This window comes from Tyto alba, unplaced genomic scaffold (assembly GCF_018691265.1).
Source record: "Tyto alba isolate M040663 unplaced genomic scaffold, T.alba_DEE_v4.0 Super-Scaffold_18, whole genome shotgun sequence".
NCBI lineage: Eukaryota > Metazoa > Chordata > Aves > Strigiformes > Tytonidae > Tyto > Tyto alba.
Genome location: NW_024881280.1, coordinates 33,476,265 through 33,548,353, shown reverse-complemented (window position 1 = coordinate 33,548,353; position 72,089 = coordinate 33,476,265). Strand labels below are relative to the sequence as shown.

Genomic DNA, 72,089 nt, shown 5'->3' with positions numbered 1-72,089 from the left:
ACAAATGCACTTCAAGCAGAAAGCTGCCTTTATCATTATAATAATAGCATGGAAGAGCTTTATAAAAAAAAAAAAAAATCAAGTGTACAAATTATCCGACATTCATTGCATGACATCCTGACAGCTATGTTAGTCCTGTTAAAAATATCCAGGAGGACGGCACATTGCAGATGGTACTTCATAATGCGTTCACTTAAAAGCAGTCATTCTCTACCTCAGAGAGAGCGCAGCTTGATGAAGGCCATAGGACACTTGGTTCAGCCAGTAAAAGCTGCTTGATGAGGGTGTCTTTAGTTAGTTAGTTAGTAACTTATTCATTCATTCATTTTATGCAGGAAAATTCGATGAAACTTGAAGGAAAAATCATAGCCTTGAACCTTCTTTGTGCAATCTGGAATCCGGAGTCTAGTTCAAATAATGGCTGCTTCTCTGAGAATTATAAGTGTGAAAAACGGGTTAAAATGCCCTAGACTTTCACCTCTGGAAACATGAGCTCAAACCTGGCTTCCTATAGGTTACCAGTGAAATGACTGACTATTTGTCCGTGCTACAAAGCCAATAAATTACTGGGCAACCTGACAGGGTTGATTGTCAAAAGATGTCCAGGAGTGGAATATCCTGCCCGGGATGAGGTGTCTGAGCAGAACCCTACAAGTGACCTTCGGGAACAGTCTGTCTCACGGCCCACCCTGCTCCCATCCCCGTTCTGCTTTGTAACAAAAAAAAAACATATTTACCTAGAATATCATACAGAAGAATATTTTAATAAATACCAAGTAAAGAAATATAATTTTCTTAGCAAACAAGATGTCAGCTCAACAGTACAAATGTCATATTTACATTCATCTTATTAAGATTTATACCATTTAATATTGGGCTTTAAGAATTACACTATAAATGGAATATAATTTTCATATAAAAGGGATGGTATATTTTTAAATCAAGCCTGTAGAAACTCACTCATCAGTGGTTTATGAAACTTGAGTACACTGATGCTTCAGTACTCAATTAATGTCAGGCAATATGGATTTCAATCTGGCTTGAAATATATTTAAACAAATGAAGTAGATACAAATGTTGGCTCTTTGGCCAGCCAGAGCTAAAAATCCATTTTCTACCCCATTTATAATAAGAAGTAATCTGAATGTAATTTATCTAAAGCACAATATGTTTCCCTAATTTTTACATGTAACCATTACTTATAGTTTAAGTAATAGTTATATCCATGGATCTTAGTGCACTTAATTGAAAATGCATGGTATTAAAATGTAAGACTCCATCCTTCAAAAATAAAAGCATTATCCGAAGGAATAAATGAAGTGGGTAAGCGGGGGCTGGGAAAAGGCAAAGGAAGGGAACCTTAACAAAAATCCTTAAATGCAAACATTTCTCCGCATTTATATTATATTAGGATTGTGTTTGAATGAAATTAGTCTCTCTCAGCCCCATATTTCAGTTCCGATTACAAAATTCTCTCATCTGATTGTCACATTTTGCGCTGAAGTCAAATCCTTCTGCAGCAGAGTGACATGTCAAGGGTGACAGTGACAAATTGTCACTAAGTAAGGAATAACACATGACAGGGCGTTCGGCCATAATGAGATATATGCATGCCTCGAGAGCGTTTGCAGCCATGAGGCTGAAGGGCGATTGCTCCCAGCACTCATAATGTTGCTAGGTCTCATTAAGACTTTACATGCACTGGAATAGATTTCTAGTGATTAAAACGAAACAAAAAAAAAAAAAAAAAAAAAAAATTTATGAATGAGTAAATCATGGCAGCAAGTTTTCTTTTTATTCACGCTTACCTAGAAGTCTGTATGGCTTTTAAGGCTGGGGTGAAAAGCAGAAAGGGTCTTTTAGCCCTCTTTTAAATTTTTTATGCCACTGTCCATCACAGCAATGTACAAGTTCCTTCCCCCACTAAATGAGTAGCATCAATGAAATCTTTGGCCTAATGGACTTGATGGTGTTCCCTGACACGTATTCATTTGTAGCCATAAACTTTACATGGCCAAGGTGTTACTCTTCAAATATATAATGATTTTATTAATGTCTCTTTTTGTTGATGTGGGTTTAGAGGGAATACAGGGGCATGTCAAAGTTCACAGGAAGGTTTTTAACTTATCCTTTGTGATTTGATTTCTAATGACTTTTTAAACTTAGTACCTCTTAATTAATTATAAGCACAACCGCTAAATCCTGATGAGACTATCATAACATAGGGACATTTATGAAGAAGGTCAGGCCTGTGGTTAAAGGGACATAGGAAGTCATATATTCAGCTCAGCCAGGTGCTCTCACCACTAGGAAAGGAAGATGAGATGTTGTTACAGAGTTTATTGCAGTCCTCACACCATAGATCTGGTTGACTTTGAATTCAGGGCAAGATACAGGATAGTTTGTGCAGAAAAGAAGTCAGGTAAAGAGAAGTGTGTAGAGCTTATGGTCTCCTAACTAGCAAGAGCAGGTTGACTGGTCTTTCCATGCCTCAATTTCCTTGATTAGGAAAGACTGCCATGAAATTTAATTTCTCCACCATCAGTAGAGCACACAGAGCTTTTGGGGCTAAGAATCGTCCGAATTCAGAGTGCAAAGCTTCTTGGTATTAATTTCAATGTACAAGAAGTTTGCTACCATAAACAATAGCAGTCAGTGACCTTCTCCCATTCAAGAGAAAAAAACAATTTTTGTCTAAAAGTGAAAAACAAAGTATCATCCCATTCTCCCCTACAAAACAGGTACTGTCTCATTTCACTTTAAAAAATTAATAGGTACCAGCAGTGTTGTGGTTGCCCATCGGGTGTCCCCCTGTTTAGGAAACTGCAGCGATATTCTCAGAAGATTTTACCATTGAAGAAAGCTAGTTGGTGATAGTACGTTATATCTTTTGCCCAATCCATGGAGCATTAGGGGCATCCTCTCTTAAACAGAACTCCGTCTCTCTGAAAGAGGGAAAAAACTATCATGACACGCAGTAAAATGGAAGAAAGGATGGGTGTTTTGGGAGAGAGAAGAAAACAAACAAAGACAGCCCCAAAGTCCAAAATCTGAGACTGGGGCCCTGCTTGCCTGCCTGACACAAGAGCACCTGCTTCTTAAAACAAACCTGAGTGGCAAATCATTTTATTAGTCACAGTAATACTTGGTATTTCTATAGCATCTGTCATTTAAGAGCTTCACAGACCCTTCACAGAAAAAACCCTTTCCATTTTGCTACCGGCTATGTGTCTTCATAAGCTATAGCAAGGTTATGGACTCAGCTCAACCCGTGACAGAGCAGAAACAGGGAAAACAGATCTCCCAGATGTAAGGAATTCTTCCAGCATGATATTCTTCCAGATATCACGAATTTATTTCCCAGATCTCAATCACAATGATGCATAAAACCAAAACTGCTCTTGAAAGCCTTTCCATTTGGATTTGAAATAAAAAAAGCATCCGTGGGCCCTACCCCATCACTGGGAATGGGGCAAATCAGACACACTTTCCATTATAGAAAACAGAGCCTATCAGATTGGCCCGAGGCTTCAGAATCAAACCCTTATTCATGTAAATGACTCCCGCTGAGGTATTTTTCTTCCTGCCAAGGAGAGCAGTTTGTTCCCTCACCCTCTCATCCAGCATGTCTCCAGCCATACATCCCAGCAGCCGTGCCAATCACCAGCCTCAGCTCTCCCATTCAAACAATAAAGTCACAGGCCTCTTGGATTAGGGAACAACCCCTATGGCTGGAGCTGACAACCTTGGATTCGTCGCTCTCCCAGCAATAAATGAGTTATGCAAGTACATAAATTTCAATTACTAACTGCTTTGGAAAGGGATTTCTGGATTGTATTATCTGCGGTTATATCCTTGGCAGTGGGGCCACCCAGGCATTTTTCAAACAAGAGCGACACCTGGGTTGTGGCATTCACTTGAATGGGCTGGTTTATGCTTGCAACCCTTAACTGTCCCACAGAAATATGTTTCACAGATGGGATGGTCATTGAAACAAACTGGGAAGTGAACACAATGATGGCAGTTTTATGCATTGGCAACTCGTCTGTTTTAATTTTAGACTTTCTTGATGGCTGTGTTGGCCCTTGACAGCCAAGGCCCCCGGATATTGCAGAACAGGATTTGTGTAATTTTTAGATAGTACCGTTTATATTTATTATATCATAGCCTTCTGCAAAGCAATGCATTTGCTGCTGCTATTTATGGAGAAAAATTACGACCACGAGCCTAATTGTTGATTCACACCCATGAACTCTAATCTGCTTTGGTATGTTGTTGTTGTTTGCATTACGCCTGTCCCGGTGCAAACACACAAGGGGCGGTCCGTGGGGAGCGGCACAGAGCACGGAGACGTGCCCCAAAGACACACAGAAACTTCCAAGCCCTAGGGTGTCCTACCCTCCTGAGCGAAGTACCTTATACCCTGAGGAGACACTGCCTTCCCATGGGTCACAAGGATCACATCGGACTCTAGGAATTGTCCAGATCTCTTGAGAAGTCACTTGAACAGTCGAGAGAAACCCACTAAGCAGATGTGGAGCATGCCCAAATTTGTTCACATGCAGACCCATGGTCAGGTCAGCTTGGGCCCAACACTGAAGCCAAGGCAAGTTCAGGATCTCCCCAGAACTTTCCAGCTTCAAGTGTATAGGACCTGGTGAATCCCAAAAGAGAAACATTAACATTGGATGTGGGAGGCCAAGCGTTTGCAGGGATTCAGTCTGCTCATCATCTATCCCCCCAAAAAAACCCAAAATAATAACTAAAGCCTCAGGGAGCTAACTGGACTCAAATAAGTGAAGCAGCAGTAGCCAGAGAATTTTGAAACTGAGTAGGCTGTGGATATCTTCTCAAAGGAACAAGCAGAGAGGAAAGTGTGAGGAAAAAAGCAGACTGAATGGAACAAAGGAATGTGCCTGGAGGACCTTGAAGTGTGTGTAGATTAATGTATTTTGAATACCTTTGGATATCAAAATACACGAATGCAATTTGGTTTTGATTACTGAACATTATTTTATGTTGCCAAGTATAATGGGAGTTTTCTTCCTGTTCAAGTAGGGAATACAGAGGTGGGCCTTAGTTAAGGTAAGCATTATAAACAGTTAGCCAAAATTAAGGTGGAAAAGGCCAACATTATGAAATGAAGATGTTTTACTTTTGCTGAGCGACTTTAAAACATCGCTGGAAAGTCGATCCCGGTCTCTTTCCACCCATTTTTACAGTCTACGGTAATTTTATAAAGCTTATACTGAGGCGACTAAAAGGCTCACGTAAATGCCCAACAAGCTGCTAAAGCTTCTTCTCCAAGGAATATTTCTCCCGGTGACACTGCTGCATTCACTCCATCCCCATTCCCAGGCATGGCTACCCGGGAGGGGCGGGTAAGGAAAGGCCAGTCCACGCAGCTGTCGCTTCAGGACATTTACCAGTCTCGAAACGGAAGGTCGGAGATTTGCGTCGTATTTCGGAAGATTTCTGCTCTGTAGTGCAGGAGATTGGCCAGACAGAGCGCAGTGCCTTGTGGCTCTCTAAAGCAGCAGCAGGGCGTGTGGGACCACGTTACGCCTGGTCCACCTAGCACCTGCCTGCGTGTCAGATCTCCCCCCCCACTGCCCCGTGTCCGCTAGCTCAGCGCTGCAAAGCAGGCTGCAGGAGGAGGAAGAAGCACGGCAAGGGACACAGCAGACGAGGCAGTGCTGCGTTTGAGCCTCGAAGTTCAACACTACTCGGGGGGCTACGGCACTCCTTGTGACAGCAGGAAGCCCACAGGCTTTTTACAACAGTGGTTTCAGCCAGACCGAGTCCAGGGGGGCAGGGAAAATGGTCTGAAGTGACTTTCCCACCCACTAACCCGGCCAAGATTAAAAAGCTGTTCAAATGGGAATTGAGTCCTGAGCCTTTAGCCAGAAACCTCTTTGAGCTGAGAGTAAACCAGAAGCAGTTCTAGAGTTGTCTCTTTTTTTTAGTTTGGATGTGTTACTAACACAGTATAACGCTACAGTCAGCTACACATCATCCCAACTGTAAAAATTAAAAAGAGCTGTTGAACGTCAAGTGATGAAGCACTGAGTGTCACAACTTCAAAAGTCCTGCTTTTCTGGCAATATTTACTTATTCACATGACACATTAACATATGTAATAAGTACATAAAAGAACAAATGTCATGTGGAGAAGAGAAGTCAATGTGTACCCATTATATAGTGAACAGTATCAGAAAAACCTTAGATGGTTTTAATTTCTTGACTCGTATACCTGAAACACAATCCCTACGCTGCAATAGCACGTTTTTCTTCTGTGGCTGTACAGCACCTCACACCGTCAGCGTTCATGACCGTTGTTCCACTTTTCTGCCTCAACACACCCAACAGAAAAGAGTTTCCTTTACACTGAATTTCTTCTAGACGAGTTTATGAAAAAAAAAAAAAATAAATAAAAATTACACGGACTAATAAAGAAGAGCTGTTCTCTAGGAAGTTATTTTGAGCATCTTTAGCTGCTCTAACTTTGTGAGCAAAGGCTCATCCCATCAGTCCTCAACTCATATAAGTAGTGCACATTATTAAACCATGAGGCTGCCACAGGGTTATTGTGTAAGATTATGACCAGATCTTGAAAGTTCATTTTGTCTCGGCTTTTCGACTGGCATACGCTTAACTGCTTTGCTTGCTTCCAAATTGTGTCTAATGTCCATTGCATGTGTCATATGGCAAACATCAGCCAGTTCTGTGAAAGCTGTTTCTAAACACGCTTGGTTAGATTTTTTTTTTAAGGCAAGTTCATTTCCTCTGCCAAATTTAAAAAATAGACAGCCCGACATGTATGCAGCATTTCAGCTTCACGGTCAATGGCCTTCATTCGTTATTTGGGTGTGAAAATAAAGTATAAGAAATGAAATGTTGCCCCAGCCTTCTCTACATCTGATACTAGTAATCAGTTCCTCCAATTAGAGTATTATGGGTTTGGTACATATGCAAAGAAAATAGAAACACAAAGGCAAATGATGAAAATGTATGAGCCAGATGATACCAAAATAAAAAAAAATTGTATTATATTTTAGGCCAGTACATCCTAGACCTAAACTCTTTTCTTCTCCAAAAGAATAAAGATTGTATTGATATTCAGCTACTAAGTTAGAACAGATACGTGTTGCCATTTGAGACTTCTAAAGAGTGTGGAAATCTGTGGCTAAATAAATTCTCCATTTTTAAACTAGCAGAACAGTAGCAAAGATGCTGACTATGTGCTATTCATTATATAAACTAATACATTTGACAGCTGAACTGAGACTCTCACTGTTACCTTCAAACTTGAACTTCGACTTGACCTAATCCCATATCAAATGATAACAGTTTACCATCTGTCCTTGGTCAGCCCAATAGAAGACTTCAAAGGATAGATTTAATAGCATATAGTTTGGCCTTGACATACAGTCTGTATCTGTTCTTACTTAAAGAACAATAAAACCTTGTATTTCATTTCTTTCTTTTTTTTTTTTTTTTTTTTTTTTTTTTTTTTTTTTTTTAACAGATGGAGGGCTGGTGTCTTATTCCATTCTGTCACCCCATCTGGACGCCTTAAATGTGATACTAAGGGAAGCATGGGGTGAGCCCACCAAAAGCTCAGTTCAAGTTGAGATACAGTGAGAAAGGAAAGAAAATAGACTGATACCTATCTTGCATTATGGCAAATTACAGGCATTTAAGACTGCGTAGGGGAAGACGGAGAAGAAATCAGCACTGACTCCTGAAATAACAATGGCAGAAAATAACAATGCAGCACTGGAGTGCACTGCAAGCTCTCAAGTAAGTATAGATGCTTCATCAGTGACACCTAATTGAAAATAAATATTTTTTGTCAGTCAGCTTGTGTGTCGCTTTGCAAAGCAGCAAGCCACAAGTCTAAACATCACAGGAATCACTTTCTGCTTACTGTTCCTCCCAAGATTTCACCTGGCTGAGTTTACCACAAGAAAATCTTTTTTTGGGAAGTTCAGAGAATGTGTTTCACTCTCACTGCAAAATTAACTATTTTGCTCTTTTCTGAATGAGCTCTTTATTATAATGAAGAGTTTAAAAGTTTTTTGTGAAAGACCCCAATGCTTTAATATACTGATGACTTTTTTTTTTAACTCGGAGTAGCAGATTCAGTTAACAATTTTTAAGGGATGAAGGACACTAAAATAATTTAGTCTGAGTTACTGTCTGTTTAACATAAGGCAAAGGACTGAACCCAGTAATTCCTAAAGGAGAATATATTTTCCTTACTGTGAAAACATAGTAGAGCATTAGTATGACTATAAGAAATATCGTACCAGTGCATGCTGACTCCTTTGTCTGCAAATGCTCTGCAGAGACAACTGAGGATAAGGTCTTCTCTTTTCACATCTCTGAAGTAACTAGCATATTCAGCAGTGCTATAAAATAATAAATAGCAAATGAGTTTAATTTTAGTGGGCATTCAGAGTTTACTCTGGTCATTTAGATACGTGGACTTCAAAGTTCCCTTGAATTGCAGAACAGTGAATCAAAACCTTATCAGTGGTGGGGTGCTTTCATGTTAAGGTGATGTCCTTGGTCCTATAAGCAAGAGCTTCAGTCCTCAGTTACCTTTAACCTAATATTTTCAACCTAGTGAGTCCTGACATTAAGAAACTTGGAGGAAGAAATTAAGGATGGCAGAGTAACACAAAGGTAGATGATAAACGAATATTAGGAATTTATTCCTATCCCTTCCTGGTGTCTGTATCCCTCTGTAGATAGGAAAAATCAGTGTAATTCCCTTCCTTCCCAGCAAAGGATGGTGGATCAGTCACCATGGACAAAACTGCATTGTAACGCTGTCGTGTCAATCAAAGCTTTGACAGACAATGCCAAGTCCAGTAACCAAAGTTTTGTAAATGTATGTACAGGTTTCTGCTCAGTCAATCTGTGCATAGACCTCTCTAACCATATTTGAGAATATTATTTACCAGGTGAACCAAAATAAAAGAAGGCAAAAAACCCAAATTGATCCAGATCAAATATATTTTTGTGTTTTCTGTGACAAAGACAAAACCCCTGCATTTTGTTTGGATTGAAACAAATCATTTTGGTAACTTTTTTCTTTTTTTTTTTTTTTTTTTTTAAATAAAAAGAAGAGAAAATGCAAGTCTAAACCGTCACAAAACTGCTGTTGCCAACTTTCCCAGATTTCACCTCTGACTTTTATTCACAAATTGCAGTGCTTAGGTAGATCACTCGGAATGGAGCAGCCATGTTTGCAGCCTCCCAGGACAGCACCCCAGCCCTGAAGCAATACAGCTATTTGAGGTAGGAATCTCTCCTATTGACACTGTTCCACTTTGGGAAATAAGCATTTCCTAGATCAAAGGCTGAAACTTGAGTGGATATCTTAAACACAAGACTGCATAATTACTTTATATAAAACATATCTAGCTTGAAAGCTCCAATGTAATCTCGACTTCAAAATGCACTCTGGCTGGGGAGTTATGTACTCTTCTGACACACAGGAAGGGCTTGATTTAAATCCCTGTCGTCGGTTTCTCTGTGAGAGACCACAGGACAGCGCTTACATGGAAAGCAGCTCCGAGAAGCCAGTTTTTCAGGAAATAATAAACGAACATGAATCTGCGTATGTGCTGCAACTTCTGTGCAGTCGAGAACTGGGAAAGGAGGATTTTAATGTGAAAATGTCTGTCTACCAGTACCTTGGGCACAGCTTGAGGCAGACCGGCCGGCACATAAACACCCAAATCCCCAATTCCCTCCTGAACCATGAGGGAATGGCACCTGCCAGCGCTACAATGTGGAAATCTTCAGAAATGCGTTCATTCATCGGCGAGGGGTTTTCCTACCTCGTTTCCTCTAACGGACGTTTCTCCCATTCACTAGGACGCTTTTACTGGTGTTCTCATGGAGGTAACCAGAACAGCCTGTCTCTTTTGAAATAAAACCTGTAACGATGCTGGGATCCTCCCAAACTGAGGAGGAAGGAAGTATTTTAAAGACGAAGTCTGCAGGTCTTCCAAAGGAGTCAGGCTTGGGGATCCATTTGAAGGCTCCAATAAGGTAGCGAACCTGTTTGCTAAACATTCTGTCCTTTCTCATCTGCAGAGGAAAAGCAAGTCAAGTGTGTCCTTATACACTACTGTAGTAAAACGGACGTGCAGTATACACGCCCACCACTCTCCCCGGCGCTGACGCCCCTCAGCCCCAGACGCTCCCCACAGCGCCCCAGCCCCACTGAAAAGGCGAAAGGAGCAGATACGTGACGATCGATCAGTTACTCGTTCTGGCTCGGGGCCTCGGGAACATATTCCCGGAGGTTTGCTCCAGCTGGCAGAGCCCCGTGCTCTGTCCAGGCCCCTTGTACTGCGCCACAGCCCTTCCCAGCCTTCGGGATCCGTTTCCCTCTCAAGCCTCTTGGCTGTGTAGCTCATGCCCCCCGTCAAACCTTTCAGAGGTAATGCAACAGAGAAGCAAGAAGCTGAGAAGTTTAACTGAGAGTACAAATATTCTTTTAAAAACAAACCTTCAAACCGTGACGAGCACGGGCCTGTGAGAAGCTCCTGACTGGAGACATCTGCTCCCTTACTGCACCAACCCAGCCCGAGACCTTAGGCCAACCCAGCGCTGAGTATTCTGACGGAAGAGTAAGACCTCTCTTGCTCAAAGACCCTTTTTCTTTTGAAAACACTTTCTAGCTCCTTTCTTACCTACTTACCAGCAAAGTTCCTCTCCTTTGTTACCACAAAACGGCTGTGGAGCTGTCTCTGCAGACACTGCTCACAACACATCCCTACAGCTTTATGTGGGCTCCCTTCAATATGACCACTCGGCCCTCACGGTCCCCTTTGGGTTTTTCTCAGCTTACTAAAATCTCTTTCCACTGTGCCACCAGTCTCCACTCAAGTCACTCGAGGCCTGTTGTTTATCCGTGGGACCTGGCTCTAAGTCCTGAATACATGCGAAGATTTATTAAATAAACACACCACTTGTCTGAAGCGTGGCACAGGCAACGAGTAGTTCAGCAACAACTGAGGCACCCATGTCCAAAATTACTTCATGTGGTCAAAGGCCCACAGCTACATTTTTGTGAATGCTCTTTGTGGAGAAGGAGGCTCAAACTGGTTGCACCTCATGGGTTTACAAGCAGCTGCAGAATATAAATGTATCACGGAAAAGAAATTATAAATTGAAAAGATTTAGCATGGCAGGAGAAAATGGCAATCCATGGACTCCGCTCAGATCCAGTTGGTACCCTGGATGATAACTGCAAATTTGTGCACTTAGTGAAGTTGATTGCATAAGGCACTCAGATACATGGAGCCACTTTTAGCTAACAGGGAATACTCTTCTACCTCTCTCTCAAATCCACCAAATACCATTGAAACCACTTCTCCAGCACAGAAATAGGTCTGCCTCAAGCCACACCAGCGCGCTTTCCAAATTCTCTGTGGTCAGAACGCTGCAGTTCTGAGGCAAACCTGTAGCTTTTATGGAAGAAAAAAAGGAACTGACTCTGTGTTTACCACGTGCCTTCTCAGATGCTTCTCGCATCTGGATTGTTTCCAGTGTACATATATAGTTTATATATGTTTATAACTTTATAAAGTTTTAAAAGCTTTGGCAGTCTCTCAGCCAGAGCTGTGATGGAGGTCTTGTGTGTGTTTATGGGGCCTGAGCTGAGTAGCAAAACGCTGGGAAGTTTCAAGTGCCTTTATGGACTTGCACGTGGAGCTAAGTAGAAGCTGTAACCCAAGTGAAGAGGATTTCTTCTGTGTGCAAAAACCAGAGTTTTCCTACAACAACAAATGCCTGACTGAGCCCCACTGCAACCACTTAAACTGCCAGCTCCCAGGCAGTACACTCCTCCCAGGGACGCGCAGACCCCCACAGCTGTTTGAATGGACACCCGGGCTGTCATCTCCCAGTGCCACCCCAGGTCTCACAACCCACTGGCCCTTCTGCAGCCCACGCTGCCTTGCACATGACGCCAAGCCTGAGCTGCAGGTCTGGCCCACCCTCCGGCCTCCAGCATGCCGTACGTGCCACAGCCACACTGCCTGACTTAAGCCTGGCCTTGCTGAGCCTGAACTGCGGCAGACCCCACTGGGGAGTGGGAGGAGGCAGCATCAGCAAGTGCTTGTCGCTCTCGGATGCAGAATTTATCTTTAGTCTCAGGCTTTGGTCCCACATCCCACGCCCAAACTTCCCTGGGCTCCTCCTCAGTGGTTCCTCCTGGTTCCACCCTGCTCTGTCCTTGAGCAAAGCCATACACCGTGATGCACTCTGCTCTGTGAGTACCTGGCAGTTGGATCTCGGGAGTCCATTTCTGAAAAAAACCTCACCTTGCATGACTGTACACTAGCTCCTATATGGGCTACCACATAGAGCAATATTGTGGCTCCACCGGTTCTACCACCCCACTACGACATGCTCTTTAAATCTGATAAGTAGGTTTTGATGGTAGCCCATAGCTGGCTTCAAGCAGGCAATCCAAGCAGCAGTAGAGATTTTGCATATCAAGCTATTAAAACACAAGGTAACATGAAGGGTCAATTTCTTTTCGTGCTGCTATAGCAAGCAGCGAGAAGATAAAGACAGAACACATTTCTGTAATGAGCTAATTACACTTAATACAAAAGAGCATGGGATGTCTACTCAGAGAGGCTGTATCCAACACTGATGGCTCTAGGAATGCTGGACAATGTAGTCTGCATTCCTTACGATACCTGAGCATCTGTTTCAATCCATTTCCTGACAATTTAATTTCCCCTTTGAAATTTCAGAAGATGCAGGCATCAGTTTTGTCTCCCCTCACTACCCTCAGAAAGTGAAGCACATCTATTTTTACTAGCATTACAAAACACCTTCCATTTAAACCAAACTCGCATAAACAGTGGAAGACTTTTACTGCTTTTATACATTATGCGGAGCATTGTTATTTCCCTTTTTGAGAAAATACCCTCTATGAATATATGTCTAGAATTCTTCCCACAAACTGATGAACTATTGCAGTCATAGAATTACGAGAAAACTGTCAAATTGTAAATAATTATTTCAAAAGGTAAACACACCTGGTCTTTTACTAATGATGTACTAGCAGCTTCTTATAAAATATTAGCTATCATTTTGAAAAAAAAACAGACCCTCAAAACGCAAAGAAAACATATATCGGATCAATGTCCCTACTTGTATGAAGTGGGAGGTTTCAGGAACGTAATGGGAGAGATTGCACTAATCGCTGCAAATAATCAAGCAATCAGAATTTTCTTTTGCATAGGATTCTTTGTCTATAAAGCGCAAAGAACTTCGCAGAAGCAGGCTATGATTTTCCTTCATTTTTTAAAGAGACGTATGAAAGGCTCCAAAATTAATGAAGTCTCAGCAACAGAGACAGGCGCTGAACCCAGCAGCAGGCTGACTCCCAGCACCCTGCTGTAAGCATTAGCAAGTTTCCCTCAGATAAAGAGGCAGAAATGTGCTGACTTCTGCCCTCCAGAAGACCAGTGAAGTCCTAGCATTATAATTAAGGTGATGACACAACCTAGTCAGTCAACCTTCTTCTGTCCACCCAGATAATGATATTTTAACTGCTAAAGGGCTTGGGGAAATTGGCAGCCACGAGAATGCTTGGTTGGTGCAGCACATACATTTGCCATCTTAAAGGTAATTAATGTAATTCCCAGCCCAGGAGAGGCCAGATGAGGAGTTCAGTGCAACCTCTGGCATTTCAAAACAACTGACCAAGAGAAATAATCCAGGACATACCCACACTACTCGTCATTTGTGGCACATAAAGGAGTTTAGAGAAGAACCTGTATAACTCCCACTACAGATAGCTCCTTAGATTTGACTGAATGGACTGAGGCTGTTTTACTTCACGAAGCCTCCGTTGGACATTAACATTGGAAATAAATAATTTATCTGGACAGTGAATCAAGAACAGATGCTTTTCATGACTTGTACGAAGGACCAGGAGATGACGTGACATGTGCTGGCTGAGGATCCTGTATGCAGTTTAGCACCTGACTTAGCATGTGATGCTGAGCAAGCTGAGCAGTGTTTCTCGTCCCCTGATTCCCTGTCTGTAAAGGGAAGAGGGTACTTGGTTCCTAGATACCAGGTCCTCCTACTGAGGCTGTAAGGCTCAATGTTTGTAGAATAGCTTAGGATCTTTGGAAGAAAGATGTACAAAATCATTATTGATCCCAAATGTTTTGTACACTCTGTTGCTGCACTCAATAAAACAATCAAATATAGAACGTGTTTCTGCAAAGCCAGCATGTAGAAAATTCTCTATTGTCTCTTTCTACTTTATCAAGCAGCCCACGGAAATCTTTAGAGCCTCTAGTCAATACTATTTAAAACATCACGACTGATTTTACACTCCACATTCATTGTGATTTCTCTTTCTCTCAAACAGGTAGCATACTTGTAGGAAGAAAGCCTTCCCTTCATAATTACAACACACAAAGCTTCAGACATGCACATTTCAGGCAAAGGCCTAAAATTTTGAAGGCTCTCATTGTCCTTCCAACACAAAGAGACTTTCCTGGGGACCACTGCTTTTGTGCGAAAGGATGTGTATTTTGTTTCCTTTCAACATTACAGTGAAAGATAATGTTGTGACCACCTCATGGACTTACTGGTAATCCATTTTGTGAAAAATCAAATCCACCTATTGTATGAGCATATCTTTACTATAATACAAAAGCCCATACAGGGCAGTCCAGAAGCAAACTGGTTCCAGCTTGTCCTTCCCAATCATTCAGCTTCCACTGCATGTCTCTTGGAGTCGTAGGGCTAGCATGTGCATCTCGACAGCCCTGGAAATTATTCTAAATCAGTTCATCGTATTCCACCCCAACACTGCTTCTGATTACAAAGTTAATAGCTTGAAATGGACATTCTAGAGTTAACCCTGTGACCTGCTTAACTGGCGACAAGAAAAGCCGCAAAATGTGGTGCAAGCATCAGGCTGAGAGTGACAACGCCTAGTGATGCTTGAGGCTTCACTGCTAGAAGCAGTGTTGGAAAATGGAGGTAATTGTAGGTTTTTAAGTTCTTCTTTTGTCCTGCAAAAGTTTGCTTTCCATAATTGACTTTACCATGCAACTTATTATGTACATTTCTCAATAGGAAAATATCAGTTATGAGGCACAACGATGCAGCTTAGTCAGATATTTGGCTAATTCTCCACTGTTTGAAGGCAGAAGGGAATTTCTGAGAAAGAACTGTAGAACTCTTAAAAAGAAGCGTAGGAAGGGTATTCGGAGCTCCTCAACAACTACTTTTGGTCAGCGCTTGAATGATTTACATCCAGCTCAGTAACAGAAGACATTCAAGTATTATGGGCCAGGGGGAAAGAATTATTTGTTAGATAAAAAGGGGCTTTAAATTTTCCTTCGGAGAACAAACAAACAAAAAAAAACCAAACAACTGTTTTAACCAAAGGGTTGTACACTCAGCAGGTTGAGGTAGCTCACCGCAGGCTCAAATGAGCAACAATACTGGCACAGCAAAGGGGACAGGAACACATAACTGGGGACCAACAAAAGCAAACAGGACTCTGCTACTGACCCTACATACCCATTAGGCTGGCTCAGCTGTAATGTGAATCTACTCTCTGACTGATATCCAGCCTATCTATAGAAACATGCGAGACAGGAATCAACCGCATGAGTCTCATTCTCCAAGTATAAGACTTGACAGGTCTGAATGTCGGTTTTAAATGCCTGAACAAGGAAGGAAAGACATTCTGGTGATGAAAACTTTTTGCAGAACAAAAAAATTCCAACTGGAATCTACACTCTGCAAAGCATTAAGGATGTCTTTTTATCTTTGGAAATTATTTTGCAATTAACTGAATAACAACTCTGAAAATAAAGCCTCTTTTTATTCTCTCTCATTGGTTTTGCAATGGGAAGGATTTAAAGAACTATATTTGATCCATTAGGTTGAGGAACTCTCAGTACTGTACATTGTTTTAGTGTACTAAATTTAGTTGACTTCTGTCTCTTTCAATTACCCTTCTAAAAGGACAGGTGAAAAATAATGTCTCTCTTTATATCATTTGGTTTGCTGTTGATTAATTCTTCTCTTCTAGTGCTTGCTTACGTTTCGTAGGGTAGGAAGGACAGAACAGCTGAAGGGGGGCAAAAAGCCTAAATAAAAAGCTCTTTTTCTGAGTTTGAGCTTGCGGAATCTTCCCTTTCATATTTATATCTCATCAATAAAATGTCAGGATTGTTGATAAGGACATAAAAGTCAGATGGAGAATGGACTGAATCTTAACTCTGGTAAAATAGACCAACTGTAAGAAATCCTGAACATGAAAATAAATTTCTACGCATGCTATCCTCATCATTAATGTGAAGCAAAACTAAATACAACTTTTACATAATTAATCCACTGACTTGTTCGTTTTTGACACAGCAAAGAACTGCAGAGAAACAGCATGCCTTAACTCTTAAAAGAACTGTGCTCCACATCAGAGGTACTCTTAGACATTTCAGAAATAGCTCAATTCCATTTGGTATCACTTATGTGTATTCCCTCTGTAAGCTATGTACAACTCTTAACGCCCCTCAGCCTCTCAAAAAGAGGTAGAAAGTAGGCATGAATTCTGGGGCAGGTCTTGAACTCAGCTGCTTCTTTGAAAAGGATACAGCAGTGAGAGGCGAAGGCTTTCTGACTCTGATGTCCTCCAACCATCAAATGGCAATCAAATACTTTGATGAGGAGGAAGCAAAAAGACGAATGTATTTTAGTGATCTATTTAAATTTCCAAAATAGCAATTGCTGAAGTTGACTGCTGTCAAAAACCTTCTTCTGAAACCAGAAAGAAACAGCAGTGATTTGCCCTGAGCTTCTGCAGAGTCTGAATGATCAAAGATATAGTTTTATTCCTCACCTTGTTTCAGTGCTTAGACTGGGCTGATACTCCACAAAGACAAAAAAAAAAAAAAAAAAACAAACCCAGGCTTCTGGAGAGAAGGTGCTCAATTCAGAAATTCCCTAATTCTTTCCAAACTTCCTGTTGGAAATGTTAGAAAAATCTCCCTTACTACACTTGATAGTGCTTCCTTGATTATCAGGATTAATCTACCGCTAAAATCTAATGCAGAAAATTCAGCAGTGATCAGGTATGTTTCATTGATTCCTCCAGAGAAACACAAAGCAAGAAATCCAGATCCTGTAATAAGACCCGGAAGAACTTATGACAGGATTGAAAAACTTTCTAGTGCATCCTACAACAGTGCTGGTGACAATAAATTGGGTAGTAGATTCGTATCAAAGGCAGGGGTGATGATTAGCAAGCGTACACAGAATTGTTGGGAGTTGTGACTTCCTGGAGACAAGTGTCTGTGGAGCAGATATCCTGAAATCCCTCTTTCCCATCCACCCACCACATGCTCCCTACCCTTTCTCTTGCTGAATGCCTTCTTCGGGCACTGAGATGTCACCAGGAACTGGGGAAGAACAGATCACATCTACACCACAGCTGGTACAAACATAAGTAACTGGCAATGCCTGTAAATTCTGCTATAAGGTAGGTAGGTATGCAAGTCTGATAGTCTTTTGGGGACTGAGGGCTTAAATAACCTGCCAGGAGATCGTGTACTAGAGAAACACGTCACTGCTTGTGCTACAACGGGAGGTGTGTTCTTGCCGATAGCTGCAATGCACCTCTTAAGGCAGAGTTTGGAGTTTACCAGTTGAGACAAAGATATCTTCTTCAGGTTGTGACAAAGGCAACAAGAGAATAGAAATATCTTAGCAGACATTCATTATTTTTTTTATGAACAATCTATTTAATGAATGTTGTTTCTCAGTTGAGTGTTTCTCCACTTTATGAACAGGCAGCCATTCTTAAGATAGAAAATGATGCAAGTCCCTTTGCCATCAGAGATTCGGATCTCTGCTTGGCTTGCGTTCTACCTGACTGATCAACTGTTGGGCACATAGTATCCCCTGGCGCTTCTCTAAAGAAGTCTTGCAATTAGAAATAAAACTTGCAGTTTTAAGAAGTTGGACACCCTCTATTGCTTGCTGCTGACCTGCATGGGCTATCCACGCATTCAGGCAGGTTTTCACAGTAAACAAGCTCCCAGTGGAATGTGATAGGATGCACAAAAATCTTTGTCCATCTTCCAATCTAGACACTTGTGAACCCATGAGATAATTAGGGGTTTATAATCTACGCTGTCTCTCCCTTGGGGACCATTAACACGTTAAGAAACTCAGACACTCCTAAGAAACCATACCAAGACAATACGTATACACAGAAAACTACCGTGCCTACAAAGTAAAAGAATACTCTGGTGGCCGAACATCATACATCTGAATAATACTGCCTGTTTTGCAGAGGAAATCACTTCTTCAGTACAGTTTTTTAAGACACAGTTTGATGGCCTTTCAGAAAAACTAATAGGATTGTCAAAGGCAACACCGTAATGCAGGAACAGCGATCTGTAGGCTTCTCTGAGGAGTCATCAGATGTGTCTGTAGGGGAGAAGTGGAGGGAAAATGGATGGAAGGGGAAGAACAGCGCCTGTAGATCCTGTAAAGACCTGAGTATATGCTACGGCGGAAAAGAAGAATAAAAGGAGACAATTTAGGGGAGAGCAGAGAGCAAACCCCTCCCCATCACTGGTGTCTCCTTGAAGGGTCCGTGCAATATCAGAGCTGTGAAACCCAGCTGACCCACAGCTGACCCAGCTGAAACGCAGCTGAGTCCCCAGTACCTGTGCAGAACTTCTGGTCCCATTGCGAGCACGGCTCTGCTGGGAACAGTGCATCAAATATCAATTAACATTGTCTGCACTTAAAGGGGGAAGAAATCAGACTGAATAGTACTGACCGAGACAGATGAAGGGGAGGCTCAGGGTGGATGGGTCTACCTGGTTTCTGCCAGGCAGATGTGATGAAGAGGAAGCAGCAAAGCGAGCACTGTTGTAGGAAAGGGCCACACCTTGAAACTTCAACCCTAGGCAAGAAGCAGAGAGCCTGTCCGGAACAGCAATCCCATTTCCTCAGCTCTAAGCACAACGGCCGGTTGTGCCCTGGCCTGCTCCAATGCCTGCCAGTGCCTCGGGTCTGCTCTGGCTCCCCTCGTTTCCAGTGCTCTTCAGGGCAATGTAAATGTCAATAAGGCTAATAATTAGCCCAATGTGGCTAAATAATTAGTGTAAGAAAGCTGAACTACTTGTTGGAATAATCCAAAAATTTCCTTGGAAGGCAGAAGGAAGAAGCATATTGATGTGAAGTGAGCAAAATAACTAATAAAGGAAAATTTATTTTACCATAGGCACTCAACATCTCACATTCTAGTACACCGGGTGCTATGCAGATGGGTAAGAAGACAACCACCTCTTGAAAGAGCTTAAAACAAAGCCAACATGCAAAAACTGTGAAGAACACAACAAAAACACAAACACATTTCCATACATTTGTTTCTCACTCCTGCGGTTCCTCATTGCCTCAGTCACAGTACCCTGAGTTAATCGAGGAGTGTCAAGTTCAAGCATACGTTCTGTGGGTTAGCTTAACAGTTACTGTGCTTGCAGCATGCAATTTCACTTAGGAATTACTCATCCCTTGTCAAGGCCTCTCTTGTGATTCTGCTTCTATCATTACTCTTAAAGGATAATTCAGCAGTGTGCTAAACAGCCAAAAATATCGCTGTCTCTCTTGCAGGCAAGGGGTACATTTTTAGAGGTACATAAACTTGATTTTCAGAGATACTGGATACCTGCAGCTCTTGCTGGCTTCACATGATAATTTGGGCCCTACCACCTCAGAGAAGTCAGGCTTGCCATGTAAGCAGCTGGAATTTACCCCCAAAACAGAACAGTTTCCGCTCAGAGAAGAAAATATTCAGGTCAGAAACAGAGAAAAGCTTGTGCTGCGCTTATACCAGGGATGGATGATGAGTTTCAAAATTGTTTTTAGTAGGGCTTTGGCTTGAGGAAAGGAAGCAAGCAATCAGTAAGATAGCTCACTGCCACACATGGAACCAGCTAATGTAGGAAGACAAGAGGCAAAAAGCGTTGCCAGTCTCTAGAGTGGTATATCACGGGACACCGGGTCTGGATAAGAGATGAGTTTTAAATTCCACCTCTTTTCAGGTTTGACAACACTGATTATAAAAAAAAAAAAAAAACAAAAAAAAAAAAAAAACAAAGCCTATAAATTACTGGTGATCAGCTCTGTCAGTGACAAAAGGAACTAGCAGATAGACCACGTTCAGATATTTTCGGCACCGTATTATCTTCTAAACATGGGGCTGTTTACTGTATACCTTCCGCTGTGGCCATCGCTAAGCATTATTAGAAGTGAGTCAGGGATTGCACACTTGCCAGTGCAGATCCACCCTCACCATTCCAAAGGAACCAGCTCCCTAACGAGAGACCAGTAAGAACATAGGCTTTGTTTTAATAGATGTGTCTGTTTTCAAAAAGGAATTCAGTTTTACTAATAAACTATCTTTGCTCAGGTTTAGCAGCAGATAGACAAAATTACCTGGAGGGTTACTTACTTTCAAGTAGATCCAGTGTTCCACTCCTCTCCTGGCAGAAAGGAGAAGGAAAGTACCTTCAGGTCTTCAAGGCACAGATCATGTATTTCTTGTGGTGTGAAGTAGTTTCTCTTAACATTCAGCTGTGCAATTCACCAATTCCCAGAACTGCATGTTAGAGTTTGCATTCTGAACAAAGCTAAGCACCTTCCCTTCCAGGGCTCTTTTGTCTTCTAAATGCATCCTCCTTGGTTGTACTTCATGTTATTGTGTTCTCACTGCTTCTATACAAATGAACATTATTAATCCTTAATTTTCTAGGTCTGTTGCTCCGTTTGCCAAGGAAGCATTTTTCTCCTCTCGGAACCTACAGATGCAGATTACCACTGTGCCAGCTTCTTCCTGTCTGGAGCGCTCTGGCAAAAGGAATTAGTTCAGGAAAGTTCATTAAAATGTATATTTTCTTTTCGCTTCTACTGCACTTCACAGCTGTCTCGATGTGTTCTCATCGCTTTTCTTTTGAGTATACTTATGAAAACCCATCACAGCAGCCAAGGTCTGCAGGGTTGGAAAGCTGACCTTCCAAGACAAGGGGTAGAAATACGGGAGGCAATCTTTCTCCCGTCAAATGACAGTTCCTCCACAAGTCTTTTACCCTTTTGGGTATCCCTGAGAAAACGCAAAACCTCAGTTTTGGCTTGTTGCAGCATTCACAATGGTGAAGAAAAAGCTGTCAGGATTCACTTGTCAGCAGCTTAGGCAGTTGCGGAGCTTGAGGTCCGTTTGAAAATACCTCAGGTATCTATAGGCAGTGGACCTAAATGCAAGGGCATTAAAATCTGGCATGGAAGCCTACACGGGCAGGACGTGCTCCGGTCTGAAAGAAGACAGGTTTTGGTTAGTGCAAGATGAAACACAGACAGCCAGAAAGAAGTACAAGTGCAGTACTGCTGGTGACTTCATGTTTAAAAACATGGCACGTCAGTGTAGAGAGAATTAGTCTGTCGCATCCAAGTAGAGCTGCGGCATTTCTCTGAGCTGTCTGGCTTACTCTGCATTCAGGCAAAACTCAGTTCACAGAAACAGTACATTCCCTCTTCTATATATCCTGTCAGGAAAAAAAAAAAAAAAAAAACAAAACAAAACAACCCCAACAAAACGTACACCAAAACTTGCTATAAAATTATCATCCACAGAGATAAAAGAGGCCTGAAATGAAGCAAAGGAGCCTTTCTAAACCTTCAGCTGCTCGATCTTGAAAACATCAGGGAAGAAAACTGAAGCGCATGTGAGTTATCGTCCGGTTGCACAAATCCATCCATGAGATCACGGCCGGGATTCGAGGATTCCCAGAGAGGTTGGTCCTACCACACCTGCTTTCTCCCTGCCTACGAGAAGGGGCATCATGCAAGTCAACCCTCAGTCAGGCAAAGCAGATCTATGATCCCTTTGAGCACTTGATCCCCGCAGGGCCCAGCACCCCCAAAACAGCACGGGAGGTGAAGGATTTGGCACATATTGCCCCGGAGTTTGCCAGTTTGACGTTGCGGTGAAGCCACAAGCAGTGGGATCCGACTCAGGCCCGGTGAGCACCAGCCCTCTGTACTGTCTAACAGTGGAACTGGTGCGCTACGGAAACTCCAGTTTGGATGTCCCGCTGCGTATGCTGGTAAAAAAAACATACATCTACTGGTTATTCACACATAATCTGGGATTTTCCTCTCACTTCCTAGAATTAAGCTACTGATACTTATCACCATCCATACGGGGCACTGCAAACCATCCTTGAAACAACTCGTCAGCAACTGGTAGACTCTCTGTTAAAACCGTAGAAGTATTAATATCTGATGTCTCCACAACAGTAAAGATTTTTATTTTTTTTTTAAAGCAGAATAGTCTGAGAAAGCCATTGTTTGTCACAGGATGATCCAGACTGTTAATCTCCTGCCTACACCTTAAGAAAGAAAAAAGGAGAAAAATGTAATTTAAACAAGTGCTACTAGGGATAAAAGATTCAGACTGATGTTACGTTAAATTACTTGGGAGGCTGAGCTATCCAGCCATGGTCTTCAGTAAAAAAAGAAAATTATAGGGTCTATCAATTAGAGAAGCGGTGCTCTGAGCCTATGTGCTGGCATGCTTACAGTTTTTTTAATGTCTGGCAGGATGGTTTACAAACTAAACTCAGCAAGATGACAATTCCACCAGAAGGTGCTTCAGATGGTTTTGCTAATAATTTTGATCAGCTGAAATGGAGAAAAACATCACTTCGTTTATCTGGCTTTTTCAGAACCTGTCGAATCTGAGCAGAACCATTAATTGCCCCTTTCTGCATCTCCCCCCTCCCCCATCTGTCCTACCTTCTTCCAGAAAAGACACACGTTAATTCTATTTTCTTTCTACAAGTTTTCTGCGTGATCATCTTTTGTTCCCAAAACTTTGGTCATTCTCTGTGCACTTCCTTTGCTAAAAGGAAGTGCCATTTCTTGAGAATATTCATTGGAGGCTGGTAGTGCTACTGCTGCAAACATGTAAGTGCTAACCACCATATATTGGCTTTTGTTTTAATAGCCTTTTAACCAACTTTGTTAATGGACTGAATGCAATTTAGATATGGAACTTGGCTAAAATGTAGCTTCAATTGGCTATTAAAATTTAAGAGCCAACTAAGATAGCTAATTACAAAAAAGCTCCAGTGATAATGCTAAGCAGAATTAGTAATAGCAAATGACAGTCTGTCTAGTCTTATTCCCAAAGGGAAAGAAACTCTTAACTGAGAAGTCAACCAGACAACGTGCAGAAAACCTAATTGCATTACTGGTATTATGGCATCCCAAATCTGGCAGCTCACTGGGACAAAACAGTGAGTAAAGGCTGTCAAGCTACTCAGGGAAGCAACTGACCCCCTTCTTAATGCTGGCTGCGACAGACATTGGGAATTATGTTATTATTTTATCTTCGCTTATTGGGAAATAACCCTGTAAAAATTATCAACTCATCTAAAAACTACCTTACACCCATCCTGAATTCGATTCTCTCTCCAGATATTTTCGATTAGGGGGAAAAATATAAACAATCTGTCTGCAAAACGCTCCCGCGCTAGAAGCAGCATTCTGTGCTTCATTATCAATATCCTCATTACACCATCAGCTGAAGTGCCGACCAGTTCTCCTGTGAAGATTTATCATGTACGGTGGCCACTTTGAAACATAGGTAGCGGAGTCTTTAACATTCCCTACTCAAGTGTCTCCCTGCTGTGCCTGTAAATGTCAGTCCAGTTTTTTCACGGCTGTGCGCACAGATTAGAAACAGCAGGAGAGCTTGGGAGTACGACTACAATACCAGTAAGGACACTTGTCTTCATGGCGCTGCTCAAGTGATTCTTGGAATGCAGGACCCTGCTGTTTTCTAATATTTACACACAACTGGAGTCATCAAGAGCAGTAAACGCAGTCTAAAGGCAGCTTGCTTCCTTTGTGTTAGGGACTTTACTTTCAAACGGGGGGTGTCAACAAAAACCCACCGCACCCTCCGCCTCCTCACAGACCGCGGCGGATTCCCCCATCACCGCTTTGCAAACCAGAGGAACCGCCCGGCCGCACCGCACGCCGGACGGGAGGCGGGGGGGGCAGCACTGCAGGTGTGACCGCAGCCCTCCCCTCGGCTCACCCCGGCCAGCCCACGCGCTAAAACATCGCCGCCCTCCACAGCCCACCCGAGACACGCCCGCCCGGGGGAGGCTGCAGCCCCGCACAAGCCCTGAAACAACATTTACCTCGGGTGGAAGGCACCCTGCCTCTGCACGCAACGCTTGCCGGCACCAATTCCTCCCAGGGCAGAAACCCGCACCTCCAAGCCTTCCCTTCAGGTGGAAACGCCCGTTTGAGGTGTTGCGCTTTGTTTTGGCAACGCCAAAAGAAAACGTACTCCTTGAAAACTTGGGAAGCAAAGAAAGGAAGCTTGCTGGTAGACAAGTTACTGAAAAAATTCAAAAGTCAAGCACCAACGTGCGAGAGAAGGACACGAGCTTTGAGCGTGCAAGACAAGCACGAGAATACGGTGTGCTCTCGGAAGAGCGCAACATGCTTTTTCTGAACAAAAGGACTCAATGAAGTAATTAAAATGATAGTTTCGTTTGAGGAGTTTTAAACACGAGAGAGCCTTTAGCAGTCCTCTTTTTACATCTGAAACAAAGAAAACGCTACGCTTAAAGTCGTCGGCCACACATTGCTAACACCCAGGAAAACGAGTCTGCGCAGCAGTCGGAACAGAAATGAGAAGGCAGTGGAGCTTTTAACTATGTTATTCCAGTTTTATTTCAAAACAATGGATTCCCTTGTTTTCAAAGCCCAACCTCATCATTCGTTCAACGTTTTATGCTACAACATATTTTATTCCCGCGAGTAGCCGCTCGGACAGCACCCAGCCGCGCGCGCGAGGGCAGCAGCCGCTGCCTCGCCAGGATCCCTTGCGGTTTGCCAAACTCCAAAAGGCAGTCTCCCTGATGAGAGCGATGCTCGGGCCCAAATTACTTCTATTTTCACAGTATCTAAATGACAAGCAGTGACATTTCACGCTGAAATTAAACACTGCGTTTTCTGACCCGCAACTCCAGAAAGAAGACTCAAAGCCAAGCAAGGAAGTACTTTTAAGAAAGTTTACACGCTTCTCGACTACTAAAAAAAATGTAAACCATTATTTTGTTATGAGAAACACACGAGTCAAGCTTCCACCGGAACTAGACCCTTGAATTATGAAGCTGGTCTTCATAATTGTAACTTCGGTGGCCTTTCCACCAATGTAATAGAAAATCTGAAGGGGGGGAGTTGAGAAGGGGCAGTGGGGTTTGGTTGGTTATTCTCTTTGCCCTGGGCCCTATGTCTGAAATTCTGGTCTCCTTTCCAGAGAAAATGTGAATAACTGAACAAGCGATATGAACACAAACACTATGCAAAAAAAAAAAAAAAAAATTAACTGAAATGCACTACCTGTCCTCCAGAGAATTGTTTAAAAACATCTTACAACAAACTAAAATGGAAGAATGTGATTTTTTTTTTTTTTGTCTCATGTTCTCTTTTAAATTCAAACACTTGAGAAATATTCAAAAGATGTCTCTACCTTTTCACACTTCATCTCGCTGTACATCTAGGTGAACCCCAATAACATTTTACTCAAAATTAGAAGAAATCAGATGCAACACTGCTGTTACTTATAAATTACCCATAACAAAACTAAGTAAGGCTTTATTTCTACATTACAAGGCAGAAAAAAACCACTTTCAGTTTGCCTTTAAGATATGAATTCATGTATATAAGGAATAAAAATGCATCCTCACTTCAAAGTTGGCAAAATTTTGCATTTGTAGTTAAGTATACATAAATTATGCAAATATTTTAATAAAACATTTATTCTTCAAAAACAGGTACAAACAGCAGTGCATGTTTTTACAAGATTCATCATTTACAAAAGAAAGAAAAAGATTCCAGTGATACAGTAACTGAAAAAAAAAAAGCAGAGATGAACCAAAGAGCAATTTAATTTGTTGCTCCATCTATTATTTACTTCTGGACTCTCTTTCTGGTTGCTGTGCCTTTCTTGGGTTTTGGTGAGGTCATCTTCCGGGTTCTGGTAGCTACTGTATCTGCAATTCAAACAAAACAAACAAACAAACAAACAAAAGACTGTCTATAAAATAAAATAGCAGAAAGGGATCACACGAAAATACTTCTGGCCTTTAAGAGGACGGATCAACCCAAGTCCTCCGCGTAGTTCCGACTGGGAGGATGGGGCACTCGGAAGAGTTTGCCTCAACTTCTGGGCACCAATTTGCTCCTGAAAAACACCTTGCACCGTTAATCTTCTCAAAGAGTGGCCTTACATAGAGCTGAGCCAATTTAACAACTCCTCTCCCCCAAAAGTGAAGAATCAGATCCTCTGCCGACCCGAACCCCCCCCTCCCCTCCCCGCCAGGCGCCACCCTCCAGTTCTAGCAGCATTGAGCCATTTCTGGTGCTCCCTGGACCCTGTGCTGAACAGACCCAGCTCCACACCCCAGCAGAGAACTTCTTTTGGTCTAGTCTTCTCAGTTTAAGCGAGTTGCCACATCTTAGCGCGTTCTGAATTGGGCCGATACAAGGGGAGGTAGAAGGTGCACAGGCAGAAAAGAGGAAGAATTGTCTGGCAGTGTCAAGCTGTTAAATCGGCTCGGCTACCGGTGCAAGCTCACCTACAGTTTTCAAGCCATTGTTTAACAATATTTTATTAACTGAGATCACAGTGCCATCCGAATAAGATTCCGAACCGGGCAGGCAGGTTGTTCAAAGAGACCACACTTCAAAGCCGGAATAAAAAACTCCCCGCACTGATTCTTTCCTGCCTACTGGCAGGGAAAAGGAGGGGGGGGAAACAAAACAAAACAAAACCACAAACCCACCACATCTGATTTCTCTGAATTGCATCCAACTGTAATCAATTTGAGAAAAAAATATTACATGTAATAAAAAATGCTATCATTTTCACAAATGAGGTAACAATGAAATGGTTTTTATCTCTTAGTCACAGTATTTTTATTTCTTTTTTTTTTAATCCCAACTTCCTCCTTGAAGGCAGTATGCCTATTTAAGTTCTTGCATGTAAAACTATATATAACACTGCAGTTCCTCTCAACCTCTTAATCTGCATTACTGACAAAGAAAAAAAAGTGAAATTGAGTTTCATGGAAATCCTTAAGAAAGGAGCTGCTTGTGTAAAACAACAGCCTTTGAGCAGCATGAGTCACTGATCCTTCAAGCTCAATAAGTAAATTTGGGGGAAAGCAAGGAGATAAGAGAACAATGCAAAACAAACCAAAATAGCCTTGAATCTACCCGAAACCACACCAAGAAAAGCAATAAACTATGGCAAACAGTTTTGCTTTCAAGTTTGTTTCATTTTACATGATTTAATTTGCTCTTGAAACACTGATTTGAACTTAAAAACACCAAACTTAACTTCGAAAAGTCTTTCCACCCTTGAAAACCGAATGAAGAATGAAAAAATATTCTTGTTCCTTTTTTTTGTCCCAAAGCACTTGCTGCATTCAATACAGAACTACAAATAGATTTTGTCAGACAGTATCTCTTTGATTAATAAATCACTTTTAGAAAACCACAATGGACAGCTATGGCTAGGCTCTCATTGAGCAGAGCAGCTTTACCAATGAAAGAGCTATTCTGGCAGAACACCATCCCTGCCCTGCAACTGCTATGAAAAACCAAACCCATCCCGGTGCCCTTACAAGCACTGGGAGCTAAAACCTATACAAGCACCTCCCATAAACTCAAGGAGGAACTTAACTAAGTACACCATTCCTTCTCCCAGCTACGTCCTGGTTTATCTCCAAGAACTAGCTTATAGTTTTCAAATTCACAAAATATTCCAGCCACTCTAATTGTGAATTCTAGCAAGAGACGCATCTTCGGAGGTTTCCAACTGAGGAGTCCTAACGTTCTAGGCCACGTTATCCTACCAACTGCATGAACTGCACCGGTTTTCCTCTCTCTATCCCTCCTGAGATTTTTTCCCTGGAATCTTTGCATTCCAACAGAAAGCAGAGAACGACCAAGGTTTTGTCTTCAAGAAAAACAATACCCTCATCTTTTTCCCTTTCATTATTCTTCACCAGCTTTGACTGAGGTAACTGATTTTTCTTCTCATCCGATCATGGACCGTATAATCAAATGTTGCAAAGACAGGTCAAGTGCATGTTCTATCGTGAGTAAGACTGTCAATATAAAAATTATGACCTTAGGAAGGAAAATGCTATAGGTGTTTGTTTACAGAGGAAAACAAAGAAATGAGTTATCAGATTTTCATGTCTGTACTTTGGGAAATGCTGTATTTTATGGTAGTCATGGACAATACAACCAACTGAATCTTACTAATTGCTATTTCAGTAAGAGCTTACCCGTTTTAGTTGCCCATGATGGAACACCAAAAGAGAGATGAGAGCTACCCTGTTTCTGATTTTTCCTTTATTTTTACTGCATTATTAAGTTCTTTTTAAGGCTTTTCTAAACCAACCATGATCATGGAGAATCTCTAAGGGATTCATGACAAGGAAAAAAATCCCTGTCATGGTTCTTTTATTAATAATTTCAAGCTTAAGCAGCAGAAATATTCTCTTAAACTATCTGATTAAGTTAATTATGTTAGACTCTGAATGACTGCTCTCAACCCATGTCTAGCTTCAAAGTTTGCAGCTCTTTCAGAACTGAAGGTCTCTTGCACCAAAAAGCTCATCTGCGTTTTCAGAATTAGTTAGCCTGATAACATACATTGCCCCCCTCCCCACAAACCTTTCTTGTGGGAGAAATGTCAATTCTGTTTCTGAAAACAGGAGAAGTCCTGTGCGGGCAGCACCAAATGAGGACACAAACAAAGCTATTACAAGCAAAGCAGAGGGTTTTTATAAAGCAGATTAAACTGAATTAGGTTGAAACAGCAATTTAAATGAGGAAGAATTATATAGGCAAAAATAAACCAGATGGTGTCACTGCACAGCTTGTTTTGAGACTGGAACAAAGTTCAGCAGAGGCATAAAGAGTCCCACAGGCTCCAGAGGAATTACAAGACAAGTTGACTGTGATATCTGATCCTCTCTGTGTAAACACTATTAGAAAGCAACTTTGCAAAAGAAACCCAGCAGTACTATGTATAGTTTTGGGGTCTATCCTTCAAGAAAGTTCTAAGAAAAATGGAAGAGAAGAAGTCGGGAGCAGTGATCATGGTTTCTAGGTAACAAAAGAAAAAAAAAAAAAAGGAATTGACTGTAACTGCTTTATCTGAAGAAAGGAAATAAAAATGGAAGAGAGATGCAATGGTGCAGCCTTTTGTACTCAAATGTGCAAAAAGGCTGCTGCATAAAATGAGAGTAATTTTCATGCCCGCAGTGGATAGGACAACTAATAAGCTTAAGGGAAATTCATATTAGGTACTAAAAATATCAAAAGAAGATACTCTGCCTTAGCTAAGTATTACAAGTGGTGTTGAATAGGGATGTTTTAGAATCTTAATCACAGAGGTTTTAAAAGAAAATATTGGTGTGTACAAAAATTAACACAGATGTAGACCGACCAGCCTGTCCTTAGGCTGGTGCACAGAGCAGATCACCTCCTGATGTCCCTTCTCATCTCGTTTTCCGATTCCACGTACACCAGTTCAGAAACACACACAAGTCTTATGAGTAAGAGAAATAAAAACCATACTCGAGTCAAAGAATTAAAGTTTCTATAAAATGACAGGGGCTCCTTTGGAAAAATAAGCAGACACCAGAGTCCCAAGTTTCCCAACTTAACTGCTGGCTTTGGTGGAAACGAGGACAGCGAGCCATTCTGAGCATGAAAACACAGCTACCAAGCAGATGAAATCAGGTATGATTTAGGTGTCAGGCAACTTCTGCGTTACATAGTAGGCTAGAATATTTGCCAGCAGAACCCCATACAGATCTTAGACTCCCGGCAAGCATCAGGCAAGAGAACACCTAGCAGGAGGCATGCGGGAGGTCAGCAACCGCATCGCTTGCACACGCTGAATTTGCACTTGCCAAAGGCTGAGTGCATGCCCCTCTCCGTATAATGGCTCAGGAGTTCCAGCAGTTCTAGCCTGTGCAAGCTCTTCAACCACACTCGCAGGAATCGTCCATCATCAAACAACATAACTAACATCTTGCACCCTCAAAAGAAGCACGTGCAGCCAAACGCCTTGATCAGACATGGCAAGGTTCCCTTTCTTAAAAATACAATCTGCAGCGTGTGGGCACGCAAGTACAAACTCACACACACGCTTTGCTGCATGTTTATCCCTTAGAAACAAAGGTCAATAAATCTGGAGTGTTCAGCCATGTGGTGTAGAGTTCTCAAGTGGTTTCTCAAGACTTTCCCCAGTACTGAAGGCTGTTGAGGCAACTGTAAGGGTAGTTTTGGTTAGCTGGCTTGTTCGCTTTTCTCAGAAGTCCTTTTCTCTACAAAAAAACCCAGAAATACGATTCAAAAAAAAACAAACCCAGAGAGACCAGGACGCAAACATGGACTTGATTTCTAGGAAATGTACGGCTACAGGGTGTGTATGAGAGAGAAGAAAGTAACTTTGTACAGTTATGGGATGGGGTTTGGCTTCAGGTGCTCTGTTCTTCCAAGACCTGCAAAAAGTGAAGCTGATACATTTTCACATGATAATACGGACAAACATTAGGACACAAGAATGTATTATTTGATGACTTCATGCTTGTTTATTTCCTAAACATTGAATCTCTGAGTATTCATTTAAAAATGGTTCCAGACTAAACTGAAACTGCTTTAATTCAATTTGTAAAAATCGCTTTACTGAAGACACTCCAAAACTCACTTGTACACACACATCTAAATCAGTAGTCACACGCAGCATGTGATTAAAAATAGCCCTCCTCTCCACCAGACAGCCATTCGCAGAAGGAAAAGAGTTGAATTCAAATATATTACTTGCAATCTTCAAAGTTTAGTTCCCTGTAAAAATCTGAGTCACTGCAGTACAATTTTTCTCTCTTTCCTGTGGAAGAATTTCACTTGCAAATTTTATGTCTGAGTTGGAATTGCAACACTTGTTCAGCATACTGCAATACATCTCCCGGTTACAGAGCAACAACAAAAAGGCAGACATCACTTTTACTCTACATGTAGAACTAAATCATGTAAAGTCATTACAGAAAACCTCACCCAGTGGAAAATTTTCCTCATAAGGTTATTCTGTTTTGTTTTAATTTAATACTTTTTATTAGCAGCAAACACAAGAAAGTCCCATGAAGTGTAACAAGGAGCTTAAACGCACTGACATTTTAAATGGGCTTTAGTGCTAGAAGTGGTCTGAAGAGATAGTACAGAAAGAAGCTCAAAATATAAAGGAAGACTAAAGTAGAAGACTGTGTTCCAAGCAGACACAGGAGTAAACAGGAACACTCCCATACTTTACATCTTAGCCATTAATTCTGTCTCTTTATTATTGTAAGTGGCACACGTTCAAGGTGCTTCTCAGTGGATCTTTCATTTGCAAATTATCAGGAAAAACCATTATTCAGGAAGAACCGCAAAGATATAGTTGTTCTAATTTATTTTAATGTTCTTACCCATAATATTTAAGGATCTTTATACTTAAAAATCACCTCCTACCACACCTCTTCTAACCTAAATAGCTTTTGAAGATTCCCCAAACAATTCTGGGACATGCCATAAAAAGACAGCTCAATTCCCACCATATTGGAATATACTTAATGCAAAACACAGAAGCGAGTTTGTCAATATTTCTGACAACTGCAAGCAGTATTCCTCCGCTCTAAAACCAGAATCTTCCTGCTAATTTCCAGATACAACACAGCAACACAGGCTTCTAACTTCTAAAACCAGATCATATAACTCTCGTACCAGAGCACTTCACTTGCGACGCTCCTGAGACGGGTAAGGGAAGGCTAAGGACGGCACAGCAGGGACCTTTTGGTCACTCGTCACAAATGGAAATACTGTTTTAAGACTAATATCCACTTAACTCCTGGAGCCTGTTACAGACACCAGTCAATACCAAATTCTTTGCAAGAAGGAACAGATGAATAACAATTATTGCACAGTACAGGTTTTCTGAAAATGTTTGTATTAGGGTATAAAATTAAGAGGTAAAAATCTATCTAGAATGTGGTCATTGGTGTGGAGTAGAAAGACAAGTAACAAGTGGCGCCATACACAAGATCAAAAAAAAAAAAAAAAAAAACACATATGATTTGCTTTCTCCTAAAGCTTGATGACAAGGCCAATAATTCTCTAAATATAAAAATCAGTCTAAGTGTAAATTTAATCCAACATTAAGCAATAAATCTTGCTTGAATAAGTTAAAAAAAAGAATATTTCTAAGACAATAACTCAGAGACTGATTCATGCAAAGCCATGCAATGTAAATAAACATACAGCTAAGTACCTATTAATTGAGAAATACTATTAAACCTCCATTTTGGGACGTCTTCTAACCAATCCATCACTATGACTGTTTTCACATCGGAGCTGCTCACGTAGTTCTTTATTTATATTGCAAGAGTAACCAAAGACCCCAGTTAAGGCCTTACCATGCTAGATTGCTATCCAGCAATACAGACGTGCACAATTCCTACCCCTAGCAGGACTGACTATTAAAGTACATTAAACAAGTACAGCACTTCCACTGTCACGTCAACTTTAGTACTTCTCTCTATACCCCGAAACTGTTTAAAAAAAAAAAAAAATCACAACAGACAAAAAGGCTGGTATAAAAAAAATCTGTTCTAAAACAATTCTGTACTTCCACAGCCCAATCTTCATCAACCCCAAGATTGAAAAAAACCTGCTAGTGGTAGAGGCTTTATCTCTACTGGTAGCTCTGAACATGCGATTATTTACAAATTCTCACAAAACTCATTTTCCCGGCATTTTTGGCATTTTCACCTCAGTTCCATATACTAGCTGCCTCCTTCAAACCAACTGATTAAAAATAAGCATATTAGTCCTATTAATATTATGCAGTACACCCCTGCAGAAGCGTCGGTGGGTATGTAGAGTGCATGCCAAAATTTGGTGTTCTGCTTTAACAGTATCATCATCTATAAGCCCGTATATTTTACTATCCAACATGAAGGCAGCTAATACTGAAAATGGCACAGTAATAGAGTGTGAAAAAAACTTTTCAGTTAAATAGAAATCATCTCTTCTGATAGCATTTTTCCTGGTGGAGAGAGACTGACTAACGTAATACGTCAACATCACCCATATTACCTCAAAAAGGACACCTCTTAAAATTCCAGCTTTCGGAAAAGCATATGGGCTCCGGTTATCACATGAAAAATAGAAACTGATAACATGCTAATACAACGAAAAAACAATTTAGGAATTCCACAAAATCTTGTTCATCTTATTTTGGAAGTACGACACAAGAAACAGCATGTTTCTTGCGGGGTTTCTGAAATTCTGTTTCTAAAAAGAAGATTCTAACAGTCTTGCTTGACAGCTCCAGAAACCCTGATGGCTGTGACATGACGGAAAGAGATGGCCTTTAATGAACTGCTCTGAAGTGGCCACCCTTACGCTGAGAACAGCCAGGGGGAGCAGATGGAAGGAACAGGAATGTCAGGATGCCCATCCTTTCTCAGTGCCACTCTTTCTTCCTCCTCCACCTTAGCTCTCCAGCCTTAGCAGCGGCAGATGTCATGACTGGCGGAGTCCCCTGTGGGCACTGAGCACCCTGGTGTGCTCACACTGCTGCACAGCTGATCAGGATCTCTTTGGGCCAATTAATCTTTTGGAGTGGACTCGTCAAACCGCACAGTCAGATGCGGTTAAAGCTGATTAACTGAACATCAGGAGGCCGCACGGCTCTCCATGCCGCTGTTTTAGGTCCGAACACTCGTGAGATGTTCTTTGAACACCAGAAGAGTAACCGCTCTTCAGCCGTATTTATCCCCTTTTAGAAACCAGTAAAAAAGCACTTCAAGAACTTTTAAAAGGTTCCTGTATGACTAAACTTCAATTTCTACAATTAAGAGGTATCAATAAATCATCCATTTCACTGGGCAGCAAACTTCAGAATATTTTCTTAGTCACGGGACTAATCTCATAACAGAGAAACAAGTCCATGGTAACATAAAACTAGTCAGACTTGGAAACACAGTTTTAAGTGTTTCTGTAACAATTAGCTATTTTCAATTTATCAAAAGCATTAAAATCATAAGATTATGAAACAGTTGCCCTTTCCTTCAACAGATTTATGAATCATGTAATAAGTTTTTAATTCCAAATGTGGAGAGAACAAAATGAGTAAGTACATGTATCACTTCTCACCTGAAATCATTTGATATCCTCCCCCCACCTGGTATTCATTAAATTGGGTAGTATAAAGGGGTGGAATTAGAACCATTTCACCTGTAACTATTAAACTGGCAAGAGGAGGTATAAATTTAAGCTTATGTCCATCACTCAGTTTAACCACTGGATGTTGAAAATATATATAACTTCTTAAATACCTTTACCTAATCTGAAAAAACTTGGCATTTACAAAAAGCTGATGCTACCACTTGGACTGCAACTCCTCAGGTTCTTTTCTGTCTATGGGAATTTCAATCTACAATCCCAGGAAAAAAAGAAGTATAATATATAACATAAAATGAAAGTATATTTTGTTTACATGTATCAAATCACAACCTGAAAATAGTCACCTGTATCAAATGTTTTGTTATACGGTCTTAAATGAAATCTAAAATGCTAAAACTATAAATAAACATCAGCATCATATCAAATAATTGTATTTCCTTGAAAGAAAGTACAATCTAATTAACACCTTTTCAGCCACCGACACACTAGAAAATTCATAATAAACTGAAGTCAACAATTCAAAAGGCATTCAAGTAAGAGAAATAATCACTGACTTTAATGATCAGAATTCTATAATGTGAACAGCTGAAAATGAACAGAGCAGTGTCACCTTCTGGAATAACATCAGCTTAATTACTTGTACACTGTACCGTACTGTTGGGGTAAATATACTCGGGTAAATCTCTAACTTACCAATAAAACTCCTGTCCTTGAAATGTTGCATTTTTCCCAGCCGGCCATACTCCTTCATCAAACTTTTTTTAAACAAGCAGATTTGGTTTGGGGGTAGACTCCAGTGCTACTACTTTACCATTTTTAGACTACTTGACCACAGACAACGTCTGGTCTTTTACTTAAAAGTCTGAATCAAAAATTCTTTAGGAAAAATATCTCTGCAGTTCCTTGAATTCAGTTCACATCTACACGAAGGAGTTAGAAGGTTAGATCCAGAAAACAGTTAGACTGGCCACCAGAAGCTTATCCTCCTCAGATCTACTGAAGATTTCTGATCTTGGACTTAAAATAATCCTACTTTATCTGTCCATGACTTTTTCCAGACAACACTGAAACTATGCCAAATTATCTGAAAAGTAGCTTCAGCATTTGCCATCCTTATAGCTGATCCTTTCCTCAACTTTAAATACACTCGCTTTTGGAAGCTGCTGCTGCTAGCCCCTGGCTTTAACACACCATGATGAGGAAGTCCTGAGGAATCATCAGTTTCTGACAGTGAATTGGACAAGACAGGACAAAAACAAGAACTGGAGGAAAGAATGAATGACAGCAAAAGAACAGGACGCAACCACCAATTTTTTATCAGCTAGCATTTCTACCAGCTTTAGGCAGCATGTGATTGGAGGGTATACCTTCCTTAAACAGAAAGTTTAAGTATTTAAATTTTATTAAGCTACAAATAAATTATGAACTATCAAAAGCATTTCAACTGCGAAAGGTAAGCAGCTGTGCTGGGTATATGCAGCCCTGTGGCAGGGTGTTAGTCAGCTCAGGCTGACCACAGCAGTGGCCTCTGCAGGAAGAGGCCGGGTGCTGCCCTGTGCCTGGCACAGCCCTTTCCAGCTGGCTCCAAAACAAACTCGCTGGAGGCCAAAAGTGAGCCCAACTTGGTTGGGGCACCTCTGTGAAAACATTTAAGAAAGGGCAAAAACCACTGGACAGGTAGGCAGGGGGGTGGCTGGGCAGGGAGGAGAGTGCAGAACAGCAGGGGAAACACCAAGGTCAGAGGAGGAGGTGGTGCTCCACAGCACCAAAGCAGATATTCCCTGTACCTCGCGAAGGACCCAGGATGGAGCAGATATCACCAGCAACTCGTGGGAGAGCCCACACTGGAGCAGATGGGTATTTCCTGAAGGAACTGGACCACATTTTTTTTTTTTTTTCCCCCGTGAAGGACTGCAGCCCAAAAGAAAGAGCCCACACTGGAGCAGAGGAGAAATGTAAGGAGGAAGGAGCAGCAGAGAGAAGACGCTATGTCCTGACCATAACACAGTGCCACTGCACTCCACCACCCAGGGAGGGGGGTAGAAGAGTCTAGAGTGAAGAGGTTGAGCTTGGGAGAAGGAGAAAAAAAAGGTGGTGTTTTAGTGTTTCTCTTTGTCACTACTCAAATTCATTTTAATTGGCAATCAATTAAATTTCTTTTTCCCAAGCTGAGACTGTTTTGCCCACAAAAGTAAACGGTGAGCAATGTCCCCAACTTTGCACTGACCCATGAGGGTTTCTGCATCCTACTTTCTCCCGAGGAAGGGAGTGGGTGGCTGGGTGGGAGTCTGGCCTTAGCCAGGGTTAACCTGCCACACCAACACATGCAACTCGTGAGAACAATCTTTTGACTTACTAGAAGAAGTCGGTTTCTTTTTTTTCGGACTTCCTGTATCCTCCATTTCTGCTTCAGTGTTCTCATTGGCTGCGGCTGCTGCCTTTCTTTTTTTCTAAAAGAAAAAAAAAAAAAGAAGAAAAAAAAATGGCAGTTGAACTCGAGAGCAGAAAAGACCATACAAAGAAAATATCCTCACAACACATTCCCCAATTTTAACCATTCTTTCTTAACATATTATAAAACAACTCCAGTTGCAGAGAAAATTTATTCATATATTAATGCAAGAATACTAGTAGTAGGCAATAGACAATTTAAAAGTTCGGTTCCCCTATCTGCAGATCACATTAGGAGTTGAAGTTTTAACATATGAAAACACAAGTTTTTATGACCAAAACCTGTTTTTTTATTGACACCAAGTAACTGTTACAAAAGGAGCGATCTGAAGAATCTTAACACAGAAAAACGATTTACCTGAAGTTGATGTTAATTGCTTTTTTTAAAAGCAAATACACCTCATTAAATTCAAGTTTACCTGGAACCTTACTATACTTAAGGCTTTCTTTGCACAGCTTAAAAGCAGCTAACACCCACTGACAGTACATTATTATTTTTTTCTAATAGCAGCTATGGGTTCTGTTCCAAAGAGAGGAACTGGGAAACCTGAACTCTATTCAAGGTTCATTATCTTAAAACCTCTAAATGTATACAACTGTTATTAGTTGTTTATTGCAATTAATCTTACTATTGCAAAGTATTCTTAAGGTGGTTATGGAAAGATTTTTTTTTTTTTTAAAGCCACATGATTTTTGAAAAGGATAAATTGGCCTCTATCTGCATTAGACAGAGACGACTTTGCTAAACACTGGAAGAGTTTATGTTTTCCTTTTTTAGTTTTGTGGGGGTTTTAGTTTTTGTTTTGTTTTTGGTTGTTTTGGGTTTTTTTCTGTTGGTTTGTTTGGGGTTTTTTTGTTGTTTTTTTTTGTTTGTTTGTTTGTTTTGGGGGGTTTTTTGTTTTTGTTTTGGGTTTTTTTTTTTTTAAATTTTGTGATATTAGAGCTTTACTAATACAGCTTTAAAAGTGACTACAACTTCACATCGCTCATGAGAGAAGGGGAGAGTGCATTACATCTTTCCTTTCCAAAGTGTTGCTTCATGATTACCATCTAAACCCTGCTGGGCTGAACAGATTGGTTCGATAATTACATACAATAACTGCAGTGGGCAGGTAACCCTCAGCTGGCACAGGGCAGCTCCCCTGTGAGAACTTCCATATGCAAACTGCACTGATGGAGTGCATTAGGTACATCTTTCCTGCCGGTGCACAGGCCTGATTACCGCCAGCCAAGACTCCAAGGTTAGCATGTCAGCAGATTTGTGATGCATTAGGCAGGAATAAACACAGACACTTTTGTTCATTCTGACCAAAATTAAGGAAGACTATTTCAGCGCTGTACTGCTTTTATATGAGAGATAATGCATTCCTCCCAATTGTACCAGAAAACATTTTAAAAGCTCATCAGAAAAACAGATATCCAATACATGCTACACAAAAGCAAAATACATTTATCTTGTTTCCAAGCTTATTTAATAAAAAGTGGTTTCTTAATCTTGATGCAGGTGAATTACATAGCAGTAGAAATCAGGCAGCATTCATCTGACAAAAGCAACACCTGCACATCTGAAGCTGAACATTAGAAGGAACCACAAATCACTAAGATCCATATTTTTCCAGTTCAATTTTTCCCAGTATTTCCCAACAACTCTTCAGCACTAAATAAAAGTAAGATGTGGTCCTTGCCCTAAATAATTGAGTCGAGAGCTCCATGTACTCCCTTCAACACATGGTACTGCTAGCTTCTGGTTTTGCTAGAACCATTATAAAATCACACACACAAACCAACATGCATTTACTGTACAGAAAAACAAACAAAAAAAAAGCCCCCCCCAAAAACCCTCAACCTCCAGCGAAATTGTGGACTGTGTTTCATTTACTTAGACAGCTGGGGAAACTTGAGCCATGATATAGAAAATAAAATGTTAACTTTGCATACAGCAGACATCCGTGAGTTTTAACCAGATACCAATACTAGAGAATGACAGATTCCAGAACAAGCATGCTTATATGCAACATAGAATGCACACGAGGGTTCAATTTGCTATATGAGCTGAAAGCACGGGACAATCCCACATTCTAATTTATTCACACAGAAGCCAGAAACATTGGCTCTTAGATATGAAATAGCATAACTTCAGAACACCAAATAACACTCTTTTAAAGAAAGATTTATGTTAGATTGCCCCACAGGAATTGAAGAGTAGGTGTCCAAGGACCTGTCTTGATTAAAAGATCAGTACAGCCAAGATGTCATAAATACGCTATACTAGAGGTCGCCATCTTCTCAAAGGTGGGAGCCAGACTACATTTTTCTTCTCCAAATTAGACATTAAGCATGCCAAAAGAAATTCAGCATGTGCTAGAAGATACTGGCTTGCAGAGGCAAGATGCTACTGATCAGTGGCAAGTTATCTGTATGGAAAGCAGGTTCTAACAGAGTTTGGAATTTGGAGCTTATCTTTAAAACACTCAGTCATCAAGTTGAGCTTCCTGTCACAGCTGAAAATACATCTAATTTTAATTAGCATTTTTATGTTCTTCCTCTCTTCCTTTGTGTGCCTAAGTGTCCAGCTATTCTCAACCAGCACAAATTGTCTCCCTGTTCTCCTAGCCTCTCATTAATGTCCGATACCCCCTGGAAGAAAAACTCAGCAGCATGAGCTCCAAACACATATTCCAGGACAGAAGACGTCCCGCTGAACACCGTCTTTCCATTCATTCTTGAAGAAAAAGTGCAAAATACACCCTTGGAAGGAGGACTGACACAATTATTCTTCTACTCTAGCCTACACCCACAGCTGGTTCAAGGCCTAGAAACTCGCACATAGGAGGAAGACTGTCCTGGTATTTGGTCAAAAGCAAAGCAGCAGGCTGTGTCCACCTCATTCCTAGCAAACAATCTCAGTCTGGCCGCCCTAGCAGGAGCTGACATGAGTAGCTACCGTGAAGTCCACTGCAATATGAAGTGGACAGCTGAAAATACTTACTCAAACGGGCCATTAATGCTCCTTGTTTTATATAAGTGCTCGAACAGATTTGTGACAACTGAGCAAGCTGACCGTGCATATGGTTCCTCAAAGTGAAAAAACAAAACAAAGCAAAACCAAACAAAGAAACAAAACACAAACCCACCACACAACACCCCACCCTGCCCCCAGCCCCAATGTAAAAAGCTAACTCCTAATTGATGCTAGCAAGTAAGAACTTATGAAAAAGTATTATACCACCCTTTAGGAATGATCTTGACTGATATTGGCTACAGAAATAAGATTTTTGAAATTTTAGTCCATTGGAAATGTGCACCAGCCATCTCTGCTGGACAAGGACATTAAAGGTCACAGATGTTGGCTCTGCAGCAGGCCAACTTATTCAGCAAAGAAACCAGCCAACCATTAAAAAACGATTTTTTTTTTCCCCCAAAACACAGTTCTCAAGCCATGTCGAGCCACAGGGGGAACAGAAGAATTTATGCTAATGAACCCTCCTTTTGGACAGATCTTTACACTCAGTTCAGCAGAAAATATTAGTATAAAGACCATGGCTGTATGATTTTAGCCAGAGTACTATCTACTGGGCAAAAAGAAGAAAAGCTGGACATATATCCCTCAGAACACTTTAAAATCCTATAGCTGTTTTTTTTTACTATGATTTTTGCACACCACACACTGCTGATCATGTCAGTAAGCAGGAAGAATTCTTGTACGATTATCCTGTATTATAATGCTCAGTTCCCTGATTCATGCTAAAGGATCCAATAAACTGTCCACCTGTTATTAGCAAATGCAAATAAACAAGTGATAAATGCAGTCTGAAGTACAGGATAGTAACAACAGTGGGCCTGTTGTGATAGGACAAGGAGTAACGGTTTTAAACTGAAAGAGGGTGGATTTAGATTAGATATACAGAAGAAATTTTTTACAGTGAGGGTGGTGAGACCCTGGAACAGGTTGCTCAGAGAGGTGGTAGGTGCCCCATCCCTGGAAACATTCAAGGTCGGGCTGGACGGGGCTCTGAGCAACCTGATGCAGCTGAAGCTGTACCTGCTCACCGCACCGTCAGACGAGATGACCTCTAGAGGTCCCTTCCAATACAAACCATTCTGTGATTCTGCAATTTATTGTTCCATTATTTGACCATTTTTAATTCTTATTAAAAAACGTTTTAACACGCGATTTCCCTAGGGCTTAAAAAGTTCTTACACTGTATTCAAATGGAAGTCCAAATCTAGAGTTTAGGGCTTCTTAAATACAAGGAATAAAATATCCCTATCTTACCACTATAGTTAAGACCCATAAGTAACATATTAGATGACAGTGAATTCAATATGTGAATTCCAGAATCAAGCACTGGGCATAAAGACATATACTTAAAACAAAGCTTTAAACTCGTCACAGAAATGAAACTAATGTGAAACAAAAACTAGACTTATTTCACCTTACGTGTATTTTGACCCATCTGGAGTTTTATCAATTTAAGGAAAATAAGTAAATTGACTGAATGTTCACCTGTTCAAACGTCATTACAACTATATACACACATTCAGTTATCTAAGACATTATCCATTAGGAAAGCACACCTATAAACAGCACTCTGTACTAAGGCTTAATAAAAATTAGTGAAGTTAAATTAAAGAAACAATGCAGAAGAGTAGGATTTAACCAAACATTCCAGTGTTTACTTATTTCCTACTGGATGCAGTTATGACACCTACTTCCATCACCACTTTAACTCTTATTTAGCTCAAAAAAAATGCATTAAAAGCTGACAAATTTTGAGAGTAAAAACCTTTTGCATGGGATTTGTTTGCAAGTCTCCATTTTCAGACAAGCCAAAGTCAAGCACTCCATCATCTTTCTGCCCAATAGCCTTAAGTCCTTGCAGAAGTATTTCTTGGAAATGCTGATAAACAGGTTTCTCTTCATAGCTCAGTAGCTTCACCTTTTCCATGTATTTGGCTATTTCATCTAAAGAAATGGTACCGCCAATTAATTTTTACCTGAAAACATTTTAATCATTCACTCTTACCACAAAAGAGTCAAAATTATGCATGTAGTACTTATGCTATTTTTTGAAATGGTTATTTATAAATTCATAACTATGACTTTACTACAACACGTTTTAGAAAAAAATTATACCAAGGTTCATTACCCAGTGACAACAGCATCACTTTTTTACACATTCACTGCAATGAAGAAAGTAGTCATAAAAAAAAACATAACGGGCCAATCTTCACCAATGAACACTTGTTTACATGGTATTTCTTATGTCTATATTTAAAAACGTTGAAAAGGAAAGTCAGTGTTATCTCAGAACTTAACCAGTTCAAGACTGAAACATATATTAAAAAATACATGAAACATTTGACCACTGAAAAACCAGACAAGTCACACTTGACAGAGAAAACTCTCTTCTGATCACCAGGAATAGCTGGAAATAACTAAACATTTAAGATCCCAAGAAAGTCTACTTCTAACAGAGTCAAGTTTTAAAAAAATAAATAAAAATAAATTACTCAGCAAAACGAAAATGCCAAATAGAAACAATCTAGCCTTCAAGTTTGCATTAATTTATATTTTGAATCTCTAAAATTCAGTTATGAAAAATCAACATACACGCTTCATGTTAGCAAATACTTAATACTGTCTTTAGTCAGAAGCAACACAGTGTCTGCAGTTCATTTAACTGCAGTCAAAAGCAAGAGACTTAAACTTATCCTAATCAACAGTCTAATTCACACCACTTTGTCGTTGCTGATAAAGGAATGAAGAAAAATAGGTACAAACTTAAGTAATGAACGAGGACTTAAAGAAGCAACAGATTCAAGTACAATGCCTGAGACATACCTCTCAGGAAAAAAGCTGCTGACAGTCTGACAACTCCTCACCTTTTGCAGCAACTGAATGCATCTGTTTTTATTGGAAACAGAGTAGCACAGCCTTCCCTTGTAGGCACTCAACACACCCTATGTAAACATGAATTTCAGAGCTTCTATCCATTGTCTAAAGTTGTCTACAATTTGGTGATGGCACCCAAACAGATTGATGGCTTTTAGTTTTTTCTTTTAAAGAAAAAGGACATTAAACCAAATTATTAGAGAATGCTTACCACGTGGCACAAACCTAAGTCTTTTAATTTAAAAGTTCCTCTTACCTGGTTTATTTTTCCCAGGAAAACATTTGTCCATCAAAACTGAAATATTATCTCTACATCTGAAAAACAAAATTGTTCAAAACTATTGTTTCTTTCAAAGTCTGAGTCTTGCCTTGTTCTGCCAGACATCCTAAGTACCTAGGTTGGGTCACTGTCAGAGACAGGAAACACTACTAGGTAAACCTTTGGTACGACTTGGGACAGACATTTTTATGAGTGCAGTACATTTGAGAGCCTGCTGAATGCCAGACAGACTATCTGAAATACGCTAAGTTTTTGGTCAGCAGTTTTTGATTCTTATAAAAGCAAGGAAGTAGAAGACTGAAGGAAAAGAACCAGTCCATTTTAAATCCTCACACAGCAATGCTCTCACCTCTTCCTGCTAGAGGAGTTTTTCTCTAGCTGATATTATTCAGAGCAGATCCCCTGCCAAAATATTATCTCCGGGGAAGGGGTGGAGCTTCACTAACATTGATAAAGGCCAAAGTGTTAAAAGTAGAGATGAGGAAGCCAGAAAACAAATACTTGTTAATGAGCCAGAAACTGCTGCGCTAGGACAGCTTTCTTCATATTGGTCCTGGTTATGACTAGGATAGATTTAATTTTCTTCCCAGTAGCTGGTACAGTACTGTATTTCATATTTAGTGTGAGAACAATGTCGCTAACACACTGATGTTTTAGTTAGGATAAGCACTACTTATCAACAAGTTAAGGATTCTTCAGTTTCCCATGCTCTGCCAGCAAGGAGGTAGACAAGGAGGTGGGAGGGAGCAGAGCCAGGACTGCTGACAGATATTCCAGACCACAGAACACCACGCTCAGTATATAAACTGGGGCAAGTGGGCCAAGAGGGGCAGACTGCCGCCCAGGCATCGCTCAGCGGGTGGTGAGCACTGCATTGTGCAACGCTCTCTTGGGGTTTAGTTCCCTCTCTTCCTTAGATTCCTTTTCATTACAATTATTGTAATTATTACTATATTTCATTACTGTCATTATTATTGTTACTATTGTATTTTATTGTAGTTATTAAGCTGTTCTTACTCCAACCCATGAGTTTTGCTTTTTTTTTTTTTGATTCTCCTCCCTGTCCCACCGGGAGAGGGGAGGAGTGAGCAAGCGGCTGCGGGCTGCTTAGCTGCTGACTGGGGTTAAACCATGACAACATTAAATAGCTGACAGAAGAGGGTTGAGTGGGGGGTGAGGGGAAGAAAAAGGACCTTAACAAAAAAAAACCTTAACAAAAATCCCACATTAATAGCCTTCTAGCTGGAATGATGCTCAAAGCCATTTAAGATCCAGCCTTAGCTCTCCTCTCTCCCACTGGTGTCAGTGTGATGTTATAAAGGCTCTTCATAAGCCCATGCTTCAGTTGTTTCTGCAAAGCAGGACTAATGGTGACCTGCAAACTGAGGAGTGCTTTTTGACTTAACTATGGCAGTATTTTAAAGTGCCGGTATTTTAAAGTGCCAGATAAACAAGCCTCCCACGTATGCAAAAGAAGACACAGTAGGGCCGCACAAGTTTAATGAAAAGCCAAGGATACACGAGACACAGAGAAGGGAAACTAGGGGGTATACAAAACAATAGCCTACTGCCCAAAGGGGAACATACTGGAAGTATAAAACATTTCTACATCAAGACATTTTCCTTCCTATTTTCTACTTCAAAAGAGAAAGAAAACCAGTAGTTTCTCACCTGATCTTTGAGTCTCTGACAAAATTTGGATCTTTCAAATTATCCTCCCATGGTAGGTGGCCACTAAGCCAATGAATCATACAGTAACCCAAGATCTCCAGATCACCGCGTCTCGATGGTGCTAAATATATATGCACACATGAAAAAAGAACCACAAGAGCAACTAATAAAGCACACAGTTTAACACCAGTTAAAATTTGTAAGTATGTTAAGACAATAGAAAGCCAACGCTAACAAGGTAATACTACTATATCTCTTACTTATTTCCTTATTTTAGCATGAAAGAAAGGAAGGAAAAAATATCGTTCCTACATCTGGAAGGACAACTTCATTTTCAAATCCTTTATCAATCTCTTTCTTCTCCTGAAGGATATGACATGCTGCACTTATACCAATTTGGGAAGCTTTTTAAGGACTCCGATTGTGGAAAAAAATAGAGCAAGTTAGTGAAGTGACTGACTTTCTGTTCAAAACAGTTTTTACTTCCCTTCTTCTATAAAAAGGTAATAGAGTTAAAACTTCCTGAAAAAAAATATTCCACAATGATGAAAAATTTTACATGGCCTGAAAACTGAACAGAGGACAATCATAGATCAGATCTCTAAGTCTTGCCAAAAACAAACAAAAAAAAAAAAAAACCAACCAAACAAACAAACAAAAAAAAAAAAAAATCCACATGAACACTGACCAACACTAGAAATATACATGGACAAATCAAGACATTTTTGTTCATGTTCAGTTTTAAGCATAGGTGCAACAGTTCATCCTGAAGTAAATACTTTTCAACAACCGGTATTTTTCCAGGACACACTTTTATGCTAATAAAACAAAATTTAAGAATGAAGAAAATAAAATTGGTGTTCATTCTGAATCCTCAATGTTTAATCAACCACAGACCTGTCCTTTTCACGTTAAACCTTTTCTCATTTGTTGCCTTTTGATATTCAGTGACTATAAGCAAAATTAAATAATGTTTCATAATTAAATGAAGTTTCATTTAAAAATATTAGAAATATTAAGCCATAAACAAGAGAAAGAATATTATGCATCTCTGCAAAATATGAAGGAACAATGTTCACACTGATAACAAACTATTTATCTCCTAAAAACAAGGCCTGTTTTTCTATCAAGATCTCAAGCACTACTCTATTTTTACTTAGTTAACAAAAAGCAATACACTAAACATTTTAACAGCCTTTATAAACTGAGTAAAATCTATTTAAGAAAGTTAAATTAAAAATACAGTTGATTAATATCACAGTAAAAGTTAGTAAATGGAAAAAAAAAATGCCAGCATAGTATACAGAGAAGAAAAAAATATTTTTATAGATTGAGAAACCTGGTTGTTTGCAAAACCCAATGCAGTAAATGAAGTCTTTTGTGTTTATAAAAATGCCTATTACTGAGAATGAAGTTTTACATCCTTACCCACACCCTTGTGTGCATCAATACTGGTATATTCAATAGTTCCATCATGACATCTTTTAGGATCTTCTTTATATGCTTTGTGAACCCCTTCAGGACAGTATCGGTAGGCAAGACCATAATCCACCAAGTACACCTAGCAATTTCCACAAAGAAATCGAAGATTAAAGAACTGTAAATACAAAAAAATGCACGAATAATAAATGTAACTCCCAACCACTCTCAGAACTTCTTAAAAAGTATCAAAAATGATGAGTTTTTCCACTTTAAATGATCCTTTCACAATGTTTTTTTGAGATTACTACATATGATTTTAAAACAATGTGCCAGATAGGTTTTGTTGTTTTCCATACGGCAATCTGATATGGAAGTAGTTTCTTGCTGATGTAAAGGACAAGTACAGCAAAATAGTTACTCATTACCAGTAAGAATAAGTGCAAAAAAAAACCAAAAGCACAATGTTCAGAAACTTATAAATACACTTGCTGTCCTACCCTCCTCAAAGTCTGCTGTCTCATTTGAACACTGCTCCATCCTATAACTTCTCACTAACACGACCGCTACTTTAAGAGAACTGAAATTTTATTTATTTCATGAGCTAAAACATTTGGGCAAGACAACATACATAATTCTGAAACTCTAATATACATTGTTTGAATAGTAAAAAAAGTTAAAAATGCAGAAAAATGACAGACTTCTGTAAATCAAGTGGAAAAATCAACACTTTAAAGACCAGTTTTGGCAAGTAACAGAATGCTTATCTGATAGATTTCTTGAACAAAGGAATGAGGTAACAAAGCAGACAGGCAAACATAATTTCCCAGTGTGCTATATAATTTTAAGCTTCCACCTGCAGATGCCTATTTGAGACTATTTTTTTTTTTTAATCTTGAGAATTTCTCTAGAATATTATTTAGGGCAAATAGTCAATTTGATAACTGTCCAGCAAAATGCATTAAAAAAAATTGTAGAATATTAACTAGATCTAAATGTCAAGCAGAAATAACATTACCATATACATTCTTAAGAATGAGCTTCTGCTAGATTTCACGGGTTCAAAGCACTTCCATGTGTTGTCAAATAGAAGGTTTAAAACATGAGGAATAAAATGCATGAGAAATACCTGATTAGGGTTCTTGTAACTCAGAAGAAGGTTTGAGGCCTTGATGTCTCCATGCACATATTCGTGCTCATGGACGTACTCCAGAATATCAAGCTAACAAAACAACACACACTCATATAAATGTAGTACCCAGCTCCACCCAGCAGAGGACCTGTACTCAGCCCAAAAGTGTGATTTAACCCAAAGACTTACACAGAGAAGACCGATTATAAAAATATAATATATTTTTTAAACTTACTATTCTCAGGCCCAACTGTAGTACAGTTTTACGGGAAAATTGCTTTCCGTTCTCTTCATACATCTTCTGAAGATCTCTGCCAAATCGGTCCATTATCATAAACCGATAACTAAATTCAAGGGAAAAAGGAAAAACAACAGCAAAGTTACTGAATCGTACTTAGCAAAGTATTTTATCTGTGTTAACTGTACAGATTACTGAGTGAAAACACCCCCCTCAAAAGATAAACTGCAGATATACAGAACACAAACGTGGGGAATACTTGACTTCTTTTTAATGTTGGACATCATTCTTAACGTTTTTATATCAGCTAGTCAAAAATTCATCCATCAAAAGAACTGTTCTTTATTCCTGGCTAGTTATGCAATACAATAACAAGTACCCACAGAGGAAAATATCTGTATTGTAATTCACTACAGGTAGAACCAAGCATCACTTACAGAAATAGTCATTTATAAAGCAAAAAATGTAATTGACTTAACACAGTTACTTAAAAAAAAGTTAGATTCTTGAAATCTATTATTACAACCCTTTTTTTAACCTATTATTAAAAACAAAAATATCTCGCCTGCCACAGGTGTCCCGAGATGTGTTGCTATAGCCAAACTGGTTCTATTACTGTCAGAGGTCATAGTAGCTTTATTAAAGAATCAATCTAGTAAAGATTCTCTCTCTCACTCTGAATGCAAAGAAAAGTTTATTTGGGAAAAAAAAATACGATTTTGTTATACTTACTTTTGCCTCTCAAAATTAATGTGTTTTTACATTAGATTCATTTAAAGTTGAGGATCTACTGAAACAATATTTCTGACATACTGGTGCATACATACCAACTGTGCTACGTGGTATGTACAGTCACACAAAAAAGCCTGACCTACTATAACCTGCCAGAGAATTACTGGAACTCCTTTGCAGCACAGTTGTATAGAGAAAACCATCAGGAAACCAGGACTGTTATATAAACAGGCATAACATTCAAGACCAAGTAACAAAAACCTTTTATGACATGGAACAATATTAAAAACTATCCCTACACTTAAGACAAATTTAACATGAAACTAGCAATTATTCTAGCTCACAGATTAAGTAAGAAAACCCCTATCCCTAGGGAAAATAAAATAGATTTAGAGAGGGCAGAGTCCTTTATATGTGAGTGAAAATACTCCTTAAGTGCACACCACACAAGAAAAACTTTAAAGGTAGTCATATTATTCAAAGACTTATATATTAGAAGTCAACTTTATTTTAATTCAAATATGAAAAGCTTCTGAACCACATATATATATATATATATATCTCTATATATAGATATATATATATATATATATATATATCTCATCACTGTATGGTAGCAATGTTCCAGACAAATGGAAACTAAATCACTAAGAATATAATAGATACATTTTATTTGTTACTGGTATTTGTATCTATTTTTCTATTCCTTAAGCACACCCTGTTATGAACATGAAACTTTGTAGCAGAAATTATCAGCATGAAGACAGGTGGAAAACACATCTTACAAAGTAAATTAGGTTAAAAGGCATAGTGGTTGAGGATGAAATAAATCCCAGTAAATGCCAACAAAAGATATATTCACCTGTTTCCGTTTCTTTCATGCAAGCCAGAACCCCAGTATCTTGGTACACCTAAATATTTCAGTTTATGGGACTTAGTCCACTTCTGAACTGAAAATACAAATAAAGATAAGTTCATTAATTTGCATCAGCAGAGACTTACATAAAAAGGAAGTACTCGCATCACTTACAGTTTCTGCATACATGTGAGCTGCTTATTTCATGAAAACTTGTATGCAAAGTATACTGGAAAGTTAATGACACATTTGTTGTAGGGACAGAGATTCAACTGAAGTTTCAATTGAGACAATGCAATCAACAGAACTATAAAGAACATCTCACACAAAAAAAAAAAAAAAAAACACCAAACAAAACAAACCAACCTAATTTTACTCTAAGTCTAAACTAGATCTCAATCATTTAAAAATAATTTTGAAAATGACCTAAAGATTCTCTTAAAAGTTTGACCTTACTCCTGTAGGCTCTAGTTTCCTAAATGCTTGTAGTTGATTAAAAACATTTTAATAGACTGCTTACTTTCATCTGGCTTAGCAGCTCGCATGTAGAACTTTAACTCAGTAAAAAGAGGTCCATTCTGGCTGGGTTCCTTTAAGACAATTTAAAATTAGTTAAAAACTGCTATGTTAGTGCCTAATAATTATTAAAAGCTCACAAAATGTAACATTCACCCTATAAAAACGTTCTACCCAGTGCTGATAAATTCAATAGAACATGATCATTTTATCAAAAGAAGGTTGGCTCTAAAAAGTTATTTTTATTATAAATTGCTTAACATTAAAGGTATCAAAGAGTCCCTTCCCATAATAAAAAATTAAAGAATAACAAATTAACTGAAATGTATAGAAATATTACCAAGAATTGGCAGCAAAAGTTTAGCAGAGAACATTAAACAACATTCGTTATCTGGGATTTTCCAGATTAAAGCTGGATTCCATCAGTTGCAACAGCCATTACTGAGCCTACAATAACACCTGAACAGATTTGATGGAAAAAATCTTAACGAAAGTTAGTCTTGCTGAACATAAGGTATTTTGTTCCCTACATTCGTTAGTTGATCGACATAAAAATTAGAGGATTTCATAATTTCTCTTAAAAACTAAATTATAAGAACTACACTTATTTTGACCTCAAAGTCTACCTTGTATTTAAGCTAACATAAGGTACTTCCAGTTCCTTTTTCTAGGTCCAAATCTACAGTAACCACATATTACATGTGAAGTGCAAGAGAGAAACTGGTTTAAAAACACCAAAGCTTTGAAGTACTCTAAGAACTGCAAATGGGCAAGTACCTGGATTCCAGTGCACTAGAACTCAGTGCAGAAAAGAAAAAAAATCATCTCACCTCTTGCTATTTTTGAGTGATTGATTTTGAGATAAGCTTAAGCAATTTATCTTAGTCTAGTTACTCATGTATGTCCAGATTCATTCTATCTCAGTGAAAATTCCTGTTTTGGAATATCCCACACCTTAAAAAAAGAAAAAAACTAACCGGAAAAGAAGTACGAGATTACAAAGAAGCCCGGAGAGAACATAATCACGACATTAGCAACAGTTCTAAGATACACCACGGTAATCACGAACGGTTTTTAACTTTTAAATGCAGATGTACCGATGCAGAAAACCGTTGAAGGCCGGAGCGCACCGCTCGCCTAGCAGAGGTTCACTGCTGCACCCTGTGCTCTCGCGTGCTGCCCGGCGTTAACGGCGGGCCCAGGGGCTCAGGAGGGCCTGGCCCTTCGTTCGTGTGCACCCGACGCGTTGGCAAAGTGAAAAGCCGGGTCAGCGTGAGAGCAGACACCGGCTTAGGCACCCCCCCCCCCCCCGCTACAAAGCTCCACCTCACTCTCTCCAGCAGTATTGGCCCTGAGAAAGGCTGGAGCCAAGACAACGGCTCTGCTACCCTGCCTCCCGGCACCAAGTCCTTCTGGCACTTAAGCCATAAAGCTGAAGAGAACCCACAGTCAGACCAACTGATCCATACGCATGAACTTCGGTACGCGCGTATCTACTTTCAGTTAGTTTATTTACTCACGAGGGATGCCAAGTTAGTGATACAGAGGTTAGGAAAGCAGGGTTAATTAAACAGCTGAATATTTACACTGCAGTTATCCTGGACAAAAGTTACTTGACCTATTCGCTCATTTCTGTGTAGCATAATTCATTAATACTCTAACTTAATTAGAATACAAATAATATATATTATTGAGTCAACTTACATAGGTTTGAAGAATGTTATTTTCTTACTAAACTATAGTGAAAACTGTAGGTGTTAAAAATTCTTAAAATATTTATCTTTAAATACATTATTCCACAGAAAAGCATGTCTCAGTGCTGAAAAAAAAATGTCTTTCTCTAGTTAGAGCAAATGCTAAAAACCTGGTATCTTTTCATACTTGAGGGGATGGATAAATGATTTAACCACAAAACAGATCTTCATGTTGGCTACGAAGCTGTTTCCCCAGAATACCATTACTTCTACTTGCAGATAAACAAATGCATACGCTACGTTAAAAAGGCTCATGTAATGATGTCCAATATTTGCCATAGTCATCTTGTAAGACTTCAAACACAAATTTCTACAACTTTGTGCCCAAGGTCATCCTAAACACGATTTACAAAACTGAAATTAAAGTCTAATTAGAAAAGATACCATAATGAAAGAGATTATGGTGTACGTGTTGAAACCCAACAAATTTCTTCAAGTAATATTTTAAGAATTCTGATCTTTTTCAGTCAGCAATTTAATGAATTGTTATTAAACTCTGCATCTACTCCTGAACAATGACATCTGAAAGGTCCACATGTTAAAAAGCATTTATTTTTTTAATAAAAACTGTAATTCATTTCATACTGCTCAGACACCAATACTATGAGGATATGTCAAAGACTAAGCCAATTTCCATTCCACTTTAATAGCTTAATTTGAAGAACATTACTATAGAAGCACGTATTTTGTTAAACACTAATAATTGTTCAAGGCTGTTAACCACTTTGCTTCAGCTGATGGATCAACTAGGAATCACCCAGGCATCAGAAAATAGGCCCTTATCTGTAGTTGTGTTATGCTACACTGTAGAGGCATAAAATGTTATGGGTCATGTGTGAGGGCAGCACAAAGACTGGGGCTACTCTTTACTGCCATAAAGACAAAATTATAAAAGACAAATTAAAAGTGAGTAGTCACCTGAGAGATTAGCAATGGGTATATTTACAAATTGCTGCAACGAAGTGAATCGAGCATAGAAGCAACCCAAAAGTTACGACAACTCTTCCTATATTCAGAGCCCAGAGTGGAAGAGAAGCAGACAGACAGGTTTCAAACCCGGGGAAAGAGGAGGACAGCAATTATGCACAGCATAAAATAACACGTATCTGATGATTTTCCAGGCAAGTCAAACTGGATTCCTCCATGCAAGTTAAATGGCACTCTGCTTCCTGATCAGTCCAAACTCGGCCAGTAATGAGGAGCCAATGCCTCTCAGAGGCTGGGGCTGCCCGCCCGCGTGCCCTGCCCACAAACACCCGAGGCAGCACTGATGTTGAGAAGGGGGTAGTTTGACACCTGAATCCCAAGCAGTGCTTTTGGCAGCAAGTGACATTTCAGAAAGAGGGTCTTCATCAACAGCGTCTGGGGGTGTCTGAACAGTATCAAAACCAACACTCTATCATCTCCCTGGAGTCAGCAGATAGAAATACCAAGATTAAAGGCACATACTAACTCAGATGTGGTTTTTTTCTAACCTAACCTGATCTTTTAGTCTCAGGAACAAACGTTAAAAGTATCACCCTATTTACATTAGTGGCCAGCTACTGCAGTAAAGGATTCCTGTATCACAATATACCTTAAAAAAATATTAAAACACTGCAGTTCTGAACTGAGCCTTAGAACTAATTTTTTACATTGTCAAGTTTTTGTACAGTTTTCTGCTATTTGCTTTTGTCACAGGCCCAGAAGTATCACCAAGATAATGAATGGTCTGGAGCTTCTGTGGCTGTTCCAGGTTTTTTACTGAGACTTTACCAGGGAATCATACGTAATAGTAGGATCTATACAAATTAATCTAGCAAAATTTAAGAAAAAATATTTTATACCTTAGGAAGAGAACAATATAGCCAAATCATGTTAAATAAATATTTCTTATTTTAAGAATAAAAACATAAGAAAATTTCAACTAATATAAAGAATTTGCTGATTTGCTACAGTGGGCTAAAAATACGCTATCAACAATGCTTTTTCTTCTCTGTAATCATTAGGTTGAAAAAATTATGTGTCAATGCCATTTTAATTCAATAGAAATTAGAATACATATGTGTTTTATGATCAAACATTTAAAGGACTTTATATCTGTAGGGACCTTGGGAATCAAAGTTTTGCTGTTTCTACTCCCAAGCCATCTGTCAGCTTACCAACATCCAGTGGTGAGCAACAGTTCACACAGACTCACTGTATAATCACAGAAATTCTCCAAAAGCTAGCCAGATTTCATGCATTTTGTGAGATTTGGGCTCTTTACAGGAAGCAGCACATGAAGCAGAAGCTGATCCATTTCATCAACCTTTTTCAACTCCGCTGATGTTCCATTATCCACCCTCATACATAGGAGTAACTCCCCAGCGTTCCTCTACATCACCACACTTTTATTTTAAACAGCACTATGCAATTGTATTATTTCCAGTGGAAAGATGTTTTAAATTACACATGCTATTCTAAAGCAAACATTTTCAAGTTGTGAAGTAAAGATTCAAATGCTCTCTTACCACTTTTGCAACATAAGGTGCATCACTGCCAACCGACTTTGAAGAATTAACATCAGCTGTTAAAAAGGAAGCATCTATTAGTAGCAGGAAACTGTCACAAAACATACACTTATTTGCTGTGCAGCACGGATAAACAAATGACAAAGCAATTAAGTCCTGACATGAACATATATCAGTACCTTAGACTTTGGTAAGGGAACAACTCTACGCAGCAAGACTACTCTATATGGATAGTCTTTCATTCTCCCTTCTGTTTGTGGAGAAGATGCAGTTTACTAAATAAAAGGGTTCTTTTCTTTATTATTCAATAACTTTTTCCTAGTCAGTAGCATTTCTTTCATTTTCTAGGACTGTGATGAACATACACAGTTGCGGACATGAAGATGAAAAACACATTCTCTCTACTATTTTGCCATGTCACATATCCAAAAGTTGACTTTCTGTTGGTACAAAGCTTGTAAATTGTCAAATACTTGTGACAGAAGGACATCAAATTAGGCAAGCGCAAAGTACAGGGAACAGTCAGGGGCACAGCTTTGTGCAAACCATGGGGAAGCAAACAGAGATCAAGCTTTGGCTTGAACAATGGAAGAGTTCTTAACATGAAGTACTATACACTTAGAGTGAGCTGGAACTCCAGTCTCAGTAAATTCAGTAGCTCATTGAGCAAGGCTGACTAAGTAGTAGAGAGCTTCTTTGGCAAGAAGCCACCCACTGGTCCTGTTTCTTCTTAATCCACTTATGCTGCAGTCTGTTCATTTTGAAAGCAAGACAGATTATTCTTTTCTTTTTTCAACTCAGTATGAAGTCAGTACAACTTTTTCACCAAGAGGAAGAAGACCAAAAATGCATAGCAAAAGAAAACCTTATTACGATGATCACATTAACTCTCATCCCTTCAAAATTCTCTGGAAAATGAGTAGGAGCAATCAAGGTTTTTTTGATTCCCTCAGATATCCTCAAGATCCCTCTTATCTGTTCATGTGTTCAAATAACAGAGATACTAAGTGTGGAACGCTATCCACTATAAGAAGTTTTCTTTGAATTCAATAAACAACATTGCAAAACAAGATCTGTGCTGATGCTTTAAACTGTAAAGTCCAAGATTTCAATTTGTTTCAAGCACTGGTTACATAAAAAAAGTATATGACATGTCAGAAGTTTTCAAGGCAACGGAAGAGTCAAAAGCCGCACCAAAGTCAAAAGCAGCCAAAATACTGACTGATCAGTAGCCTCCACAGAATATGATGAGACAGTTTTAGTTCAGAATTTGTGGTAAGGACACTCACGCAAAAATCCTTTCTTTCATACAAACCAAAAATAAAATTTAAATAAATACTAAACTACCCTTTCACTGCTAAAAAGTAATAAAGATTTTGGTTTTAAAAAAATGAATGAACTACCACTGGAATCTCAAAACCACAGTTCTTACAATGGCCATTTGTCCACTCTTGACATTTTTTACAGCATCAGGTTCTAATAAAAAAAGATCATTTCAAGACCCTCTGCGTTTCTAACTTAAGGTCAGTTTTCCATTGTTTTAAATAAGGATAAGCATCTCACTTTCAGTTTTCAAGCATTATCAAAAGTCACTACACTTACCAAGGTATAGGCGTCCAAAGCCTCCTTGCCCGATAGGGACACCTAATTTCCACTCTTTTCGTGATGTATCTGCTAAAACCTCCCCCAGAGCAAATACTTCAGCAAGTTTCCTTTTTGCGGGGGCTCTTTTTCCAGCAGTCTTCTTATTATATGGCATTTTCCTTGGAGAGAAAGGAGCGAAGGGACAGAAACCCAGAAAAAAAGCATAGGTTACATGCTGACCGGACTTACGTAGGAATCTGTTAGAAGCATGAGAAAGCGTGGACTGTTTAAGTTTTAATTTGTTACTACAAAAACACTTTAAAAGAAATAGAGGAAGTAGTTTCATTGTCATGAATTCTAAGTGAAAAATTAATTTTTCCAGACATCACAAAAAAAAACTGACAGCAAAAATCTTCACAAGAGAAACCTATTAGAAGACCTTGTATAATACAAGCTAGAAAAAAAAGTCTCAGAATCTATTGTAGTCAATCAATCACAGCCAATCATAGATCTAAACTTAGAAAAAAGCAAACAAATTAAATAAAGCTCATCAGCTTTCCTGGAGTGAGCCATGCATATTAAAAAAGTGTCATATAGTCCAAGTCTTCAGTAATAGTATGAGGAACTCCTCTTAGCTGTAAAAAAATGCCCCCCAAAATTAAGCCAAACAGTTAATTATTTCTTCTCCTATATAACTGCAAGCAACAAAACTGAAAGTCTGCTTACTGTTCACGGGGCAGCATTTAGTAGCTCAGCAAACTAGTACATAACTACCTATTTTGAGATCATAAATGCAAAAGTATTGCTGTTGCTTTCTCCCCACCTCAGGTCTCAAATAAGCAATATTTCCAGATATAACATAATAGCCCACTAGAACAAAACACGTGCATCTTCCCAAAGAATAGGCCTCATTTTGAATAAATAAATGTTTTGAATTCTTAGCAGAGCCCAATTTTGATTCAGTAAAAGAACTTACTAAATATGCAGCCATGCTACGGCAAAGAGTGCACTAGATCTTTTTACATTAAAGGCCTGCATGACTTGTTTTACAAAGAACTGATCCTTCCCTCTAACTTATGAAGATAAAAATCATACAAACAGAGCCACAGTTATTTTTTAAAAGATACCATTTTAACGGGTGGGATTTTATTATTATCATTATTATTTTATTTTGCTTGGGGAAGCGGGAAGGAATAGTAATACACAATTCCAGAAGCTTCTGGATAGCAAAATATCTTTTTCCCATTAGCCTGTCTGCTCCATACAATAACCCTAAGCCAAATGCAGTTACTTAACATCAGTTTCTTCTTTTAGTTCTAATGATTCTCTAGGACTTTTTTTTAATTTCCCAAATAGAAAACTGCATAACTGTGACAGCTGCTCCAAAAGAGCTCCCCCGTCCACAAGCCTCTTTTCTGACTGTGTAGTATCTTCAGGAAATTTTCTTCCCCACGTAATGTCTGTCCCCCAACTAATATCTGAAGAGAGTGGCCAATACCTATTTCTCTACTTACTAAATGCAAGAATAACTGTCAAGTTTCCTGGAAATGTTCTTCTGTCCACTAATACTTAAATCTGTAGCTGTGACTGATCGAACCCCGCCGGGTGGAATGTGACTGGATAAAGGACAACGGATGGAACCGCTCTGGAGCTGGGCCACGGCATGTGCCCAAGGAGCTCTGGTGAGAATGCAGAGGAGCTCACTGCAGCGCAACGCTGAGGGGACTGGTGGGTGGCCTTTCTCTTAGATAAGCAGCTGAACAACATCTGAGTGGAGCCCGAAACTGCTGAGTGGATCAAATGGGGGTGTAAATGTCTCCCTGAGACAGCGAGGGGAATCAATAGGAGGCTCAGCCCAACAGAAGAGTATAGAAACTAAACAACTAGCAAAGAATTCTGGAGAGAGCAATGGGCTTGAGCTGGTTTCAACACAGGTGTTCCTTCCTGGTAGCCGGGGATGCACCGTGACAGTGAGCATGTTACAGAGACAGGTAACGGGAATCACGCTGGCACTGTGACTGAACTGTGTATTGCAACTGCTGTATTTTGCCAAGTGTAACTTACATTTGTATAAGTTTTCAGTACATTTTGTATCAATCACTCTCCTAAATCAGAAATCCGGTATAGCATTAACTATCTTCAAATAAGTAAACTTGATTATTTAATATTATGCTCTCCATATGTGGAAGACCTGAAAGAATCTGGTCAGAGAGCACTGGATGCTGGCAGCAAGCAGTCTGCTGACACCACAATCATTCAATAATATAGGACTAAACGCAGAAGAGAAGGTATATAATTCCATGCCAAAGAAAAGTCCTGCTTTTTCGGGGTCCTTGTTAATCTGAGAAGTATCTCTGTGTCACAGAACCATAAATAACTTCAACAAAACAGTATTGTGAAATACCCACATCACAGGAAGAGACTGGTATTTATCAATACCTGCACTGCACAAGCTTCCTCATTACCACAGAACAGGATGTTTTAATTCTGCATTACTTTCCCGTATTTCCACTTCTATACAATAACATTCTTCCCTATAATCAAGATATAGCTTTGACATTTTACACTTAAACTTTAAGACTAATTTTACCCGTAGCTTTATCCATACCCTTCAAGAAACTACTCTCTACACTTCAGGTTTTTTTTTTTTAAATCTTCAAGGTGATACATAATGCCCTGTCTTAGAGGAAGGTTCTTCCTCCAGATTTTCTACAGGAGAAAAATATGATTCCCAAGCACCAAATGCAATTCCAGCTAGCTCAGCTAAGACCATACCAATGAGAATGTAATTGTGTTACTTACAAGAGCAGGCCAAAAAGATCACAGCAGACCTTTTAAGCAGCTTCTCAGGACACCAAGATCAGGAAAAGGGTTAAAACAAAGAACAGAAAGAAACCATTAGACGTGGTACTGGAAAAATAAACCAGAAGTCTGAAGCCGCAAAACTGACTCAGATAAGGAGAAAAAAAATGCTCAAAAATCAGCAGTGTTGTTGCCTAACGACTCAGAAGTGGGACAAGATCACACTGACTGTCATCTAAAGGGTACAAAAACGTATACAAAATGAGCATACTGTCCTCAAGAACAATATGAGAGACATGAAGAGGGCCTGAAGGACTGCATCCCTTGACCTCTGAGTTACTACAAATAATTCCAGTGAGACTTGGACAGATGCACTTAGGTGCCTGAATGTTGGACAGATTGCTGCCCAGTGAAAAAAAATTTTGTAGCCTTTTTTTCAATAAAGCTAGCAAGCCAGTGAAATAAAACTGCTGATACACTTCACATTTTTGACATTCACAGTGAGCCTTGATAGTATCCTCACTTTAAAAGGAATTGCGTTCACTTAAAATATGTCCTCAAGAGTATCAAAGGAGCTGGTGTTTCCCTCTTTTTTTTTTCCTTTTTTTTTTTGTTTAACATGGTCAATAATGGTATGCCTGAAGGTATTCAGTTTTTAAAAAAATAAATAAATTAATGACAACTTCCCTTAAGACATAAAAGCAAAAATTCAAAATGGACATAAGTTTGAACGTCCCCAGCTGGGAACCCTGCCCTTAACAAATACACTAGATACACATACATGGTTTCTTGGCTGTCTATATTCATATCCATCTGTTAAGATGGCACCGTGCCTACTTACAAGTTGGTCAAACTATCAGTAGGCCATAGGTGCCAAACACTGATCGCTTTCAATGGGCAGCATGTACAATACTAAGCAGTCACTCTTTTGCAAAAAAGCTGTTATCCATGGAAATATTTAAGCAATGGCTGCACATGCTTTCACATTTATTTGGATAAATTCATCCAAGGATCTCCTATTGATTGAAACCAAAACCACCTGGAGACTGCAAATATTTTCTATGAAAATACAGAACTGAAAAAAAAAAAAAAAAAGAAGATAATGATATTTAAGTGCAAATTCTATCATTCTATCTGCTTTTCAACTCACTAACCAGCAAACATGAGGGGTTTGTCAGAGAACTTATGAACGAGCAAAGATTATATAGAGCTGCCTACTGTACACTGCACAATTGTAATAAAGTCACCTACTTCTCCCCAAGATCACCCTTATAAATACACGCACACACCCCTACACCAAAAAAAAAAATAAAAAAATATCACCTTTAACTTTCCTGCATCTCAATTACCTCTCCCCATCAGTAAATGGAAATATTTTCTATCCCACAGGTATTGTGAAGCTTAATTCATTAGTGCCTGCAACCATGCTGAAGTCCTTGGAAATAGAGTGCCACAGATGTCAAGTACTGTACTATCATTCAAGTATCAAACAGACCTGACCCTACTTAGCTAAGGTATCTGACAAGAACAATTTTCAAGGTGCATGATTGTAAACAGCATCATTTCATGTGGCTACCATATGCTCAAAACAAAGATTTTGCTACTAACAAGTACGAATAACAGAAGTCTATTTGTCTAAACTCTCTCCAAAAGCCTCTTAGTACTACAAAGGCTACGTACCCTGCTTCTCCCTAATAAAACATCTTGGAAGAAACTGAATACACTGTACTTGAGGTATGCAGACAATTTTGTATCAGTAGTGCTGTTAGTGGTGTTATCTTTACAAATGTTGTCTGCAATGGTTGCTACTCTAGTGATACTTGAACTCTTAGAATAAATAAGAGTAGACACTTCTCAATTTTTGTTGGCATCCATTCTCAATAAAACTCAAAAATTAATATAAACCAAATTTATTTTTAATAAAGTATTTCTGTGGTGTGGCAATTCACACAGGTTTCTTCCTGTTCCTCCTCTCTTATTCTCTGGAAACTGTCATTTTTACGGTTGTTTATCTCAGTAGGACCTATTTTCATTCTCAACACAGAGCAGGCTTGCTGGTGACCTGTGCTCCTTTTCATGAATAGGTAGTCGCAGCAAGACCTGAAATCTATGCATCATTAATACTGTTCATCAGTCATAGCAAGACATCTAAGTCTGCCTGCAAAAAAGGAAATAAAGACAAGCAAGAAACAAAAGCTAGTTGTTGCTCAAGAAGTGAGAAAGAACGTGACACTTTTAAGACTTCTGAATATTGTAGAACTGCTTTCATAGGAGGGACCAAAAAAAGAAAAAAGTACTTGAAGTATCAGTGACTTGTAGTACCAAGTGAAGTAGATAGTAAACAAAGGCTTTCTTGCATAAATGGGACATTCTATGACTAGCATATCAGTGTTACATTTTTGAGTACCACTATAATCTCATTTCCTGGCAATTAAGACATGTGAGAAATAATGGTACTTATGGAAGAAGAGGCACTACAGTTCCTTCCCCGAGAAATAAGGAAACGTGTTTAGACAAAATTAATAAACGTGCATTGGAGGACCAAAATCAATAAGAAGCATTTCATCACAGTAGCACTATACTGGGAAAACTGAATGCCTTTTGTTTTGTTTTGTTTTTAAAAAACACAGAGATGACTTCTTAAAATTTCAGAATGCAGTTTGTTCAGAGATAGGAAACAGACATGTACAACAGAAATTACTACGTTGCTAATTAATTTTAAACTGCCTTCTCAAGCATACATTTTCTTCTTTTGAACAGTATTTAAGGTTATCCTGAAAATTCTAAGCATCACTCAGATAGTTACTGCGATAAAGAACACAGTAAGCTTTATGAGGTATGAAATCATCTGTCATTCCAAATCACCTCACCACCAAAACAACAGCAAGTACCTACGCGCGTGTGTGTGACACACTTAACTTAAAAGGCTTTTGCATAGTTTGGCACACTGTATAAAAATCAACAGCTCTGAAATTCATTAAGAATCCTACCTCATCTGGGGATTATCCCCAAGAATTAAGTGGACATCTTATTCCTACAGAGAAAGGCACAAGTCTTTTGACACAATAATAACCACAGGAAGCTTTACAACAGCTTTTATATTTTTGCTAATTATAAGAAAGGCCCATGGATTCTCTATGAATTAATAAAAGCCTTGGTACAAGTTGAAAAACAGAGAAAGCAACAGGGTTCGCCCTGCCTGCAACTGAATAATTCTTAAACAAGGAAGGCAAATGGCGAGAAATAGGAAGTGAAGAAAAACAACCACTGCCAGAAAGAAATCAGCTCAGCCTAGTTCTTACACAACAGGTCTGTTCTGATCCTAAAATTACAGATTTATTTTTTTTTTCTGATTTGTAGGTGTGGGTTATTTTGTTTGTTTGGGGGTTTTTTAATGTTTTTTTTTAAAGCAAAAACTCAGGAACGCCTCCCAGCTTAGACGGTATTTTCTTAGCCACACCAGGACGTTACTAAAGGTGACAAACCTCTAAATGGCACCGAGCATAGCTTTTATTCCACCTCCCCCACCTCGCCTTAGCACAAAAAAAAAAAAAAAACAACAACCACGAGGGAAAGCAACTGAGGCCGCTGCCACCCAAGGCAGCTTTACAGCCAACAGCCCACGAAGGCGGGGGAAGGGAGGGTGCAGCAGAGCCCTGGGGTGAAACTGTGGGAGCTTTTACCCACTTGCCCCCATTCTCTCCCTCCTTGCCGACCCAGGGATACCCCCGGCGCCACGGGCCTGGACGAGGGGTGGGGGGGGGGGGAGCTGGGATGGTGCTTTCCCCACCCGCGGCTGCAGAGGAGCGGGCCCCACAGGTACCTCAAGCCTCCTTAGCGAGGGAAGCGGGAAAACCCGACCGCAACCCGCCAAAAAGGCCGGGGACGCACGGCAGGCCGAAGGGGAGGCGAAACTCGCTTCCTTTTTTTTTTTTTAAAAAAAAAAAAAAACAAAAAAACACTACACCCCAACAGCAGACGCCGGCTTCAAATACCTCCTCCGTGCCCAGGCCCAGCCGCCGCTCCTTCCGCCCCGTCCGAAATTCCCGCACTGCCAGGGGCCCTGAGGGACCCGCCCGCCCCGGCGCTCACCTCCCACCATCGCCCGCGCCTATTGGGCCGCCGCGCCACGGCCGCCCCTCCTCGGGGGCGCGGTGCCTGCTGGGAAGTGTAGTCCGTGACCTCCGCGGGCGGCCGCCCGCGGAGGTCACGGACTACACTTCCCAGCAGGCACCGCGCCCGCGCTGGGCCAAGAGCTGAAACCTTCCAAGGGGTAGCTGGGCCAAATCTCGGCGTTTTAAGCCAAAATGAGTTTGGAAAGTCCTTCGTCAGGCTAACGCCGTGTGGCGATAACCCCTGTCCAGGAAATAGGGCGAGACGCAGGCCGCCGGGTGTCTGGGGGACGAGGCGGTGCATCAGTTCTCCATCTTGTACGACTGATGCCCAGGCCGAAACCGAGCCCTCCAGCCCCACCAGCCCCAGAGCCTGCACTTTACACATTTCCTCGTTACATGCCTAATGATTTTACCTACTTTCCTACTTACCTGTCTGACCATTTCTGATTTTACCTTCTGCGGTTTCACACAGTTGTGCAATGGAGCTTCTCTCCAAAGAAGCTTTATATCTACGCTTTGACTAAACCTGTGGTTATTTAGTCCTGACTGATTTTATTTTTTTTTTTTAACGGGTCCGTGATACTTATATTTGTGCTTGTTTTGAGTGCACCAGAACATTTTGCAAATTGAATAATTGCAAGAATTTATGAAAACCCATGCCTTTGAAGGGCCAGCATGGATTCTGACTCTCCTCTTCTGATTCTCTTTCCTCCCCACCCCAATCTCCTTTTCTTCATGTCCGAGTGAAATCATACAGTGTTGCTTCACCTAGCAGGTCTGATCCATTTGCCATCCAGTACCGCTGCATCTCCTTCTTTTGTTGTCAGGTACAAATGTGTGCACAGCCACACTTGCTTCTGCTGGGCTGCGAAGTGGGAGACAGGCATGGAAGATTAAAAGACATGCCAAAACGGGGGTTTTAGGGATGAGCCAGGAAATTAAAAGGACAATGCTTTGCTGTTGTTAATCTGCTGGGTGTTTTAAACCTTAAAAAAACATTATGTTTTCATCGCCACCATTTTCACATGCTGCAATTTTAGAGGTAGTAAATAGCTTAAAACAACTATCATTCCATGGTATGTTCATCATGACACTACTTAGATAGAAGATTTCCTTGAAAACTTGGGCTACATTAGGAATAGTAGATATGTATACTAGAAATCCTAGGTACTCCTACAGATGTTCAAGAATCTGAACTGTTGTGAATGTCCTATGATATTACTGCTCATAGGAAAGAGCAGAAGATTGTTTGAAAGAAGTGGACCCTTCTACCACACATGATAGCATTTCAACTGAAGTACTGTCACCTTTAATATCAGATTACCGGAATTGTGAAAACATTTTAAGACAGTGATACAGAAAATAAAATCAAAAATTTAATAGATATTTCATTCATTCCTTTAGTGAAAAGCTGATCTTCAGGCTGTCAGTCGGAAAACAGTCTTAACAATGAGGCCATAGAGTTCTAAAGCAAATTCTGCTATGCCGTCTAAAAGTTTGGTGAAAAAATATTGTCTTTGTTGGATGAAGAGAGAACCAGACCTCATTCTGCCTCTAATTTTTCTCTATTGAGCCAGAATAATCAGTTCTGCTTTAAGCAAAATGTACAGTTTCAATAAACCCATCCTGCTTCTTATTAACAAGATTCTGCCTATAAAGTATCAGAGCAGAGACGTCCAGATATTATGTTTCCATACACTAAAAGGCTGGGGTTTTGTTTAGCCTGTCTGAATGCATTTGCTTCAATACTGCTACAGTTGGAGATTCTTCAAGTATTAACTAAATCCAAAGTGGCCACAACTTTTCTCAGATGTTCCCTATGTGCTGTCAATTGTTTGACTAGATCTCAAAAAAAGCAAGTATTGATCAAAAGTATGGGATGGGTTTCTCATTATCATCCTTCACTGTAAGAGCATTCCTGAAATGTGCTGACTACAACTCTCAAATATGCTTGAAGAATTATTTTCGATTTGATAGTTGTGTTTGATTCATCTCCATAGAAAGGACTTCATATCTTTTCCTTAAAACTTCTCTAATCTAAAATGAAATGGGCAATCCAATCTATGTGTGTGCTACAGATACAGCTGTTAAGAAGAGCTCAAATGTTACTTTTAAATAGTAGTAAATGTGCAATATATATTGTACTGTAGTATATAAGCAGTTACATACTTTTGATTTAACAATGGGGATAAGAAGTATGATACTGAATGTGGCTTGACAAGTACGCCTGAATAGAAATCAAACTACAGGATGATTTCTTCTAAACCAGCATCTCATAAAATAACCTAGATTAACCTTGAAAATTTTCAGAAGACTGTTGAGTCTCCAGAGTAAATGGAGAATAACCATTTCACAAATGGCTGTTCTTTCAGGAGAGCTACATGTACTCATCAGTTCCAGGAGACATACAAGTTACATCCGCTTTACTAGGAGAATATTAAGAATGTTCCTCGAAAGACTAAAAATAGCACAGTGAACATTTGAATCCTCTTACCTCACAAAAAAAAAAAAAAAAAAAAAAAAAGTAATGTTTCAAGTGATTTAGCCTCACAATTTCATTCTACAGTAAGAAAACTGAGGCACGGGTAGATTAAAGTATTTGCTTAAGGGATTATTAGGCAAGGTCAGAAATGTAGCCCAGAACTCTTGAGCGGGTTCCGTGCTTTCTCACAAGGCTGGGTAGAATGCAACACAGGAATGCATGAATGTGAGAGTTCCAGTAAAAATACCAAGTAAGAGAATGCCAAATGTCTGCAGGTAGTGAGATAGGGTGTTACATCTTAGTTAGGCTCATTTCTGCTTTAACATAGTGTTTTTCAGGCTGTGATTCATGGACTAAAGGTCTGCAAGATATCAGAAGGTAATACTGGAGCAGAAGACACTCGCACGCTTTTCCACATACAGATGCAAGTAAGCAAGCAACAATCTAGAAATGTAAAAGTAATACATTTCCCTTCAGTTTTGTTCTTGAAAATTATCACCATAAAACCTCACAAGATTGCTGTTTATTTCTTTATAGAAAGATCAAATGACCTTTGGATTTAAAAAGTTTGTATTTAAATGACACAGCGGTATTTTTACATTACGTTCTTCACACTTCCACTCTTTCAAAAAACTATAAAATGAAATGGCTCAGAACTCTACATGTATTCCCTTCCTGCAGTCTTTTTTATTTTTCTACTTTGGAAAATGAGAAAAGTCTTTATACATTTCACAAACACCTTGCCATACTACACACAATGCTTCATAAAAGCAAGAATTAATTAAAAAAAAAAAAAAAAAGTTTACAAAAAAAAAAAGAGTAGACAGTTCCAAAATTAATGGGGAGACTCTGCGACCACAAACACTTGATAAAAGAGTACATATGCACTGCACCCAGCTGTCCTGACTGGTGTTTGAGGACCACAGACGGGAAGAGAGTTTAACGTTCCTAAAAATCACCACGGTATTTGCTTCAAATTACGGTTCTCTTGAAGTGCTAGACCAAAAAAGTTGTGCTGAATACCTGGTGGTCAGAGTCCATAAACAGTCTGAGAAAGAGCAGTGGTATGCTCACGTCCCAAGAAGCAGCTCTTGACGCAGTGGCCTTGTGTTACCGTCCCCCCGCAGGGTGCCGACTGGGCTGTACAAAGAATTATGCTGCCCACCACATCTAGGTGTGACCCGACAGTGTGAGCATACTGACACTAGGGAAAAAACGTGGTTACTGCAAACTTTCTTCCTTTCCTCTCGTTCACATTTCACGCTGTTTTCCTCAGTGGGAAGATGTGTATAAATTAAATGAGGGGGGTGGGGTTTTATTGCTGATGTACTTTTATTAAACTTTAGAAGGGTAATCCCTGTTCCGTGAGAATAGCGCTGAGGTGCTCCAGGGTTCCCTTTGTTCATCCATTAATAAATATTCTAAGAGTTCTTCAGATGATCTGCCTGGTAACCTCAGAGCCTGTGTGTATTTTAGCACAACTTCCTATTGTGGGTGAATGCTGTTAAAAGGTAGCCAGGAACAAAATTGGTTTTGCTACATGCTTAAGATCTTCCCAGATGTCTTCACATGTTAGACTAACCTTTTTATTTGATTACAAAGGAACTTGAATTTTTATTTATTAATTCCTTCAAAATGCAGTGAATAAGAAACCAGAGAGAGTCAAATATGATTTTGAATATTCAGTCCATTTGATGAAACAACTTTTTTGCTCAGTAAAGTTACTACACATCTGTCTAGAAAATAATGCATGAGATAAGGCTTTCATCTAAGGTCTCCTCACCAAAGGAAGGTGCAATATTGTTTCATAACAGGATCAGGTTTTTAAAGTGCTCGATAAGTAATCAAATAAACATTTATTACTTTTTACAAATGAAGAATCAGACACAGAGATGCTGAGTGAAGTTTGTTTAGCTTGACCTGATGTGAAGGAAATTTGTAATAAATGTCAAAATAAGACCTGGGTTTCTTGAGTCTTTTTTCTGTATTCTGTATTACAAAAACATTATTAATTATACTGTTCAAAACATTAAATTCAGAAATAAGATGCTGAGACAGGAAAGGCCTTTGTAAATCCTGCAGCTCTTTGAAAACATCTTATGTATTCTAGCTAAGCAATTAAATAGTTAGATGATAGAACAAAACACGGGGAAGAAGTTGTTCAAACTCTGCAGCGTACCCAATAATTTAATGGAAGGGGGATGACGTATTAGAAAAATTAATGAAAATGCTGTAGAAGAAAAGCTACAGAGTCTGATCCGTTGGAAGTTTCACTTTTTCTGGAAGTTTTGTGATGCTAACAGACAAGTGATTTGAAGCTGTTAAAGGGGATCCTTTTAAATAACTTGCAAGTTTCTGAGACTAGAGTTTGTTTGAAGCGCGTAAAATTAATCCAGATTAAAGGACTTTCATGAGTTTCTAAAGGTTTTGTGTGTTTTCTTTGGTCAGGGTCCAAACTCATATACACAGGCAGTTTTTTTCTACTTAAAAACAAATGGCTGGACTGTCTTGGATGTGAAGTATCTTCACCCATCTTCGTTAGAAGCTATATTTATAGGTATGAATACATTTTATCTGGGGAGCACTTTATATCCTACGCTGTAGATACATTCACGTGCACACAAACAACAGCACATGGGGTCTGACTGTAATGATACGAAGACCTTCTGTTTATCATCAAACATTTCATAGATCCCATTACATGTGAAAGAATTATTATCTGTCCTGTTGCAGTACAATGCTTTTTCCTATAATGGAATTTTACTCTGCAAATTTATTTTGGTATTAAAAGGTTCCACTTTATAATGTCTATGGTTCAATCAGTGATCTAAAAGGCACTTAAATGCTTTGAACAAGATACATAAAACGCTTTTATTGCAAAAGCTTTGCTGTATCTACCAATTTTACCATTGATCTCTTTCCATGTAAGGCAGTTCTGGAAGCAGCCCATGCTGTATAAAATCACATGGTGGCTTTTGATCTCCAGCTGGTGATTAAAGCACATTATGGAGTTTGAAATTTTCTTGTGGTCATTAGCATATCTCCAAACATTTCTCTGCTGAATAGTAGTGGTGTTCTCACTACATGCTATATAAATAAGAAACTAGGAATCTATAAACTTATTTACTGTCCTTTGTAGCTCAGAGGATACAGATCTTTTGAATGAGGTGACCTTACCCTTACCAATAGACTTGCAGATCAAACAGTGATTTCTGAAGGTGATTAGGCTGTATCAAAATGCAAGGAAGAATGAGGTTATATATTTTTAAACTGCCTTTTGATACAAACAGGCAGAGCTCCATGCAAAACCTTGCATAGTTACTTCCTATCTACAATTCCATATTTCCCACTGCTAAAACACATCACCATCGCTTCCAAGGTCACCGGGCTGGTGTAGGTTTTCCACTGTGGATTTTTAAACAATGCAGCATTAACTCTGTTGCTTGTAAATAGCAAAAAAAAAAAAAAAAAAAGCATCTTTCCTCCCACTTTTTGAAACTGTATTTATGTAATGGGAAAAATAATCACCATGTATTTATTACTTACTCTAGCAATCTCTTCGGGGTTCCCTTTCGCATAAAATAAATAAGGATGTAGTATATATTTATATTTCACTTTATTATATTACATTGAATTTTATTTATGTGTTTTTACTATCTATATCTTGCTAGCCAGCAAAGTTTACTCAGTGTTGCCCAGATTCAGAGGAGAACATAACATTTGTTGAAAGAGATTACTGTCAGGAAGTACCAAATAAATTCCAAAGCTTTCTGTTAGTTTTTCTACCCTGTCCCCTCACTTCCAAAAATAGAACGAATATAGGTAACCTGATTTCTGACAAGTCAGCAGTTACAAGCTTTTAAAAAGGAATAAAAACTGGGTCAAGGGAAGAGTATTGGCCTGGAATGGATGTTCCAGTTCTGAAGGAGACATTTGAGAGGACAGTAAAACTTGTGGAAGAGATGGACAGTCAGAATATCAAGGTTAGCAGGTATCGGCAGAGCGGTGAAGGAACACAGTTTTGAGTCTATTCTGTTGTGTGGCAAAATACCTTGAATTATCTGAATCAAGGAACTAACAGATTCCTGTCTCCGCTTTTAGCCGGTAGTTTGGCTAAAGCTGGGAGGAAGAGCAGAACTACAGAGAGCGAGCCCTAAAAATTTATCAGACATGTAACATTTTTCTTTTATTTGCAAGCAACACCCTTAAATACCAAAGATCTTTAATAAGATTGGACACAACACTTTTTCAGAGAAAAAAATGACCTAATGAAAAGCAGCACACAGTGCATCCTTTTTCATATCAAAAATTAATCTCTGTTCATGTAAATAGGTATTTGGTGGATTAACTGTCTCATAGAAGCTTTCTTTAGGAGGGGCAGAAGTCATTGACTGTTTCCTCGAGAGAAGATACCATACAATGAAAACTGAAACTAAACCATTGCATTTCATTATAATCCACACTTTTCTGTCTTCTGGCAAGCTTTATTACCCAGAATTAGCTGTCTGGAGAAGAAAAAAGACTTACTGCTGCTCTTCTGTACTCGAGCATAGCATGGAATCCTTCCTGTCATGCTGCTCTACCGCACAGTTTTGGTGTTCATGACCATGCTAATCTACATAAAATTTACATGACATGTAACAAACTACATGATTTGCATAAGAACTGGTTTTCTCCAAGTCCCAAATGGCACTAAGAAACTCTGCAAAAATGATACCACTAGGCGTCTCATTGGCTTCAGTACACTCCAACCTAAGAGCAAGAAATGCTCAACAAAATTTAACAAAAATACAGTTAATTACCACTGACATTCCCTCCTTCGTTACACCAGCACACCCTGAATTTAATCACATGCATTATTGTAATCAAGCTGTCAATCAGATTTTGAAATATTTCATTTTTTGACATAATTACAGCAGAATCCCTACAGCCCGTCTAGAACATGGATGTGGCAAGATTGATATTGTGTTACAAAATGTGATCTGACAAAAAAAAAAAAAAAAAAAAATGATGCTTCTGTGCAAAAATTAAAGAAACACTGAACTGCTAATGCGTTTACCCTGCAAATATGTTGCATCAGGTAAAATGTCAGGAGTTAATATAACTGCCTGCCCATCCACTGAATAATATACTTATTCTTGTCGCGCTTTAAATGCTTAAATGTTATCCATGTGATTTTTGTTGTTGTTGTTGTTGTTTCAAGATCTAGAGCTTTAATTTGCTTAATGGGAACCAACTGTATGGAGGACTTTTTTGCTTTTCAGGCTTACAGCAAAAGATTTAGAGAAACAATCAGCAGAGAAATGGGATGCCAAGGAGGGAGTTGGGCTCCTGTTGAAGCTCCTCTGAGTCAATCCCATCTACGGAAAGCCACAAAACTGGTGGGCCACTGGATTAGCATTTGCGAGCAGCTCGTGATGAGACAGCCATCGTACGTATTGGCATCTTTTTCAAAAACTTCATGTTCCTGCTTTTTGGTGTACGGTGGGGAGCGTATTTTTTATGTTAACACTTCAAAACGTTCGAGATACGTATGGAGGTGGAAGGCTCTTTCGATGGAGACCCGTCTGCCAGCAATTTCAGGGGTTCCCCCAAACACACATAATACAAACTTCAGCCTAGCTTAGGTGAATGTTAGTTAGACACAGTCTCTCATTTTTGGGACCCTAGTTTGTCTTTTAACCAAGAAGGTGATTTTTACCATCTGATGACTATTTCATGGTCTCTGTGAGCGAGTTTGCAGACCCCAGCCTGATTTTATGTAGACAGATGTCCGCCTTCAAAAAAACAACTGTTACAATTGGCAGTAGTTTTCACACATGCTGGCAGCAGCACAGGCTCAGGATGAGTGGATGGGAGGTAAGAGAGTGTCCTCCTTGCTCTGAGGAGGCAGGTGAAGTTTGGAATGAGGGATGTTTGCAGTACCACCGGCCGTGCTGCATTTTCAGTGTGCCGTGTCGTTAATTCAGGCATCTGTTAAGTGACTCGTGCTCTTTGCTTTAAAAGCCACTTGTTTGGATATTTCTAGCCAGGTATTGCACTAGAATAACTTGACCTAAATGTGTTTGGGTAACTTAAGACAATCTCTGGTCCGATAGCAAATTATCAATTTATTTTTTTTTTCCAATGGTGGCTGAGAAAAACTGCAAACACATTTGTCACTGGAGAGATATGCGAGGCTTTTAAGAAGTCACAGAAATGTGCATGTGGCTTCGCACATTATCCCAGCACTTTTTCACTCTCAACCTGAGGAGACGCACTGTAACCGTGCTCCTTCTCTCCATCTTCGTTCTGTCCTCAGGGTCTCATTTGCTTATTTTCCATATCGCTGGTATTGGCCCTGTTATTCAGAGAACTACTGTTTTACTTGAGTATTATCTCAGCTCCTAAGACCTCTGTTTATAAGATCTGTTTTTTTCTAGTTGAGTTGCTGTATTTTCATGCAGACATCTGTTGAAAGCATCGAATTAATTAATGTAGTAGTAGCAACTAAGAAAACATGATTAATCAGCTTTGTCCTCTGCCACAGTGAACTTACCGGGGCACTGAGAGAAGATGTGTAGAATCTGATGGGCTCTATGTTTTATGATTTGTTCTTGGGGAATAGCTTAAATTTCTTCCTTTTCCTTTCGTGCCACTACCTCCTACTTCCCCTTCACAGCCCCGATCCTGGCTCCGTCCACACATACGACAGACGACCTTGCACATCTCCTGGTGGAGGCGGTGCGTTCTGCAGTCCCTGCAGACTGGCTTCTGACTGACAGGAGATGCCAAACTTTGTCTCTCCCCAGTTGCCTACAGCTCATATTCGGTTGAAACATGCTAGGAGGAAGGTGTCTACCATCTACTGTTGAAACAGCTAATTTTTTTCAGTAAAGACATGGCTTTGAAGATATTTAAATGGCATTAAACCTACCTCAACGACAAAAATAAAGAAGCAAGTTCAGCAGTTTTTATGACATCGTACCCTGACAATATTCTAAACTGTCCAGTAAACATTTTTCATTCTCCATGGAATATCAGCATCCTGACTGCAATATTTCTATCTGTCTTCCTTTACTTGCTAATAATCAAATTGCAGCCATCAACCTTTTCATTTAGAACTACTTCCTCCCTTTTCATTTAGAACTACTTGCTCCAAAAAGTAAGCACAGCCATTTGAAACAATTTTGTAGCTATCTCAGATGAAATGTAAGTTTTAAATTGTTGAATTGTAAGACTGCCACCTCGTAAGCATATTATAATGTATA

At 39.6% G+C, this 72,089-nt stretch overlaps 1 protein-coding gene across 2 annotated transcripts; it reads right to left on the bottom strand.

Moving 5' to 3' along the window:
- Positions 1–24,815: 24,815 nt before the first annotated feature.
- VRK1 (VRK serine/threonine kinase 1) lies at positions 24,816–62,333 on the bottom strand. Of its 2 annotated transcripts, XM_033010576.2 has the most exons (14): positions 62,238–62,333; positions 58,243–58,282; positions 55,459–55,619; positions 53,857–53,912; positions 49,615–49,684; positions 49,101–49,188; positions 47,504–47,612; positions 47,266–47,358; positions 46,146–46,278; positions 44,718–44,838; positions 43,023–43,081; positions 41,658–41,836; positions 36,776–36,869; positions 24,816–26,165 (listed from the first exon to the last, which is right to left on the bottom strand). In XM_033010576.2, the coding sequence occupies exons 3-14, from the start codon at positions 55,613–55,615 to the stop codon at positions 26,083–26,085; spliced, it is 1,242 nt and encodes a 413-aa protein (XP_032866467.1). In that variant the 5' UTR covers positions 55,616–55,619; positions 58,243–58,282; positions 62,238–62,333; the 3' UTR covers positions 24,816–26,082. The 2 variants fall into 2 exon arrangements, with proteins under 2 accessions (XP_032866467.1, XP_032866468.1); XM_033010577.2 differs by lacking the exon at positions 58,243–58,282 and having other exon boundaries at positions 62,238–62,329.
- Between the last annotated feature and the right edge of the window lie 9,756 nt (positions 62,334–72,089).

Coding starts and splice junctions, on each gene's coding strand:
- VRK1 (XM_033010576.2), bottom strand. CDS start 55,615: ATGCCATATAATAAGAAGACTGCTGGAAAAAGAGCCCCCGCAAAAAGG. Junction 49,685..53,856: donor CACCTTATGTTGCAAAAGTG/GTAAGAGAGCAT, acceptor ATTGTCTTAAAG/GAACCCAGCCAGAATGGACC. Junction 46,279..47,265: donor GTTACAAGAACCCTAATCAG/GTATTTCTCATG, acceptor GGAAATTGCTAG/GTGTACTTGGTGGATTATGG.